The 72,089-nt window shown below is 38.7% G+C and overlaps 7 protein-coding genes across 7 annotated transcripts in view; all 7 read right to left on the bottom strand.

Annotated features, from left to right (window-relative positions):
• Positions 1-3,916: 3,916 nt before the first annotated feature.
• Positions 3,917-4,840, bottom strand: LOC124506031 (olfactory receptor 4C11-like). Its single transcript, XM_047072042.1, has one exon. It carries the CDS (start codon positions 4,823-4,825, stop codon positions 3,917-3,919), a length of 909 nt encoding a protein of 302 aa, XP_046927998.1. The 5' UTR covers positions 4,826-4,840.
• A 14,928-nt stretch (positions 4,841-19,768) lies between these two features.
• On the bottom strand, positions 19,769-20,683 carry LOC124505778 (olfactory receptor 4C11-like). Its single transcript, XM_047071813.1, has one exon. The coding sequence runs from the start codon at positions 20,681-20,683 to the stop codon at positions 19,769-19,771; it is 915 nt and encodes a 304-aa protein (XP_046927769.1).
• A 6,786-nt stretch (positions 20,684-27,469) lies between these two features.
• On the bottom strand, positions 27,470-28,405 carry LOC124505238 (olfactory receptor 4C15-like). Its single transcript, XM_047071115.1, has one exon. It carries the CDS (start codon positions 28,403-28,405, stop codon positions 27,470-27,472), a length of 936 nt encoding a protein of 311 aa, XP_046927071.1.
• A 10,608-nt stretch (positions 28,406-39,013) lies between these two features.
• LOC124505473 (olfactory receptor 4C6-like) lies at positions 39,014-39,928 on the bottom strand. The gene has a single exon (XM_047071431.1). It carries the CDS (start codon positions 39,926-39,928, stop codon positions 39,014-39,016), a length of 915 nt encoding a protein of 304 aa, XP_046927387.1.
• A 12,597-nt stretch (positions 39,929-52,525) lies between these two features.
• LOC124506030 (olfactory receptor 140-like) lies at positions 52,526-53,455 on the bottom strand. Its single transcript, XM_047072040.1, has one exon. The coding sequence runs from the start codon at positions 53,453-53,455 to the stop codon at positions 52,526-52,528; it is 930 nt and encodes a 309-aa protein (XP_046927996.1).
• Positions 53,456-60,499: 7,044 nt separating this feature from the next.
• On the bottom strand, positions 60,500-61,432 carry LOC124505375 (olfactory receptor 140-like). The gene has a single exon (XM_047071316.1). It carries the CDS (start codon positions 61,430-61,432, stop codon positions 60,500-60,502), a length of 933 nt encoding a protein of 310 aa, XP_046927272.1.
• A 10,290-nt stretch (positions 61,433-71,722) lies between these two features.
• Positions 71,723-72,089, bottom strand: part of LOC124505435 (olfactory receptor 4A15-like) — a 963-nt gene continuing 596 nt past the window's right edge. Inside the window, exon 1 of the mRNA XM_047071384.1 lies at positions 71,723-72,089. This exon is cut by the window's right edge and continues 596 nt beyond it. Within this exon, the coding sequence (XP_046927340.1) occupies positions 71,723-72,089 (367 nt within the window).

Here is a 72,089-nt window from a genome sequence, read left to right as displayed (position 1 = left end):
TCCAAAAGAAGGAAGAAAGATCTCAGATGCACAACCGAGCATTCTCCTTAAAAGAGTCGGAAAAAGAACAGCAAATAAAACCCCAAATCAGCATTAGACAGCAAATAATAAATGTTAGAGTGGAAATCAAGTGTATCAAAATTGAAAAAAAAAGTAGAACAGATCAATGAAACCAGGAGTTGGTTCTTTGAAAGTATTAACAAAATTGGTAAACCTCTAACAAGTTTGACAAGAAGAAAAGGAAAGGACCCGAATAAATCAAATCAAGAAAGAAAGAGGAGAGATCACAACCAACACTGCAGAAATACAAACAATATTAAGACAGTATTATGAGCAATTATATGCCAATAAATTGGGCAATATCAAAGAAATGGACAAATTCCTAGAGACATATAAACTATAAAAACCGAAATAGGAAGAAATAGAAGATTTGAACAGCCCCATAACTGTAAAGAAACTGAATATGTAATCAAAAATCTCCCCAAAACCAGAGTGCAGGGCTGGATGGCTTTCCTGGGGAATTCTACCAAACACTGAAAGAAGAGTTAACGCCTATCCTTTTGAAGCTGTTCCAAAAACTAGAAATGGATGGAGAAGTTCCAAACTCATTCTATGAGGCCAGCATTTACCTTAATTCCAAAACCAGACAAACACCCCACTAAAAAGGAGAACTACAGCCAATTTCCCTGATGAACATGGATGCAAAATCTCTCAACAAGATCCTACCCAATCTGATCCAACAATACACTAAAAGAACTATTCACCACCATCAAGTGGGATTTATACCTGGGATGCAAGGATGACTCAATTTCCACAAATCAATCAATGTGACACATCACATTAGTAAGAGAAAGGAGAAGAACCACGTGAACCTGTCAATAGATATGGAGAAACCATTTGACAAAATTCAGCATCCTTTCTTGATAAAACCCCAGTTTGTAAATGTAAACTTTCTTTCTAAGTTTTCTATCTCTCTTTCTTGTTCAGTCCTTGTGGGTTTTCTACGCTATCTCTTCCTCATCAGCTGCTGTTAGGGGGAGTGCATTTCCTGTACTCTCGCCCTGTCTCTGTCCTCTGTCCACAAGCAAAAACAGCTCCCCACTATCCACAGCTTCTCTCTCACCCAGTTCACCTCTCTGCACCATGTACCTGCTGAGTTCTGTGCCTCATGTTGCAGATTGTTGTGTTAATCCTCAAATCTGTTTTCTAGTTGTGCAAGATGGTTTGGTGATGACCTAACTGTATTTCAGGGAAGAGAGAGAGAAAAGAAAAACCTACCCTGCTGCTCCACCATCTTTGCCCCTCCAGTGCTGTCTACCATCACTTTCCAAATGAAAATAAATTCTCTTCAGGTCCAGTGGTCATACAAATTGTTTATAATGTAACCTTTCTTATGTAGCAAGGTGTTAAAACTCAAATGTTGAATAGACACAATGGATGTGAACTTGTGCCTAAATCATCTTATGCCTACTTCCAAACCAAGGAAATGATCAACAGAAGTATGCTACAACTAGATAAAGGATATAAACGTGGTCGGGTTATAAAGTGGCTGAGTAATTTGTGACAACAGCTTTAGAGAATTCACTGTAGAGATATGTCTGTCCCACACCCCAGGTGTGTGTGTGTGTGTGTGTGTGTGTGTGTGTGTGTGTGCATGTGCGTGTGTGATGGAGCCCTACTCTGAGAACCTAGCATGGGACCTTCCATATGGGTGCACTGAGCAGACTGAGGTAAGTAAAGTCAAGGAAGGAAGAGAGACTGGTTGGTATCAGATGAGGGTGACTGTTTGACATCAGTCTATGTTAGAAATGTTTCTTCTTTGATAGAACACTTTGGGAGCAGAGATGCCTGGATGTTTCCCAGAAACTACCACACAGAAGCCATAAAGAGATCTTTTAGGGACCAGCCCAAAAGAGTTCACTGGGAAGAGTACAGAATTTGGAACTGAACCACTGGCTTTCTAAGGGCTAAGAAGGGGTCATCAGTGATGACAAGAAATAGAAATCTTTCCACATTAAGGACGCTAAAATTAGAGAGCCTACAAAAAGCCCCCAGAAGGAAGGCAAATAAAAAGCTTTCACCATTTACCAAAAGAAGAGACAGTGAGGCAGTTTGTTAAGGTACCAGGTCAAGTAAGATCTTTCAGTTCCCTGCAAGTTCTCCCACCCCTTCCAACTGAGACTTTATTTAACATCTAAGAGAATCTGGCATCTAAATGAACTAAGCATGACAAGAAAATTTCTGCTATTGTTTTAAATATAACCTTCATATGACCAGATTCAAATGCTTCAGAAATGAAACTGCAAGACACAAAATTAGGAATATCTTGAGTCTTCACTTAGAACATAAAACATAATTGCCTCTTGTAAATATGGCACTGAGAGCTCTGACGAATGTCTTCCTTGGGACTTAACTATTTATTCTGCCACCTCTTTCTATGTAGGAGTCTTGGGCATCTTTGATGGGACATGATAACATTTGGTCTTCAGTTGGTATTGCACATACTTATGTAGGTCATTGGATTCTTTTCTCATTAGCCTATATCACTTAAAGTAATTCTTCTTGGTGCCAATTTGGTGGAAATTATAAGTTCAGATACTGAAACAGCATCACATGATGGTACTTAATTATGAGATTATGATGTGGTGGTGGCGGAGAGAGTGGTGGTTATGGTGGTAGGGTGTTCATTACACATCTCAATTGGTTAACTTCAAAAATCAAACTATGTATTCAAACATTCTCTCCTACAAAACCAGAAGACCAGAATTGAAAAGCACTAATGTGGACCTTCAATCCTGGCTTCTCCCGAGGAATATGAAATTTTAATTTTCAGACACCATTGGGAACCCTAAATAAATAAATAAATAAATAAAGTGTTTTCCCGATATGCAAATAAATGTAACAGCCAAGGACGTCAAGCCAATCTACGTCAATTTTATAGAGATACCCAGAAAGTGCATTTGTTTCCCTGCAAACGTTCAGATATCCAAAAAGTGATTGTTAATATAAAAAAGCAAAGCTTCTTCTATCCCACCTGGATACAGTTACCACTTTCCTTTCACCTTTGCTTTCTGTACACTGTACATTGCTTTCTAGCCACCCTTCTATCCATTAACCTTCTGCATATTCCTGCTGCCAAACCCCCTCATTGTGACCCCCTCATTGTGCTACCCTTGATCTGTGACGATGAAAGCCAAGGACCCTGCCAAAAGCAGTTCCTGGATGATACCACCCATCACTGCCAAGTGTAAAACTCTCCTTCTCCCACCATTCACTGAACACTGATAGTGTTTTCCAGTGACAGTCCAGGTTTTCACTGAGATTTCCAGCTTTTCGTGGAGTTTGAGGGTCCATCCCTGTCCCAGTGAGTCAGCCTCAGGCACACATTCCACCGCAGAATTTTCTCAGAACATCTTCTCCAACTCCCAGGTTGTCAGACCACAACATTCATTTCTAAGTTCTGGTTCCATAGGGATTAGCTCTATATCCAAGTTCTTAAGGACTAGAATGAAATCTGTAAAGAATTGGTGTGTGCACACACATACACACACACACACAATCATTCTGTCAATAGTCAGTATATTTTTTTCTGAAGAGAAATTGTACAAGAAGAGAAATTATCATGTGAATATGGCCAGCTATCAAAAGAATTCAACTGAGAGCCAGCCCAGGATGTTCACAATGGTTATGGGTGTTAAGTAATCCTATTTTAATGCCATCCTCTCTGAATAAAGGATGTGTATTTATTCGTACTTATTCATAATAATTCAATAAATATATAAAATATTAGTGAAATTAAATTTCCTAATGGATTTTTCCCACAATGAGAATAATTCATCTTGCCTGTCCATGAAGGAAAACCAAGCTGTCAAGGAAAAATACTTTAGAATCCCTGAATATCCTATATCCAAAGAAGTCATTCTTTGCTACACCATAATTTCTTCATGGCTTTTTTCACTTCCATATTCCTCAGAGTATAGATCAGAGGGTTGAGCAGGGGCGTCCCAATTGTATAAAACACAGCCACCATTTTGTCTATTGGAAATGTAGCTGGGGGGCGTGTGTATATGAATATGCACGGACCAAAAAATAAGACAACCACAATAAAGTGGGAGGTGCAGGTGGAAAGGGCTTTTCGCCTTCCTTCAGCACTGTGGTTACGCAGAGAGTACAAGATGACAACATAGGAGGTAAGCAGGATTATGAAACTCACCGTGCATATGGTTCCACTGTTAGAAACAAGTAGCAAATTTGTCACATAAGTGTCCATGCAGGCAAGTTTCAACAAGGGCTGCAAGTCACAGAAATAGTGGTCAATCTCGTTGGGGCCACAGAAAGGCAATCTCAAAGTCAGGAAAATTTGTGCCAAAGAGTGGATACAAGATGCCACCCAGACTAGAATCACCAAAATGCTGCACACGTGCCGGTTCATGATGGTAGTGTATCGCAAGGGCTTACAAATGGCTACATAGCGATCTAAAGCCATGAGGATGAGCACCAAGATTTCCATGCACCCAAAGAAATGGAATGTAAAGACCTGAATCATGCACTCATTGTAGGAAATGGTCTTCTTTTGAGAAAGGGCATCCACAATCAATCTGGGGGCTGTGGTTGTAGAGAAGCAGGTGTCAGCAAAAGACAGATAGAACAGGAAGAAGTACATGGGACTCCCAAGGGTCCTGCTTGTTTTAATAGTCACTACAATGAGAAAGTTCCCCAACAGTGTCGCAAGGTAAAAGATCAAGAAGACCCCAAATACTGCCTTCTGCTTTACTGGATCCTGTGTCAGCCCAAGGAGAATGAATTCAGTCACACTGCTATTCATCGTAATACTACTGGCTGAAAGTAAGGTGCGGTTGAGGACAAGGGCTGAATCTGCAAAGAGAAGAAAAGAAGTGACAGCTTGGGAAGATCGGTGGGCGAACTCTGAATGCCTTGCTTTTGCTCCATGTTATGTTACCTCTGACTGCCTTGAAACGTCTATGACTCTTGGTTAATCTGCAGATGCCCAAGGCTCTCCCAGATCTATCTGTCGATTCAGAAGCTAACTGCCTTGGATCAACAAAGCTTTTGCATTTGGGGAGGTAAAATTAAATGTCCTTAAAAAATTCTGATTCCCACCAAGACTGAAAACTGCAGAACTTGAACTGTCCTTGGGCAAGTGACTTAACTGTCTCATAATTTAGCTTTCAAGTGAAAAAGGGAGTGCAAATATTTGCCTTACCTGATCCTGAGTTTTCTTAAGAATTAAAAGATTGTGTATGCACACAGATACACATATAGGTGATATCTATGTGCTTTGAAATAAAAAAAAATTCTATTCCACTATGATTAAGCACTCATATCGTTGGAGAATCCCTCTGGAAGAAAATATTCTCTGTTCAGTTCACTCATTTAAGTCCCTGACCCCTTCATCTCTGATCCCATCTGTATCTTGGATGTAATATGCTTTACAAAAGTCTGTTTTGACAATCTTTTACTTACACCTCTCATGTTCAATGTCAGCTTCTCTGATGTCATTAAAAACAAATGTCAGGACAACTTTGTGGTTGGAATAATTGAGGAAACTGTTTACCCTCTTGACTGTACTGTGGGACTAAACTCAGAATATTGAGCATCTCTGCCTATGAATTCAACATGCTATAAAATTCCTAATGATGCCTATAATCTAAATAGGCATCAGAGATGTTACTCAGAGATGTTCATTTTACCCTGAAGTCACCCGCATGCTTCTAAAAATTTCATCTGAAAAGTATCCCATATTTCCAACATACTATGTTATGATTGTTCTATTTCAAGTATTTGTTCATAACATGTTGAGTTTTCACTGAAATCATCATATAATATCATTTTGTGTCCTGATTTTGACTTGGGATTATTGTAACACTTCTTCCCATGTTATTATACTTATCATGAGTTTACCTGTTAATTTAATTATGTGACATTGTATAAAGCTTTTTAAGTGGCATCTCTTTGATCATTTGTCTTTTGAGATATTTATATCACTTCCAATTTTGACTCACACAGATAACAACTTAATTTCCCAAGTATGACGCCGCTGTCCCAAATGCTAGGGATTATCATTGCTGTTGACAATTATTAAAAACGTTTTTCAATATTTTGTGTACATTTATTAACTATATTTTATTATGAAATAATTCATGATTGTCATTAATTATTCCAAGTATACAGAAGAATGAAAGAAAATTTAAAAGCTGTCTCCAAATTATTGTATCTATAATCCTACTCTTTGGAAATAACTATTGGTTTTCTTATATGTCTTTTAAGAAACATTCTCTAAGTATATTTATATTTGTGTTTATCTCCACATCTTTTTACTATATACATATGGTCAATATTTCAAGGTTCATGATTTTTCAGAAGAGCTCACCTTACACATATGGTCAATATTTCAAGGTTCATGATTTTACAGAAGATGCAAACAAACAAAAAAGGTTATTTTATGACATGATCTTATTCTCTCATTTGGTTAATAGAAAAAAATTGCATTTTGTTATATACATACACATTTTTATCACCAGCCACGTTACATTTTTACTACGTTTTTTTTACATGTTTACTACATTTTTTAATGAAAATATTGCTCTTACGAGAATTTTTTTATGTTTGTTCAGTTCATATTTTGTAATGTTGATATTTTATCTAGGATGGCTATTCATCAAGAAAACAACTACATTTCTTGGTCAAGAACACAGTGGCTCCAGTCAGATGTCTTGGGTTTAAATCCCAGCTCCACTTTTTACTAGCTGGGGAAAGCTACTTTAACATAACATAAAATACTTCTTCTTTTTTTTTTTTTAAATTTTTTTTCAACGTTTTTATTTATTTTTGGGACAGAGAGAGACAGAGCATGAACGGGGGAGGGGCAGAGAGAGAGGGAGACATAGAATCGGAAACAGGCTCCAGGCTCCGAGCCATCAGCCCAGAGCCTGACGCGGGGCTCGAACTCATGGACCGCGAGATCGTGACCTGGCTGAAGTCGGACGCTTAACCGACTGCGCCACCCAGGCGCCCCTAAAATACTTCTTCTTAATGATTTTTGAGTTTTAAGATACATGTAGATGAAATCATTCATTATGTAAGGGACTATGTGGTTGGTATTAGAAGAATAGAAACCATCTGCAGAGAGAAGTGTAAAAATTCCTAAGAGACAGACGGATCAGTGAAAAACTCCAGATTATGTTAAGGGATGAACTACAGCTTTCACTGAAGAAAGTCAGATTCTGAACCAGGTTCCCTGAGATGCAAACACCCTAAAGCAGAGCAGAGAGGTAGGTTAGCACAGTGACAGAGCATCGAAGCTGAAGCTGAACCGCCTGGATTCATACCCCAACTCCTGCACAGTATGGTGCCATATTTCACAAGTCCCGCTATATCTCTGGGCTTCATTTTCTTCACCTGTAAATGTGAGGAGTAAAATAATCTACTTTTTAGAGTTTCTATGAAAGCTAAATAATTAAGTATGCACAATGCATAAGAGATGCAGATAGGCAGTACATGCTTTTGGAATGGTCCTTTCATTAAGGTTATTAGCATCAATGTTGTATTACGATTATTAATATTATCAAGATATTAATCTACCTGTTCATTTACCCCTAATACAGCTGCACGACTGTTTTCACACTAATTGCCTGTGGGGGATAAGCTTAGGAATCCTCTGGGCTTACACCAATGGGTTAACAAGGCATAGAGAATTACAGTCATAAAAGAGTCACACCCGAGTTGGAGTTAGCCAGATTGACACCCCAAGAATAGGGTGTTGCAAAGGCACCCCGAGTATAAGGAGGCAAAAAGGCGCCAAGAAGGAATAGGGAGGTGTAAAGGCACCCCAAAATAGACACCGGTGAAGAACCCCCAGAATAGAGAGGGATTGGCAAAGGCCTAAAATAGGAACAGGTGCAAAGGTGCCCAACACATAGGTATATGAAATAAAAAAGATTAGATGTTCAGGTTGAAAGCATTGCCAATTTAGTACTACATCAGAAAAGCTGCTTTTGCAGGAGGATAGGGCCCAGTTAGGTAAATTGGTGAATTGGACTGTGGACTGCTGTACTGCAGGCAAAGCAGCCCAGAGCAGAGAGGGTTAACAAAAGAAAAGGTGCCTTGTTAACTCTGAGGTTATTTCCCCTACCTGCCTCATCCCCTAGGCTAGTTAAGGTAAACAGAGGTTCTGCCTCATATCCACTGTAAACAACCTTCCTCTCAATTGCCCTGCACCCAGATTTGTTTTGTATTAACCCAAACGCCTAACCCCAAATCCCTTCAGGACCCCCTTTCCCTCACAACCGCAAGTCAATGTTGACAAATTCATTCTCTCTTTGTGCACATCCATCACCTTCTGATCCTAATAAAAACAGGGCAAGGACACTTATTCAGGGCTCTTGTCGTTCCCAGACATTAGCCATCTCTCATTTTTCATCCTGTGTCCCACTCTCTTGCCAGACAAAAGAGAATTTTACAGCCAGAGCCTATGACAATTTCCTTCCTCGAATGACTGAAATCACCTCGGCACTGTGGTTTCTGCTAATTTGCTCATGGTGATCAGAAGCTGGGAATGGCAACTCCAAATATCCTTAATAAATACTAAAAACCAAATACAAAGTGCAAACAGCTTCCCTATATGTGAACCATGATGACATGAGACTAGAAATAAAACATACCCTTGGTTGTAAAGAGTTTGTGGTCCAAAGATACAAAAATCAGAGGGGTGAGAGCATTTGACATGAAAGAAACGAACCAAAGTTTTAATGGGGATAATGGGACAAATAGAGAAGGTCAATATGAAACTGCTGGTTTACACGGATTCTAGTGTCATGGTAGAAAAACTTGGAAATGTAAGGTTTCCTCTCTGCCAAAGGCCATGGAAGCCACGTTATGAAATCTGAACATGTTTTTGCAGTCAAGTATGAGATTTGGAGATATACAAGATATGAGAGCTGATTTTATTAAGATTTATTCAGCACAGAACAAAATCATTCAGCTGTTTATCAAAATTTAATCATCTGGTTTTCTAAATTTAGTCCAATTGGATTTGGGCTTATCTGGAATGAGGTGCCTTCTCCCTTCAAGATGTCAGGGTTGCACTGAAGACATCAGTTTTTGTACATCCCTGCACTTAGAAACTCAATGGAGAGCATACAGGTGAATTAACTGTGGCCCCAACAGAATGAAGATTGACCCAGCAGGCATCCCGAGTATGATTCAATGGTGACTCCAGACCTGTCCCTTCTCCTCTCAGAGGAGGAGCAGATGGGCTCCCTCTCAGCTGTCTCTGTGGGGGGAGGGGAGGAGGCAGCAAAATCACACGCCTCCTCTCAGCTTTGATAAGATCACTTGGTTGTTGCTGCTTTTTATTTAGTACTTGTTGTCAAGAGTTTATTTTTTTACAATAGTGCTACATTCACAGCAACACCAACACACAGGTACAGAGATTCCCCATAAGGTCCCTAGCCCCCACCCAAATATCACCCCTGCCATTACCAACATCGCCCGCCAGAATGGCACATTTCCCAGAACTGATGAGCCTACTGTGACACATCCTCATCACTCAGAGTCCAAAGTTTACCCCAAGGCTCACTCTTGGGTGTGGTACATTCTATGGTTTCGGTACATATTAGTAACGGACATCCATCATCATAATATCATGCAGAGTATTTTCACTGATCTAAAAACAGGATCAGTTTAGATTCTCAAAACATGGGACATAAATATTCCTTTCACACAGTGTCTAATACTCATTAAAATCTAAATAAAATGTCTCACACCATTTTGTTGAAGAAAATAACACATCGCGGGAGATAACTATGTGAGTTTTCACTGTGAGCATTATTAGCTCAAACATAGTACAAAATCGGGCTGGTTACTCATAAACAGAAGTATTACAAATGGTCAATCCTACAGTTCTTTAAGTAGACCCTCTGTTTCTATACAGAAAGAAAGGACACAATTTCAGAAGTTCCCTCTTCTCCTTGCTCTCTATCCTCTCCCTTCTTTTACCTCATAGCTACAACTTCAAAAGGAAAAGTGGACATTCTAAAACTGTGATGAATCTTAAGATTAAAGGGTTACTGTGGTTTTCAAGTGCAAAGCCTGAAATACTCACCATGACTTTCAAAGTCCTCAAACACTGTGCCATAGTCTAGCTTACCACCTTTCCTCCCAGGACTTCTGCTTGTGTGTGTTCCAGCCATGCCTGACACTTGCTGTCCCTCATGAATATGTCCCGACCGTCTCATTTCCTAAATTTTAAGTACTTCTTAGTGGTTATGTGACTTCCTCTGATACAACTTCCACCTTCCATTTCTTCCTGGATCCAGAGTCCCCTGTCCATCTCCTCGGCACAGCCTTCCAGGTTTTCCCAAATGACTTTCTTGCTAATGGCCTTCAACTGTTAAAATGTGTGTGTGTGTGTGTGTGTGTGTGTGTGTGTGTCTGTGTGTCTGTGTGTGTGTGTGTGTTTGTGTGTGTGTGTTTTGAATCATGCAACCCTTGGTTATACCCCTCTTTCCTTCTCTCTTTAAAATCTTTGTTCATTGGAATTTATATCTCATTAGGCAAATTCACATTGTTCTATTTTGTGCACGTCCAACTAGGCTGGGAAGCAACTTAGCAGAGAGCAGTCAAAAAGCAACCAGTACCAGAACTCAAACCTTTGTGCTCCATGGTCATCTCTCCCTCTCGAACACTCCACACCTCACCCACCACTGCCCTGCAAAGCATCAGACTCCATTCATTTGGGTGGAGCCGGCATAAAGCCAGAAACCATGAACCAGTAGAGAAGAAAAGCACTGCCATGCCCAGTATGTATCCTGACTCTCAAATGGATGCAGATTGAAGAGGGATTAAAAAAGAGAGTAGAATTTATATTTATATTTATGTTTCTGTTTATTTATATTTATTTATGTTCACATTTATCATTTAAGCCCACAGTGTAAGGTTGAGCAAAGAATCTTGTTAGGGATAAAGAGTACTTTTCTCGGATTTCACGAGAGAGTTTGCTTCTCATTCCTCCACTCCATATATACCCCTTACCCAACAGCAGAAAGAGAATATAATTCTTAGCTGTGAGCAGGGGTGACAGTGGGTCTGGACAGACCACTTTAGTATCACGACTGGCAGAACATTCAGTGCATCATAGAATCGTGGTATCGACTGTAACAATACATACAGACTGCATATGGTCAGTGTACAACTTGGTCCTTTTCCTGATCTTAAACCTTGTAAATAAGAAATCCACCTGGGGGCTCCTGGGTGGCTCAGTTGGTTAAGCATGGACTTTGGCTCAGGTCGTGATCTCGCGGTTTGTGAGTTCGAGCCCCGCGTCGGGCTCTGTGCTGACAGCTCAGAGCCTGGAGCCTGCTTCAGATTCTGTGTCTCCCTCTCTCTCTGCCCTTCCCCTGCTCACACTCTGTCACACTCTCTCAAAAATAGATAAAACATTTAAAAATTTTTAAACAACAAAAAAAGAAATTCACCTGTATAGGGGCCCCTGGGTGACTCAGTCAGTTATGTGTCAGACTCTTCATTTCAGCTCAGGCCATGATCTCATGGTTCATGGGACAAGGCCCACATTGGGTTCTGGGCTGACAGCCTGCCTGGGATTCTCTCTCTCTCTCCCTCCCTCACTCATTCTCTTTCTCTATCTCTCCTCTCTCTTTCTCTTGTGAAATAAATAACCATTTAAACTGAATAAAAGAAAATTGAGGATCAGCTGCTTATTTAATCCATTAAAAGGAAAAGAAACCCATATGTAGAGGACACTATACCTCTGCCCCCTCAAATATACCCCCCACCCTTTCGATAAGAATTTTTCCAGAGACTGTGCTGCCTCAAGCAGAGGCCAGCGAAAGCTGGGAGCCCTGACACATCCAGATCCTCTCATCACAGAGATAAATATGTTCCTTGAGCTTCAAGCTTCTCAGGAGACAGAACTAAATCATGGCAACTGCCCTAAAACCCAGTCCTGCATGGGAGGAAAGGAAAAGAACGTAGTTTACTTGGGTTTGAAAACTTACCTTATTTCTCGTAAAGGAGATGAGATCCAAGAGAGAGCTCCTAGATTTGCTCTCGCAATTCAGATTTACTTTGAAGATGAATCATGTGCAGTAAGTATGCAACATGTAAACTGTACATCCAATAGATTTACTCAGCTTTCCAGTGCAGGGTCTGTGGGGAGAGGAAATACTCCACAGACAGCCAGTCTTCCTTAAAAGGACTGAGTTAGAGCTGTAATATCAGCAGAAAGTTTCTCACTTCTATTCTTAGAACTTTCGAGAATAAAAAGGAAACATCCCCACTATTCTATTATAGAAACATCTCTAAAAGCAGCTCTGTAACCCCCCAAAAAAACCTGGAAGAGCACATGAGTTAACATTTCTTCCTCCTCCATCAGATATTTATAGAGATTTCATAGACGTTCACAAATGCTGAGCCTTTGGAGGGACAAAGACTCTGCCCTTCCCACCTCAAAGGATAAGCACAATTAATCCCAATCATAGCAAACCATGGTGCCAAGGATTCATGAACAAGACTGTCAGTGGGCAGATTCTGTCCTCAGAGCCCTTCTCCCCCTCCAGTCTGTCCTAAGGGACACATCTCACTTCAGTTACCACATGCTCCACACCTGTCTCTGCCCTAAGGAAAAAGTAAGCAGGTAGAGATCACTGAAAGTTCCCAAATGCTCTGCTCTTTAAGCCAAATGTTTTCTAACCCCACGCAAAACTCGGAGCCCATGTAGAGTTTGAACCACATGTGATATAATTGAATTCTAGCTTCACTATTTGTGTCTCTGTCACTTTAAGCAAGTTTCTAAACTTCTCCCTCTTTCTTATTCTAGAAAAGGTCACTCTTAGATATAATACAATAAATCTTAATGAGACTCATAAAATATAAAATTACAATGAAAACTACTCATTAAAATTTCTACAATTTCTAAATATTTTGAAGTCAGTTGACTCAGTAGGTAAAGAGAGAAGAGAAAGAATATGGAAATGAAGACATTTTTTAAATTTTTTTTTATTTTTCAATCAACTCAAGTTACACTTAACAATGAAATGCACTTTTGTTATTGAGCAATTCTACACATTATTCAGTGCTCATCACAACTGTCACAGACTGGCTACCTCTGGAGTATATTCTCTCCTCTTGATCTCCTTTACTATTTCACCCAGCCGCCCACCTCCCTTCGGCAACCAGCATTTTATTCTTATTTTAGAGTCTGGGTTTTTTTTTCTTTTTCCTTTGTTCATTTGCATTGTTTCTTAAATTCCACTTATGAGTGAAGTCATAAGATATTTTTCTTCTCTGACTGACTAATTTACCTCAGCAGAATGCTGTAGTTCCATCCACATTGATGCAAATGGCAAGATTTCATTCTTTTTGATTGCCAAGGAATACTCCAGTGTGTGTGTGTGTGTGTGTGTGTGTTGATATATATACCACATCCTCTTTATCCATTCATCCATCGATGGACATTTGGGCTCTTTCCATACTTTGGCTATTGTTGATAGTGCTGCTATAAACATGGGGGTACATGTGTCCCTTCGAAACAGCACATTGTATCCCTTGGATAAATCCCTAGTAGTGCAATTGCTGGCTCATAGGGTAGTTCTATTGTTAAATTTTTGAGGAAGCTCCATACTGTTTCTATTACATTCAAAGGATTCTACAATGGGTGTGGTATGTATTCCTGAACAAACAGACAAAACTACGGGCCTTCTTGGATCTTACATTCTGCTGGGGATAGACAAGAAACAATATAATAACAGGTCAGTCAAATAGTATGTTAAGAGATGATAAATGCCATTGAAAAAGAAAGCCAAGTAAGAACAGGGGATATGGCATGCTAATGGAAATAGTAAATACAGTAAATAGTAAATACAGCAGTAGAGAGGCCTCACTGAGGAGAGATTAGAATAAGACCATAAGCAGATGAGGCCATTAGGCAAACACCCATGTGTTAAGCAGAGAAAACAGCTGAAGCAAATAACACAAAGAGAAAGCCTGCCTGGTGTGGTCAATAAATTGCAAGGAGGCGATTGTGGCTGATGCTGAGCGAGCAAGTGTAAAGTACCAGAAGAAGCCAAAAGAGCCACAGAATGTCAAACCATTGTAAGGGTTTGGTCTTCTTCTCTGAGCAAAATGGTGTCACTGCAGGGTTTTGATGAAAATAGACTTAACAGATTGAGAGTAGAAGTAGGGAGAATTCTAAGTTCATGACTATGATCTAAGTGAGAGATGATGGCAGCCCAGACCAGGATGGAAGGAGACTTGATGGGAAAATAGATCATATGCTGCATCTATTTTGAAGGCAAATGAATGTTTTTCTAATAGGTTATGTGTGAACTGTGATGTTATCAATTTTTTTTTTTTTACTTCCATGTTTTTGGTCTGGGAAACTGGAAGGATGGAATTTTCTGGGGAAGGTCACAGGTCAATTATGTTTGATTGCAAGAACAATCGATTCTTCTCGAATCAAACAATTGCAAATTGATCGCCACTGGGGGCACTGGGCCTGGCGGTTGGGGGTGGAAGGATCAGGGGTCTTCCCACAACCCCGGGGATTCCAGCACATGGAAGGGAAACACGATGGCATGCCTGCACTTCTTCAGAACTGTACCTGCTGAAATTTGTAGTGCTGTTCATGGATGACCTGTGCCATAATCCCAGTGGAGCTCCATCATGGCTGGAAGTCTGGCAGGCATGGTTTTCACCATTGTAAAAAATACAGACCTCATCAAAACCAGGCTGTTGTGCAGAATGTGCTGAAACCATCTCATAGGGGGATCCTCTGTATTTTTCTACTGTTTCTGAAGAGGAAGTGTTCCTGACCCTTTATCGAGGGGTTTCCCTTACTGTTTCTCTACTGTCACCCTTCTAGTTTTTGTGAACCTAGAGAAAATCTAGACTGGGCCCCGAGATTGATTCTCTCTCCCCCGCAACTTTGCCAGTGTCTGCCTGGCTACTGCGGTGGCCCAGATGCTCTCCCTTCTACACGGTGAAGAAAAAGATGAAGGCTTGGAGCTCCTACCACTCCATTGTGGAGGAGTAGATGTCCATTTCTCAGGGGCAGTGGACAGGGAAAGCCCCAGGGGAACTAGGGCTCTGGAATGGATTGACAGTCAACCTACTGAAGATTGTGCCACATTTTGGAGTTATGTTTGGCACCTTTGAGTTCTCCAAGCAGAATCTGTCTTTACCAAAATTGTTACGTTGTGTCTCTGAGCTATAAATTGACTCCAGGGCTGGATCAGAGTTTGAGGCCCCAGGAATTATGGGAATTAAAAACATTCTTCAAAACTAGACAACTGCAGTCTAAAGAACGAACACTTTCAAGTCGAATAGAAGTGCACCGACGGAAGGCATGCTGCAGTCACAGGCAGATGTGGCTTCATACTGTGCACACACGGAGCGACGAGAGGGCACTCTTTGCTGCTCTTGGAAATGAGAAGGTTCAGCCATATACCACCTCTGAGCTCCAAACTGATGTCCCTGGGAACACCTGTGCCACAAGAAGGCTGCCCAACACGACTGTCTCATGATGGCACTTCACTAGATTCAATACACGATGCCAAAGAAACGTCACTGTCACGACACCTCAAAACAACATGTAACTGAGGTGGCTGAGCAGATGCCATGTCGGGTCACAGTTTGCACTAAACTCCATCTGTCCAGTTTCACTCAATGGGACCCAAGACTTCTCAGTACAATCATTCTGGAACTCATAACCTTTGCTGACTGCTGAATACACACACCGCAGCATAAATTACACCTTAATCATAAACTAAATGAAAACATTTAACATTTGTCACCATGACGGTGCCTGGGTAGCTCAGTCAGTTAAGCTTCTGACTCTGAATTTTGGTTCACGATCTTGAGCATGAGCATGATCTCATAGTTTGGGTGGTGGGATCAAACCCCACGAGGAGCTGACAGTGTGGAGCCTGCTTGGGATTCTCATGCTCTCTACCCTTCCCCTCCTTGTGTTTCTCTCTCTCTCTCTCCCTCTCAAACTAAATAAATAAATATTTTTAAATGTCATCACTATCATAGAACCATGCTTTTTTATTTAAATTTGAAGCAGCCCAAGCTTAGGTATTTCAAGAATCTTGTGTTTCATGACTGCTTAGTTATGACCGAAAAGACCCTCTTCCAGGTAAAGTCATATACAGATTGGGTGGCCTGAATTCTCAGTCTTTTAGACCTGATTGGCAAACCTACCCTGAAAATAAATTATTTAAGTCAAATTATTCTCACAAATTGTCTTAGATGCCTAGAAAGGATCAAATAGAACATTTGGCGTATATCAAAAAAAAATGTAACTGAACAAAATACTTCAGGCTAATCATCTCTAGTAGAGTTTTTTAAAAATCAGATTTCAGGTTGTTACAGCTGAGGACTCTCAATCAAGTTTATGCAACTGTACTTTCCAATAGTGCCTATTTAAAAAAAATTTTTTTAACCTTTATGTATTTTTGAGAGAGAGACAGAGTGTGAGCAGGGGCAGAGCAGAGAGAGAGGGAGATACAGAATCTGAAGCAGGCTCCAGGTTCTGTCTGCACTGTCAGCACAGAGCCCAATGTGGGGCTCGAAGTCATGAACTGCGAGACCATGACCTGAGCTGAAGTTAGACGCTCAACTGACTGAGCCACCCAGATGCCTGCAATAGTGCCTATTTATGCATTTTAAAAATCTAATATTAAGATGTTAATTTATACACAGACAGGCTTAAAATATGTTGAAAGCATTTTCCCTATTAAATTATTTTCAAAAGGGAGACAAACCAGTCATTAAATATGAAGATACCTATTAGATATATAAAGGAAAGTATCAAGCAAGTAGTCAAGTATACAAGTCTGGCATTCAAGACGGAGGTCTGGGATGGAAATATAAATGTGTGAGTCATCAGCATAGAGATGGTATTTAAAGCCCCAAGAACCCTTGATTTTATTTTAGTTTTAATATAACTTATGAAATGAATCTTTTCTGCTGAGCTTTAGTGTCCTAAAGACATGCATTTTCAGAGAAAGCTCAGCTAATCAGAATTGGCAGAAAAGAAAGAAAAAAAGAACCTTCCTGATCATCAGTGGCTCCACACTTTCCCAGAGGAGGTTCCTAAAACTCAAAGTGAAAAGCTTTCTCTCCTTCATAATCTCAATTCCATTACTACTCTTTTCTCCTCTCCTCTCGTCCCTTCTGTTTCTATAGCCATACTAAACTGTAGCAATTCATAGCAAAGCTAAATTTGTGGCAAAGCAGGCAAGGAAAAGTAGCTTGTTGATGCCTTTTTTTTTACCAACCAAGAAATTCCTACAAATCCTCTACAGGATTTGTACTGTGAGAGATTTTCCAGTACAGGAGATGAGCTTTCAATAAATCCTCCACGGGTGCCTGGGTGTCTCGGTCAGTTAAGTGTGGACTCTTGATTTCAGTTCAGGTCAAGATCTCATGATTTGTGAGTTCGAGCCCCGCGTTGGGCTCTCCGTCGATGGTGCAGAGCCTGCTTTGGGGTTCTTTCTTTCTCTTTCTCTTGCCACTCTCCTCCTCTCAAAATAAATAACTAAACTTAAATGAATAAATAAATGAACACATGAATTCATATATAAATAAATATATAAATATATAAATAAAGCTTCCAATCTTTTATTATCAGAGTTTGAAGGTCCGCCTTTATCCCCAGGGAAGCATGCACATGCAAAGCCTCTCAGATTTGCTTTAGATGAGTTTATCTGCCACACTTTACATGCCAATCATCAGATCTATAGGAAACTACTCTCTATTATATTTACTCTCAGAGACAGACTCATTGGCCACTCCCACAGGGACTGGCTCCTGTTGTCCATACTCATTAGTTAACAGTACCTGAAACTAGAATGGAAATCTGATGAGATACATGAAAAACATAAACCAAAACACCGAAGTGCTTATCCCAGTCACTAGTCCATATCTTTCCCACCAGGGAAGAAAATCTCTCAAGGAAGCCAAATTATCATGCGAAGTTTGCTTGATAAAGGTGGAATTCAAGAAGCCATAGCCTGAAACGTTTCTCCCAATCCAGAAGTGTACGTGCCATGCCAAGCAGCCAAGCAATCTTATCCACTAGTCCGTGAAACACTTCTTTGCACTAGGTCTACACCTGTTGCATAATGAGAAGTATTGCCTCCTTGACATATTTTGTTCTGTATTTCCAGGTTGGAATCTTCTGTGGACATCTTCTCTTGGTGGATGGAATATTATAACAGTAGCTCTGTTGTCTCTGTCAGTTGTTTTTTTCATATGTATGATCTTATCCATGAGGTGTTGGCTTTCATGATGTAACTCTCACAATTGTATAAAACTGTCACCAATTCACCAACCGATGATTAGGGAAATGCCCATGGATTTATATCACAAATATATATGAAACTCAGAATATGAACAAATAATGAGAAGCATGATGAACAAAGAAAAAAGATATTAAAGTACATAGAGAGTAATTATGGATTAATACAATGAATATATTTGTTGTAAACAGAATTGTCCTGTTTGGGGTGCCTGGGTGGCTCAGTCAGTTAAGCGTCAAACTCTTGATTTCAGCTCAGGTCATGATCTTGTTCATGAGATCAAGCCCTGCGTCAGTTTCTAGGCTGACAGTGAGGAGCCTGCTTGGGATTCTGTCTCTCACTCTCTCTCTCTCTGCCCCCTCTCTCAAAAATAAATAAACTTTTTTAAAAAAGTCATGACCTATCTTGTTGTACATGTCCAAAAGGCAAAAAAAAAAAAAAAAAAAAGGAAAAAAGGGCCAATTTTTTTTCAATATATGAAGTTTATTGTCAAATTGGTTTCCATACAACACCCAGTGCTCATCCCAAAAGGTGCCCTCCTCAATACCCATCACCCACCCTCCCCTCCCTCCCACCCCCCAACCCACAGTTTGTTCTCAGTTTTTAAGAGTCTCTTATGTTTTGTCTCTCTCCCACTCTAACCTCTTTTTTTTTCCTTCCCCTCCCCCATGGGTTTCTGTTAAGTTTTTCAGGATCCACATAAAAGTGAAAACATGGTATCTGTCTTTCTCTGTATGGCTTATTTCACTTAGCATCACACTCTCCACTTCCATCCACGTTGCTACAAAGGGCCATATTTCGTTCTTTCTCATTGCCACGTAGTACTCCACTGTGTATATAAACCACAGTTTCAAAAAGGGCCAATTTTTAAAGATGATACAAAGAGAAGACAAGCATCAAATAGAGGCTTAATTAGATGGTATGTATGCTCCTGTGGGATCATCAGTTTCTTGTAGTGACTTTGTGATATTCACTGTTGAGCCAGAAAAGACAAGATCCAGATCTGATAGTGTCAGAATCGATTTGCCAACCAAATAGGTCAGTCAAAATTAGGGGCCAATTGTTCAACACAGGTCAGAAACATGGAAAAGAGAAACACACCAGAATAATATACGAAGGAGGGAGCTAAAGCTATAGATACAACAGAATCTGGCTACAGGCTGCAATGCAGACAGCAGAAGGGAAGAGTGGTCTTATCTTCCCATAAATACCACTGTACTAGATGTTTTGGCACACTGTGATATTGGCTCAAAATAATTCGGGTCGGTGCTCTGTGGTCATTCTGCCTATGTCTCCAAAAGTTCTACTGGGAGAGAATTCAATTGTCCACGTCAGGATGAAAACATCTTCTCTTTTCTATTAATCCAATTTTATTTACGTTGTTACAGAATTAGCAATTGGAGTCCTCTGCTTTCTCCCGCATCAAGTCAGAGTTTGCCGCACCATAACTTCCTCATTGCATTCTTCACTTCTGCATTTCTCAGAGTATAAATCAGAGGGTTGAGCAAGGGTGTCCCAATAGTGTAAAACACAGCCACCATCTTATCCACTGGAAACGTAGTTACAGGGCGAGTATATGTGAATATACATGGAACAAAGAATAAGATGACAACGATGATGTGGGATGTGCACGTAGAGAGGGCTTTCTTTCTTCCTTCTGCACTCTGGTTATTCAGAGAATGTAAGATGAAAATATAAGAGAGAAGCAGGACGACGAAACTCACCATGCAGATAGCCCCACTGTTAAAAACTATGAGTAAATTGATTACATAGGTGTCCATGCATGCGAGTTTCAACAAAGGTGGCATATCGCAGAAATAATGATCAATAACATCGGGTCCACAGAAGGGTAGTTTCAAAGCCAAGAAAATCTGTGCAGAAGAATGGATACAAGACACGACCCAGGCTAGATTCACCAGTGTACCACAGACATGCCGGCTCATGATGATAGTGTATCGCAGGGGCTTACAAATGGCCACATAGCGATCAAAGGACATGAGGATAAGCACCAAGATCTCCATGCACCCAAAGAAGTGAACTGCAAAAACCTGGGTCATGCACTCGTTGTAGGAGATGACTTTCTTCTCAGATACAGAATCTACTATTAACCTAGGAGCAGTGGTTGTTGAGAAGCAGGCATCAGCAAAGGATAAGTAGGAAAGGAAGAAGTACATGGGGCTCCCAAGTGTCCGGCTGTAGCTGACGGTCATCACAATAAGTGAATTTGCCAAAAGGGTTGCGAGGTATAGAAACAAGAAGACCACAAACACTACTTTTCCCTTTACAACATTCTGTGTTAACCCAAACAGAACGAACTCATTCACACTGCTATTCGACTCCATGGTCACAGTGAACGTAGAAAAACACAGCTGAGAAATTGTTCATCTGCAGAGAAAGTTGGGGAAATGGTGACTTAGCTACAGCAGTGGACTTGATTCAGAATTTCACTCTTGTGGTTCTAATTCCATCAACAAATAAATCAATGGTTCTCAGTTTTGTATGTATTGTCATCACTTGGGAAACTTTTTGTTTTTTAATGCTGATGTCCACGCTTTCACCATGAGCATTAACTGAAGGTCTTCCAATGTGGACTGAAATTTTGAGAGGGAAAAAAAATCTCTCAAGTGATCGTGACCTCTGCCAAATTCTGAGAACTAATGACTTTGCTGTATGATCTTGATCAGGTCACTTTAATGTCTGGAAGCTTTTTCTTCATTTGCAATTAGAGATACTAATAGTTTATTAAATACGTACATATGTGTATGGTATATACGTACATGTAACGTATATGCAGCTCAATTACTGAAAAATAATATCCTTGTATGATTTTAAAACATATACACTTGGAGACTCTTTCTTGAAAAAAACATATTTCTTGATTTGGACACTGGTTTGTACCAATTATTCCTTACCTCTTTGGTATCTTGGTTAGATTATGCTGTAAGAAGAAATTATTTCCCCAAATTCAGGTTCATGGTGGCCATAATTTTACCTATTACTTCAGCTTAGGAAATTACTACAATTTGTCTTTATTCTGCCTTACAATATTTCTGTACCTTTCAATATTGATGTGAAGTGATCTATAATTTAATGAGTTTTGAGATCCTCTTTCTTTCTGATAAATCACCAGTCCTTCGATGAATTAATAACAACATCAAACCAGTCACCAATATGTAGTAAGCACATACTCATATCTTCAATCTATGTAATAGGGCATATAAATATGTCCTCAACCTCTTTACAACAAAGTTGGAGGGATAACACACTTCTAGGTAAGATAATTAACTACATAAGAATTATATACAATTCTATGCGATATTGCTGAATGCATTTGTACTTTTTATTCCAAAAGTACAAAGATCCTTAGATTCTAAATTGATTGGTCAGTGAAGTTTCAAAAATGAGAAAGATGTGAAGTAATTGCTTTAAATATGTTAAACTGGTTCCCAATACGGTTCTCTGAAACTCAAGTATTCCATAAGTTTATACTGGCTTTCCTTAAGTAAAATATATAGCTCAAAATTACTCACTCAAATTGTCCCTTTACCCCTACTAAAGTTATGCATCTAAAAAACTTGAAGTTTATTTTCCATCCAGCTAAAATAATATTAGTGCATTATGTTAAACCAGAGATGTTATAACTACAAACTCTGATTGGCAGGTCCAATTATCTCTTGACAGCTATAAAAAAAGTAAGTAAATTAATAAGTACTTTGTTTTGAAACATTAGATTCCTAAAAAGGGATAAAAAAACCCAAAAAGGCCCTTGGCTGAGAAGAAAGGAGCAGTTATGTGAGAAGAGTCAGTAAAATATCATAAAGGGAGAAACATGCATTGCTTCAGGTCAACATAGAGACTATCTCCATAGAGACTATACTCTTGTTAAATCAAAAGGTTGTAACAAAGAAGTTTGGGAGCAGATAATGGACAACTGTGAAAGCCAGGTGATGTAGTTCTATTTGTTTTATTTTAAATAAGCAAAAAGAAAATTTGGGGACATAAAGACAAGAAAGTAGCACTTGACAAGATGTATGCATTATGTGAGATCAACACCACCACTTAGAGTTCTATCACGGAATTCAGTCATTTCCAACACTCCTGGACTGTACTTTTTCTCTGATCTGGGAGGATATCACAGTAATGGAGCACAGTATGTTCTCTTCCTAATTCTTAAGTTTTACTTTTATCTGTTGAAATTTTAGCCAGTTTCAAATTATATTCGTACCAAAAGTCTTCCTTTGGTTTTCCCAGATAAATAAACCTCTACCCCTAGATCCTATATTACTATGTGCTTTATTAAATATATATATTTATAGGGACGGCTGGGTGGCTCAGTTGGTTGAGCATCAGACTTAGGCTCAGGTCGTCACCTCACAGTTCGTGAGTTCAAGCCCCACATCGGGCTCTGTGCTGACAGCTCAGAGCCCAGAGCCTGCTTTGGATTCTGTGACTCCCTCTCTCTCTCTGCCCCTCCCCTGGTCATTCTCTCTCTCTCAAAAATAAATAAACATTAAAAAAATTAAATAAGAAATATATTTAAAATGTATATATATTTATATTTATATACAACTGAACAAGGCAATCTTAGATTATACATTATTCGTGTTCTATAATCTTACCATTCATACGATATTCCACTTTTGTTATTTTATTTGACCTGCACATTTTCCTACAATGTAGGTGTGGCCACTTGCCCTATGTACAAAAAACTCTATGTGCAAAGTTTCAGGTATGATACAGAAAGTTTCACTGAGTACAACCAGGCTAGAACTTGAGTGGGAGGCTACTAGATAGGAAGTCTCTCTATCATTCAGCCTCCAGGTCATATAAAGTATCAAATCCCTATCACCATGTAGATTGCATCCAAGAGAAGATAAATCCTGAGCCATCAGGGAAGGGTGCCAACTGATACCTTAATTCCTGCTCCCAACTCCAAAATCAGGTTCTGTAAACTTCATGGCAAAAGGAAAATTAGATATCCAAATGAATAATAGCGAAGGGCAAAGACAGAAAAGAGTCAGAACAGGAGAGAGGAGAGTGACAATGAGCAGACATCAGAGAAAGAAGAAACAGGGGATAAGATTCAAAAGATGTATAGAGGAGAGGTGAGCAAAAAAATGATGGAGAGGGTCATTTCACCCAAGTTTTCATCAGAGAGTTTAGCTTCTTTCTTCCTGACCCACCACACTATCACTTGCCCCCCCCCCAAAAAAAGACAGAGAGTGCAGTTTTGGGTCATGAGCAAGAGTTAACAAGGTTCTTGAAACCCCAAGTGTAGAGAAGGGACACTCCTATCTTATACTCCATTCCAGAAACATCACCACTGACCTAAAACTTTTCAAATCAGAGGACCTGCAAAGTAGAAACTTCAGCCAAGTTGGCCTCAATGCCATGGTGCAGTTTATCGTTATTCACCCCCTACATTAAGCAGAGATTATCTGAAAGTCAGTATAACTCTGTGCTGAGGCCAGGAAAGTCTTAGGAACCCTGGACAACCTCAACCCTTCATGGGTGGAAATACTGTCCAGGAACTTCATCATTTGTTAGAAGACATGCTGAGTATTGATATCAGATCAGTCTTGAAGACGCAACATGAAGAAAACATCTCAGACAGACTGGAAAACTTACCCCTTTGCTTAAGAGGAAATAGATGACTTGCAATGTAGTATATTTTCTTGTATCTTCAACTTCCATTTGCCTAGAAAGTGAATCATATGAAGCCTGAATATCACATGCAAACCATACTCCATTGACACTTATCCTTGTTTTTTTTATCACAAGAGGTGATGGGGTAGAGAGAGTTTATGGAGGAAGGGGACTCTGCATGTGGCCACACATGACACAGCTCCTCCCCAGAAGCACTACGACAAAAACAACAAGGTCTATATTGGAGGAAGGGAGGGGGTGGTGAAAAAGAAAAGTTTCTTAATTCAGCCCTTCAAAATTTTATGGAGGAACTTATCCCTGCATTCTGAGAGAGAAATGCCTCTGAAGCAGCCTCTCTTCCCAGAGTTTCTTTTGGAGAATACAAATGAGGTAAGCATTTTCTTCTTATGCTATTAGGTATTTACGACAATTCCCACGTAAGTCTGCAAATGCCTAAGACAGGCTTTCAGCCTCAAGACTTCCAGGAAAACCATTACTCCTAACCCAGTCCCAAAGGATGTCCAATGAGCTACCTCATTCAGATAGTCCAAGGGCAAATGTATGCTTTGGGGCTAATTAGCTTCAACTCACTATGATTGCAGGTTAGGAAAGTTTGTTCACTTCTCCATAGGATTTGCTTAAGCTCATCTCTTCTAGAAGCATGAAAGTCATTGATGTCATTTAAAGGCTCAGATAGATACATATGCCAGATAGACAGACGTGAGCCCTGGCCCCACCGCTATCTGCTATGTGATTTTAAGCAAGTTTCTCAACCTCTTTAATTTCCAATGTTCTCTTAGGAAAAGTCAACTGGTAATCATTACTTATTTATTTTTAACATTAGTGTTCAGTTCTCCCCTGTTCTTAATCTTACCTATATTTTTTAGTCAATGCAGAGAATGAGATGAGAATAAGAATTTTTGAATATAGGTCTTCTGTATTTTCTTTTTGTTTTTAAAGATTCATGCCCTTCCACTTACGTACAGAAAGTTGCTTGTGAATGGCTACAAGCTGCTAAAGATGGGATAAATTACATTAAAACAATACGTTTCACAAAGCAAATTATGTTGCAACCCAGCACTCTGCTCTAGAATTGCCTGCCAGGCACGTCACTGTCCACTAGGCACCTTCAGTGAGGATGAAGTGATCCATTCAGGCGACAGGGGAATGACAGAGGGTGGTGACAGAAAGAGAGGTAGGAGAACACTACAAAAGATTTCACAATGCTTTGAACTCTTGCTGAAAGGTCTAGTGGCAACCAGCAAGGCCTGGTGTCTCACAGAAACGTCTGAGAGAAAATCACACCCCAACACCTGGCCTGTTGTATTAGAAAAGGACTAGAAGAATCCTGAGGAAGGTTTTTGGTCTGTCACTTAAAGTCTTAGAGCCTCCGCTGCCCCATAAATTAAATGGTAATATGAAGACCTACCTTTAAAAAAAAGTTTCTGCAAATCTTAAAATATATAACATAGGAAAACAATGAGTCCCTGGCTCGCAGAACCACAGAAGAAATATTCATGTGTTTTTATTACTCCTGCTTAAACATGAACTGAGCGCCAGAGAAGTGAAATAACTCATGAAAGTTACAGAACAGAAGCAACAGTTTACAGAAGCAACAGAAATGAGCCTAGAATCCACATCTCTTAAGTAGAAGTCTAAACTTTTTTATTTTCATATGATGTGCACAGTAATGTCATAAGATTTCTTAGGCTGGAAAACAAGAGCAAGCAATGAAAGAGCCCCTGCCTTAAACCTCCCAATCAAAAAGCCCCATTTTAACTCCTTACATTTGAAGGAGGATTAAGCTCTCCAGTGCTGGTGGGAAATTTTTGCAGAGGGCAGTTTCCAAGGAGATCTTTGAAGCGGTCAAAGCCAAGAAGCCAAGTCGATGATCTCTTGAAGTTTCTTCGATCTCTAAGTGAACTGACCCTTAACACTCATTAAATTCCTTATAGACCAAAGGACTAAATGAGATCTGGATTCCAGGTCCTGTCAAAACAATGGCAGGGTTTGCTGAATGCACTTGGCTATGCTCACTCCATCATGGAAACTGTGGAAACAGAACAAATGCTAGCTGAGGTTTTTACTAGTTTGAGCCACCTCTGGCTTCATCTTAGGATTATTTAAACTCTGCTCATTGAAATTTGTATCTTACTAAGGTAAGGTTTCCAGTGGATAATTCAGAAACTCTGGCTAGATAAACCCAACTAATAAAATGCAAATTTGAGGCAATAGATGACTTTATTGGGATCATAAATATTTTATGAATAAAAGTCAGATCACTGAGAGCAAGACTTATTGTTGCAGGGAACAGAAGAAGGGATAGAGAATGAAAATGAGAAAGTGGATAGAGAATAATGGCTTTATTTTCTATTTGAATTTTGAGATATTATATTTAGATTTTAAACATGGGGAAATTTGCTAGAATGTAGAATTTATTTTAAATGCTCTATGTATGTCAAGAATTAAGAGCTAATTTATTTTAAATGCTCTATGTATGTCAAGAATTAAGAATTAAGAGCTAAGAGCTCATATCAGCAATAACCACACTCCTTTGCCAAATTTGACACTTTAGTGTGTTAATGTTAAAGATATATTTAAATGTGAGTATGGGAAGATATCTCATTTATTCACTTATTCAACAGATATTTACTGAACTCCTACCTCAGACTGTTCTAGATGCTAATGATACATTATGAGCCGAAGAGGGGAAAATTTTCCTGCCTCACTTGAGTTTATAATCCATAAGAGAAGGCTGACTAAATAAAGAAAGAAAGAAAAATAAATAAATAGATTATGTAGCATATGAGAAAATAACTTCTCTTTCAATAATAAGTTAAATACGTCAATAGGAGAAGGCTGATGAAAGAAAGCAAGAAAGAAAGAGATTATATAGCATATCAGAAAATAATAACTTCTCTCAAAAAAGTTAAAAGATGAAGAGTAGGTTAGGGAAGTGGGGCTATGAAATCTAAGTTGCTATTTTTCAAAACATAGTCCCATGATACAGGAACACCTATGGCTGAGGTTCTGAGAATGCGCTGATCTCTTCCACTCGACCCATGACTGTTTTCTTCCTCAATCACTGAAATCATTGCCCTACGCATAAACTTCTTTTCATTTGAAATAGTGTTAAGTTTCTAACCTCTTAAGATATTTTTGTCATGCCTTCACAAAGACTTACCAAAGCATGGGATGAGTGACAACAGGTCTGATAGGTAATTTCTCCCTTCAATCTTTTTTTTTTTTAAGATTTTAAGTAAACATAATATCCAACGCTTTTACTTTACTATGAAGATACTGAGTTACCAAATCAGAGTCGATAAGTGATCTAAGTGTGAAAACATTTTTCCTGACCCCATATTACTGGGTTTTTTTATTGCATTACATTAGCTCCTATCAAACAGACCCAAACACACAAAGGCTTAGTCTAGAAAATTTGACTCTTTTACTCTTTACAATATTTTGTAAACTTCAATGTTTTATTTGTCACTACAAACCACCATTATTCTGTTCCACATTTTCTTTATGGCATTTTTCATTTCCTTGTTCCTGAAAGTGTAAATCAAAGGATTGAGCAAGGGAGTTAGGATGGTGTAAAATATAGCCACCATTTTGTCAAAAGAGAAAGAAGATGGAGGTCGTGCATACACAAATATACAAGGGACAAAGAACAAGACCACAATAGCAATGTGAGATCCGCACGTGGAGAGGGCTTTCCGCTGCCCTTCAGGACTATGGGTTCTCAGAGAGAGCAAGATGACAACATAGGAGACGAGTAACAGAGAGAAGATTATAATGCAGATAGACCCACTATTGGCGACCACCAAAAGGCCAAAGATGTGAGTGTCAGTGCAGGCAAGCTCCAATAATGGGTACAAATCACACATGAAGTGATCAATGACATTGGGGCCGCAGAAGGGAAGCTGGAAAGTAAAGAGAATTTGTATCATGGAATGCAGAAAACCCCCTGTCCAGGCTACACCCATCAGAATGGTACAGAGCCTCCAGTTCATAATGGTTGTGTAGCGTAGGGGCTTGCAGATGGCCACATAGCGGTCGTAGGCCATGGCTGTGAGGACAATCACTTCCACCCCAGCAAAGAAGTGTTCAGCAAAGAGCTGGGTCATGCAGCCTCCAAAGGAGATGGTTTTCCTCTCATAGAGGGAGTCCACAATCATCTTTGGGGCAATGACAGTGGAGAAGCAAGCATCGAGGAAGGACAGGAAAGCCAAGAAGAAGTACATGGGGGAGCCCAGGAGTGCTGGGCTGCTGCTGACGGTCACCACAATTAGCAAGTTGCCCCCGACAGTTGCAATGTAGCTGAACAAGAATGCAACAAATACTATTTTCTGAACACTGGGATTCTGCGAAAGCCCCAGGAGGACGAACTCAGTTACAAAGCTTTGGTTTCGCATGATTTCCAAGGAAAAGCTAAAAGCCGCCAGAAGGAGCATGTGTAATCTGCAATTATGAGAAAGAAAAATTTGTCTCGGACCAGCGGACAGTAATGCAACAGTCAGAAGTTGGTACATCCACACGAAAAATTATTGTCTATGTTTCTGGCGTCACTGTGACTCACACAAAAGTCAAAGTTTGTTGAAGGTGGTAGTGAGCGGTCAGGCAGAATTGGGGAGGAGAAAGGTAGTATTAAGTACTTTAAAATAGCCAGAGTTCCAATAAAGGGGAAGAATGGAGGTATCCACATGTAGAAAAATAGTTTATCTCAACTGCCAACTTGGGTCCCTTAGCAATGGCTTCCAGGAGTGAACTGTTGGCAAGGGTTCTGAAGCACATCCAGGTTCTGAGGAAAGGACCGTGACAATGTGGTCATCATGTCCACCATGAGACGGAATGGGAGCCGAGGGGACTTGCGTGCCATCCCTGATAGGAGTCTGCCTGATCTGCAAACAGAAGAAGAAATAACATCCAGGTTAAGAGGTCCTTGCAAATCATGGCTACTCCCCAAATATTTCTTTAAACATCTGAAATGAACTTGGCCTTTAAGATGAGTTCATTCATTCCTTATAAAAGAGAAAGATACATGAGAAAGCTCCATGTGAACACAGAACAAGTATGCATGTGTTAAGTGGGGGGGGGGGGGTTATTCATCATTTTAAAATAAGAACGTTTTTTTGTTTTTTTTAAAGTACCTATTTCAGAGTCTTGCCATGATGACTAAGTTAAATAATACAAGAAAAACAATTGTTCAGGGCCTACTGCCCAAGAAACAGTCCATGTTAGGTCTTATCCCTATTTTACTGATGGGAAGCTCATGCTTACAAAGATAAGGTTAGCAAATAACAGATGCTAGGTCTGGGATTTTAACAAAGAAACTCTGGCACTAACCCCCAACTCCATCCACTGTGTCAACAGAAAGGAGTAAGAACTTTCTTCTTCTAGCAAGAACACAGAGCAGGGTGGCCTTTCAAACATTCGTCCACCTGTAGAGGTTTTAACCTTCTGATTTCCTTATTCACGTTTGAATGAGGCCCTTTGATGAAGGACACAGAACAGATGAGTGTAGAATCAGAAGGTAATGACCCAATTACTTGCAGGTACAAATTGATAACAATCACATAAGGAACAGTAACAGCACGGTGAATATTGCCAGAATCTTAGGGCTTTATTAATTACTTGCTAATTAATCATACAAAGTGGTCCAATCTGATTAAGCACAACTTGCCAAAGTATATCTGTTGCTAATGAATATGACTTTATGGTAAAGTAGGGATATTCATACGTAACCTGCCTGCTCATCTCACAGGATTATGATGTGGGTCAAACTGGAAAAAGGAAAAATGTCACTTAGATTAAGAAGTCCTTACCAATCATAATTACTATTCTCTCACTTAAAAACCCAAGCACTTTACCCACAGAAATCTTTTCCATAAGCCATCCAGATGATTCCTCCAACTTTTGACTTCATTTTCGATAGCAAGACACAGCTTTGAAGAATGATTATGTCCTCACCTGCACATATAGCAGAAATTTATCCATCCTTACGTATATGTATGTACATATACACATAATCTATGTTTATTAAACAGGTGAATAAAAGAATAATGGGTCTTATTGGGCAAATTAAAAATAAGCTGATTTTTATGAACGTCCCTTAGAGCTAATCAAAACAGTTTACAATGTTAATAACACTAACCAATGTACAACCATGTATACGAATTATCTGTTGTCTTTTACTTTAAGATAACTATTTCCATTATTTTTCCAGCATACTAGACATTCCTAAATAGTGTCTGGACTGCGAAGTTGATATTTGGCTACAAGCTGTCACTAAGAAAACAAGAATATCAAACACTAGGAGGTCATTGGATCAGTCAACAACCATTTATTAAAAAGTAAAGAATATCAATGCATGATCCAGCAGTTATCAGCTTATCCTAGAGTCAAAGCAGGAAAGAAATGAGGAAGCACGTAAGGTCCAGATTCATACAGACCAGGCTGTTCTACTTAGTTATATCGTGTGATGGAAAAAAATCACTTAAAATTCTCAGAGACTCTGATTTTACTTCTGTAACTGGGTATATATAAAAATGCCTATTGGTAGGATTCTTGTGAGAATCAGAAAAGGTGAGACACATAAAAACATTTATGTAGTTAGGATCATAGGAGAAAAATTACAATAAATGGTAAGAACAAGCCCCAGAGCTATTGACAGAAGAGAGATGACAGTGTTTTTTTTTGTTTTTTGTTTTTATTTTTTGTAATGTTTATTTATTTTTGAAGGAGAGAGAGACAGAGTGTGAGCAGGGGAGGGGCAGAAAGAGCGGGAGACACAGAATCTGAAGCAGGCTCCAGGCTCTGAGCTGTCAGCACAGAGCCCGACCGGGGCTCAAGCTCACAAACCGCGAGATCATGACCTGAGCAGAAGTCGGATGCTTAACCGACTGAGCCACCCAGGGCCCCCCCCAAAATTTTTTAATAATATAAATAAATATTCAGTTTCTGCTGTCAAAGAACTAGCAATTACAGCTTCATTGCGAACACCCATGTGTCATTGAAGAAAACCACTAAGCCTCAGCATCCTCTCCCATAAAATAGATTTAGTAACGCTTGTTCAAGCTGATGGCTCACAAGAGTCAAATGACATAGTCATTATGCATATGTTTTGCAATGTATGATCCAAAAGGAAGATGTGAAATATTGATATCAGAGTGATATTTAAGCAGTGTTTACACCCACAAAGCAAGCTGAAAACTTTAATCTATCATGAGATAAAATGTGTCTTTAAGGTGTTGGTTTTTAAAATTATATTAATTCTAAAATCGCAGGGAAACTCTCATTCATGGAATCATTTGGAAAATGTTTTTGTAAATATTTCCAGAATCATAAACATGTCTTTATTCCTTATAGTAGTGACTCCCACCCTAAACAAAAAATTATTCTAAAAGTGAAATAAGGTGATGTCACTTTTTCTGTTTGTTTCAAACAACAGAAATGTATTTTCTCATCGTTCTGGAAGCTAGAAGTAAAAATTCAAGGTGTTACCAGGGCATTTCCTTCACAAGCTCTAGGAGAGAATCCATTCTTGCCTCTTCCAGCTCCAAGTATTCTTTGTTTATAGGCACACAGCTTCAGTCTCTGCCTTAGACTTCGCGTGACTTTATCCTCTGTCTCTTCACATAGCCTTCTCCTCTGCATCTTGGTCTGGGACTTCAGTATCTCTGTCTTCTCCTTTTCTGTCTCACAGGGATACTTGCCATTGGATTTAGGGCCCATCTGGATAAATCTCATCATGAGATCCTTAACTCAAGTACATCTGTAAAGACCCTCCCCCACCCCCGCCAAATAGGGTCACATTCACATGTTCTGGTAGACATATGGTGTGGGACATATTATTCAACCAGCTCTACTAGGGTTCCCCCAAGAACTGATATTTTATTTATACTATCTGATACATTGTGAATACTCCAGACTCAAGTATCAAGTATGTATCAAGATACTATAAGATAATGAGCTATCAGAACACGGTAGCATTATTGAATACTGCGCAAAAGTCGGTAGACTGAATACTTTTTGGCTCATTTTTAATATAGAAATAATAAATTTACCTGCAGGAAGGGTAGGAGTTAAAACAAATGATTTCCTGTAGTTTCTTTTGCTTGAAATACCTCTGAATCTTTATTTTAGCTAAGGTATTTTGGGTTTGGGTTTGTTTGTTTGTTTGTTTGTTTGTTTTTAGGTTTTATTTAAATTCTAGTTAGTTAACATACAGTGCTATATTAGTTTCAGATGTTCAGTATAGTGATTCAACACTCCCTATATCGCCCTATGCTCATCACAAGTGCCCTCCTTAATCCCCTTTACCTGTTCCACCCATCCCCCCACCCACCTCCCCGCTGGTAACCATCACTTTGTTCTTTATAATTAAGAGTCTGTTTCTTGGTTTGCCTCTCTCTCTCTCTCTCTCTTCCCCTTTGCTCATTTGGTTTTTGCTTAAATTAAGGTGGTGTAACTTTTATAATGGAAGACGATGTCATGTCATTTATAATAGTCATTTATGTGTCATTTATAATAGTGAAAAATTAGAAATATCCAACATGGTCAATAATAGGAAAATGCTTCTGTAAATCAAACTACTACAAATAGCGCAGGATGCTGTCAATAAAATGCTAATCAATGTGAAATGAGAAAAACAAAAGTAGTACAATAACTCTGCCCATTTGTACAGATGTTTTAATAAAATTTTAAAATCAAGAAGTGATCATTCAAAAACAATAGACTTTTATTTTCAATATGTATCTAGACATAAATATATAAAATTTAAAATTAAAAATCAAGTTTAAAATCCATGTCACCATATTTTCCATCACCTTAACCATTCAGAGAAAGGAGACAGGGTATGAGGTTAGTTTTATTAACTATCCAGTATTATTAATTTGCATAGGTGGCACTAACATGGTAACATGACATAGATTCTTAAACTAAAATTTTTTAACTATTGTAAACTTTTCATAAATATCCATATCATGGGCCCAAACTTTCCCAAAGATTCCAAGGTCTATCCTTTCTTGATGGCCACATTTTGTAATGTGCTGGACATACACCAGAGATTGGTCAGGGACTCTCATGGCCATGAACTGGGCTGTGGACCATTTCCTGGGGCTGTGACCTTGGGAATGTGCCGCCCCACTAACCCCATTGTCCATTTCCTTCCCATTCATTCTGCAACAAAACTAATCTAGCATCAATCTTTCTGAAAATAATAGAAATGCTTGTTTCAATTTTGAAATATATATTTAAAACTATATGAGGAATTATTAGTAAGGTTGTCATTATAGGTAGATTTTTATAGTTATATTACAAACAGTAAATTTAAGATATGTTTTATGTACTTATATGTGCATATCAATCACATTTGCATGTAAATTTTAAATATACATGGTTATTACATATTAAAAGAACAGATTAAAACTCCATGATTAACTGTTCCCCCTTAATTCCTAAACCCACTGTATTTTTGATCCAGATTATTATTTACTGCTGCAGTAAAAAGAGTAAAATTCTCTCTGAAAATGCAAACATGTGAATCACAAATCTCACCATTTATCAGTTTCTTGAAAATTCTGGTGATGGCAATCACCTATATGGAGAAAAGTCCATTCAATGGCTGGCCAAAATGTGAAGCATGTTTCCAAGTCTTATTTCTACATCTAGGAGACAGAAGAAGAGCGTCTCTGGCAGACGAGGTAGAGAATGTGCCCCACTGCTTCTCAAGCAGTCTTCAACATGGCCTCAGGGAAAAAAATAAATAAAGAAGCAAAAGTTTCCTCCTTGACTTCCAGCTAGGATTTAAAGAAGTTTCCCTGAGCGGCTATGAACCTGTAGGATTGCTTCTTAGTTTTCCTCAGGGTTTGGAAATTTCCCATCAGTATGATTTTTCAAGACACAGTTATCTGTGATTTGATTTATGCAGGTACTTGCAAAACCTTTATGTCCCTAACCAATTATAGTTGGTTTTTTTTTTTAAACTTCTCCTGGGTTCCCATTTGAAGATGCTTTGTTTTCCCTTCATATTCAGGAATAGAAAACTATGTATATTGGGATGGAACATAATATCTCTGTGCAGGATTCAAGCAACATGCTTGTGTATTTACTAAATACAAGAGCTGAGTTCTGGGATGAAGCACATCAATTCATAAGGATCTGTAATGTGTTGGGATTAGGATTAGATAACAAGTGCTTTTTCAGGAATAACACATTTTATGAATAATGTGCAAAGCTGTGTGGATTCACCAAAACTCTTCTTTTTTTATGTCTGAATACCTAAGTGATATATGTTATGACATTAAAACTAAAAACAATTTTTAGAGATTAAAGGAATGTTTCTCTTTCTACTTTTTTTAAAAGAAGTAATGACAGGGGGCGCCTGGGTGGCTAAACTGGTTAAGTGTTGACTTTGGCTCAGGTCATGATCTCATGGTTCATGGGTTTGAACCCCGCATCAGGCTCTCTGATGTCAGCACAGTTGGGATCCAACTTGTTTGCACTTCCTCTCTCTGTCTCTTTTTCTCTGTCTCTCTCTGTCAAAATAAATAAACAGTTTTTTAAAAGAATGAATGACAGGTCTGCTTACTTTAATCCTTCAGAGTATGTAGCACTGGGATTGAAGCTTGAGGGAAACTTGGACTTAGCTCATGAGATCCCTTCAGAGAGGGTCCATACCAAGGAGTTTGTTGTTCTACACACTTTTGTATCCTACCGAATTTTATGTCTATTCACATCTGACAAAAAGAAGCAGAATTGAAGTGATTTGCCAGAAAAGTGAATGTGCAGAAGCACCTTCACCTGTGGTATTAATGGGCACGTGCTATTTTCTTTTAACTGACATTTTAGAGACTTTTCCCGACCAGAAGAACCATCTGACCAGGAACACACTCCTGGAGGAGACGATCTTTTAAACACATGACTCAACAGCAGAACTCCAGCAATTAAATCCTGGAATCCTGGTTCCTTCTTTGAACCACACTTGGCATCTTCTACTTTATTCCATACCTCGCTTTGCTTAATCCTTATTATTTGATTCTATTAGAGAAAGTGAGTGGGATAACACTGAAATAATAGTGGGAAGATCGAAAGGGACAGATAATATAATAAGCATGTTATTTGTGCAAATATTTAATTTGTGAATTAAAAAAGAAACTGTACAAGTCAAAAAAGACAGAGGAGAGAGATAGAGACAGGTACAAAGAGATGTATGAAATGGGGGGGGGCGGATACAAGGTAAGAGGGAGAGAAAATAGAAATTTGCCCCTTCAGAATTGATCCAATAGACCAATCTTACCCACAGATTTAAAATTCCACCTTTATCATTTATTAAATTACAAAAATTATACCAAGTTTCCAAAGATAGATGGCTTAACCACTGGACCATTTCTTCTGTTCTTTAGAATTCTCTATTAAATGGCCTCTAGCAAAATATTTACACAGCAGAGCTTTATGGTATATTCTGATATGTAGAAGATCCAGTCTCGTCTCTACTTCTCTCACGTTGTTTTTATTACCAAGGCTGTTCAAACATAGCTACACATACACACAAATTTTAATGTTAGTTTATCAATTTCCACAAAGATGCACTTTTTCATTCTTTTGCAGGAGTGTTATTAATTCATCACAGAAATTGGTGTCTCTAAAATCAGGGTCTCATCTAGGGTGCGCAGAGCAGCCAAATATTTTTTTATAGGACCCCTGCCTAGGTAAATACTCTTATGAAATAATAATAATAATAATAATAGAGTAAAACCTTGATTTGTGAGCACAATTCATTCCAGAAACACGTTTATGATCCAAAGCAGTTGTCGTATATCAAAGTGAATTTCAAGAACCGTTGGCTCAGTTGTGGCCATGTGATATTTGGTGTCACGTACTACTCATATTGCAAGATATCGTTCGTTTATCAGATTAAAATTTCCTAAAAATGTTTGCTCATCTTGTGGAACACTGGTAGAACAAGTTACTCGTAGTCCAAGGTTTTACTGTAATAATAACAAAAATAATAATAATAATTTGATTCAAAAGTATATTACAAGATTCACAGGTCAGTATTAGATATAGTGAATTATTGACAGAATTCTAGAATTCAGGGTAGAAAGAGGTACTTTGGATTTGTTTATTGTCCAGTTAGACACAGAAAGATTCTTCCTGATGCGTAAACATCTGTCCTCCTCTTCATATCCAGAATCTATCTCTTCTTATTCTCTCCAGAACCTCTGTATGTTGGAATAATGCCTCTTGCTTGACATAATGCCCTCCTGGAACCAAGGTCCTGGGCATAAAACCTAGGATACTTCATAACATAGTATAGTACAGTACAGTATAGAATCCAGAGTTTCTAGGGCATCTGGTTGGTGCCATGTGTAGCACAGAGAGCCAAAGAGCACCCCAAAGGAGGAAACAAGGATGAGAGCCATGCAATCAGGTCCAGGCTGGAGTACCCCACCAGAAGGCACTACCCAGTTCCAGACACCAGAGAACCTAGAAAACTTCACAGAAGACATTTCCAAGTGTGGAATGAAGACCAGAGGCCTTGCTTGCCCAGGTCTATGTATTATTTAAATATTATTATTAAATTAAAAATAGAAGTTCTTCCCGTCTGGAAGCATAAAGTGAGTTAGTCATGCAGACGACTGGGAGAAAGTATTTGGGGCAGAGAGAATAGCCTACATAAAGACCCTGCAGCAAGAATGTAAATGACCAGTAAGAGGAACAGAGAGATGCCAGAGTAACCAGAGGAGTCAGCGAGGGTTTAGTCATAAGGGAGGAGTTGAGAGTAATAAGAGGGCCGTCAGATTATGTCCACTTGATTGTTAGTAATTGCACAAGGTTTTAGCTTTTAACCCGAGTGAGATCAAGAGTCATTTCAGAGTATTGAATAAAGGTGTGGCTATTATCTGACTTCTGGGTTTAAGGATATTTCTGCGTGTTGTGTTGACAATAGAGCAATAGGGCAGAGAATGCCAAGAAAGAAGTGAGAAGAGTGGGTGAGAATTGCAAATATTCAGGTGAAAGATGGAAGTGGCTAGGAACTAGAAGACAGGTCCAAAAGAGATCACAAGTGGGTGAATTTGGAGTATGTATTGAAGATAGAGCCAACAGAATTTCCTGATAAACGGGGGTATGAGAAAGAGAGACCAACTATGCCACCAGCTGAAATATAGAATATTGTGAACAGAGTAGATTGAGAGGTGGGAAAAGAATCTATTAGTCATTCAAGAGGAAATGCCATGAAGGAGGTTGGGTTTCCAGATCTCAGCCTCCGGAGAGAAGCCTGAGCTGGAGGTAGTAATTTGGGGGTCAAGGTCAAGTAGGGAAAATATGTCATGGAAGATTGGATTCAGCGATGGAGTCCATAAGATGAGAAATGAGGAAAGCCTATTCAATGAGTGACACAGATGTCACTGGTGATCTTGAAAAGAGCATTTTTAGTGTTAGGTCCTGAAGTATGCCTGAAAAAGATGTAAAGAGATTGGAAAGGGAGAAATGGGAAACAGGCATTACAGAATGGCTTAAGTTTTGCTACAAAGAAGAGACAATGAAACAGAGTAGTACTTGATAAAGGAAATGAGATCAAGGGAATATTTTATTTTAAAAATGAAAGGTATCAGACTGCCTCTTTGCTGATGCAAAGGATCCATTCGTAAGGGAAATGAAAAAAGAGATGCCTTTATGTAAGTGATAAGGAGTTGAAGTCCAGAGCACAGATTGGTTGCCTTCAGACAGGAACACAGATAATGTATTTAGCGGAGTAAGAAGGTAGCATATGATTGAACAGGTGCTGACAGATTGGTAGGTATAGTCACAAGTCTGTGGAAGTATTCTGATGTCTTAATTTTTCTCAATGAAACAGGAAGAAAGTCCATGTAATGTTTCCCCCAAAATGTGTTGCTTGCAAGGGCTTTTTAGGCATATACTCTTTTTCAAATTAAAGCACCATTTTACCCTATTTTGCTATGCCTTTGCATCATGAATAATATTGAATTTTCATATTTTATCATATTTCAATTTTACATAATCATATGAAATTTACAAACTACACTAGTAACAGCAAATCCCTATAAAAAAGTAGTAAGATCAATATTTGTTTCAGATGTTAGGGTTTAAAAAGTCAGGCACTGAGCTCCTAAGAAATATGTTTAATGAGCAAAGGTATTTAACGTGAATTAATTTGGGGAACCCATAGGGCAGATATGAGAAGGAATTTGTGAAATCTAACTGACAGGTAATAATTTCAGCACAAATGGTAAGAACAGCTCTCACCTTTGTAAGAGAAGATGTAGGTTTTGGACCTGCTTTTGATACGGGGAAAATTACCATACACATTACAAATATGTAAGGCTAGGGATATCGTTATGACCTTTCCAGTTCTTTAATTCTATAATTAAAATAGAAAAATTATCATCCTAAATTTTTTAGAGAGCAAGTTATGCTTTCATGGGCTTTTTCTTCCTTCTTGACATGAGGCAAGGTCGAGAAATGTAAAGTGAATCCAGGAATGAAGAGGTAACTGAGGGAAGAATGACTAGGGAAAATCATCAGGACAGACTTATCTAAGGATGTGGGCGTTCATCCGAAGATGGAAAAAATGAGGTGGAGCCCACCAAGCGAAATCTCTGGAAAAGAGAAGTCCAGCAGTGAATAAGAGCAAACAGAATAAGAACAAACAAAAGCCCTGAACCAGGACTTGAATTATTGAAAATCAGGCTTGAATTGTTTAAAAAGAAAAAAAAAAACAGGTTTAAAAAAAAAAAAGAAAAAAGAGTGGCCAGAATCTAGTAAGAAAAGTGATGGAGTATAAAATGTACTGGAGAGGTGGGAAATAGGGTGATTGTAGTGTCTTAGTGTGATTTGCATATTAAAAGATGCCATTGGCTGCCCTGTGCCCAATGGATTGGGATGAATGGTGGAGGGACAAAACCTCATTGTCCTTGAAGGAAAGATTTGTCCTTCGCATACAAATTAGTGACACCCCAGGGTTGTTTGTTTCTTATACCTTCTTGTATAGAAGTGTCTTATACCTTCTTGACCCACAATTTCCTCATGGCATTTTTCACCTCTGCATTCCTCAAGGTGTAGATCAGGGGGTTTAACATGGGTGCAACAATGGTAAAGGACACAGCCATTGCTTTGTCTATGGGGTAAGTGGCCACAGGCCGCACATACAGGAAAATGCAGGGCACGAAGAACAAGACGACCACAGTGAGGTGGGAGCCACAGGTCGACAGGGCTTTGCGCCGCCCCGCAGAGCTGCAAGACTTCAGGGAGCAGAGGATGACCACGTAGGAGGCCACGAGGATAAGGAAGATGGTCACACACATCACCCCACTGTTGAGGATGACTAAGAGACCCAGGGTGTGGGTGTCCATGCAGGCGAGTTTCAGCAATGGGAACAAATCACACATGAAGTGATCGATGACATTGGGACCACAGAAGGGTATTTGATACATGAAGAGAAGCTGTATTGCTGCGTGGATAAACCCCCCCACGCAGGCGCCTCCCAGCAGCAGGCGGCACACCCGAGGGTTCATGATGCTCGGGTAGTGCAGGGGCTTACAGATGGCAACGTAGCGGTCATAGGCCATCACGACGAGAAGGATGATCCCCACACCACCAAAGAAATGCTCCGCAAAGAGCTGGGTCATGCAGCCTTCAAAGGAGATGGTAGTTCTCTCGGAGAAGGAGTCCACGATCGTCTTGGGGGCAATGACAGAACAGTAGGTGGCGTCCATGAGGGACAAGGAAGTGAGGAAAAAATACATAGGTGATCTCAGGCTCTGACTCGTGATCACGGTTACCACCATGAGTAGGTTCCCCAAGACCGTGGACACGTACAGGATTAGAAACACAGCAGAGAGCATTTTCCGCAGCTCTGGGTTCTCTGTGATGCCCAAAAGAATGAATTCAGTCGCATTGTTCGGATTCTCCATTTACTTTGGGCTGAGATAAGCACACCACACTGAGCTGGAAAATCTACAAAAGAATACTATTTTGAATTAGTAATCATTGAGTGTGCTGGAGAATTTTTTCACTGTGTCTTATACCTTCTTGACCTACTTTTTTCTCCAGCCACTGACACAGCAACCAGCTGCTAACAGTATAGCCTGACAAGAGCTCCATCCTACTGATCCCTCCACCAACACCTTCACTCCCCAGTACATCTGTTGTTTCCTGTCCCCATATGTGTTGCTTGAGATACTTGGAAAACCCCACTTCATTGTTCTGGTGCATACTCCTACCTGGAAATATGAAGAGATTAACATACTTGAAAGAAATCCTAGACCATTCATAAATAGAAGCCAGAGAATAAATGGTAACCAGTTTAACCACAATCTTGGATTAACTTGCCTTTCTCCCCTATTTCACTCTCCCCATTCACTGCCTCCAGAATAAACCACCTACATACAAGCCTTCTCTCAGCCTCTGATTTTTGGTAACTTCAAGCCAGAAGCTAACACTTATTTATCACTAGACACACCCAACAACCAAGAACACATAAATTCTCCTTCACTTCTTCCACATATGCAGTGAGCACTTAGAATGATCTAAGTTGAACAGCCTACCAGCTAGGTCATATCTCAAGGACTCCCCACTTATTAAAAGCTATTCTCTTTCCATGTACATGTTATCTTCTCAAACTGGATTATTATTACGTTTTGTGAATATGTCTCAGGCAGTGGAATACCCTATGAGACATTTTCTACATTTTAGAGATAAGATATGGAGGCTTCAAAGAGTAGAAAAATAAGACACTAAGTTCCCACCGTTAGAAAACATTAAAACCAAATTCAAATCCGGCTTTTCCTGGATCAAAATCAATAGCAATGGCAAACAATGTCACTTCTCTTAAGAGTCTATCAAGTTCTCGATATGGTAGAGACATTTGCTTCATGATATAATTTTGCTATCATAACAAACCAGTGAGATAAATTTATGCTTCCTGTGCTCATTTTACTAAATAAATCCTACAGTAAAATTTAACAACAAATTTGATGACAATTTTACCATAAAGAACGTGTTCTAATTATATATATAATCCAATCCTGAAACTAGAAATTACAACTAATTAACTGTAACTAACATTCCAAGACTCTAATAATTTTCCAGATATGCTGACTAAAGAAAATAAAACTGTGCCTCTTTCTCTGCCCAAGGAAGACCCCGATCCAACTTAGCTGATATCACCCCTGCATGTGAGCCTGAACTAGTATAAATCATTCCTTCCATTTTTCCTTATGAAGGAGTGCCCCAGGCGAAACAAAGAATTTTAAAGAATAACCAAAATATCAATAAAACAATTCATTTATTTTTTTTTACTCACTATGTACCAGCAAGGTACTTAGTCTGTTACATGCATTATTGCAATTATTTTTCATATCACATGAGTTGGAGGCTATCATAAATCCCATCTTGAGGATGAGGAAACTGATGTTTGGAGTCAGTAAGCGTCTCATCTAAAATGAGTGAGGATTATGAATCCATATAATCTCATTTTGAGACACGAGCTCTTAACCGTTACACTATGCCACTGAAGGGTGAACAGTGGCCTCAGTCAGCTATATACAAGTGTCACTGCCACTAAATGATATGATAAAAGCACTGTTCCAGTAGTAAACTTCTCTTTGCTATGACTACCTAAGCAGAGGCTGTCTGCCACTTGATAGGAATATGTTAGAGACCTGTGGGGAATATAAATAAGGTTCTCTAAGATTCCTCTAAATCCCCAAAGACACATTCCTAATATTATTCCTTTTACTAAACAAGGTACACAGTTGCCAAGGCACTGTTTGCAATCTACAGTATGGGCTAACCCCAATCTCCAGGATAGGCTAACCCCAATCTGCAATATGGGTTAACCCCTATCTACAGTATGGGCTAACCCCAATCTCCAGGATAGGCTAACCCCAATCTGCAATATGGGCTAACCCCAATCTACAGTATGGGCTAACCCCAATCTCCAGGATAGGCTAACCCCAATCTGCAATATGGGCTAACCCCAATCTACAGTATGGGCTAACCCCAATCTCCACCTCAGAACTTTAAAAGTCCTATAATAGCCCTAATAGTGTAGAAGGAACATAGTCTCAGAATCAGGCTAGCCAGGTTTCATTCCAAATTATCCCTCTTATCTCTGAAGATGTGTCATCACATTCTCACCACTCTGGGCCTCCGTTTCCTCATCTAGAGAAGGAGGCAGCTGTGGTAGATGAGTGGAATGCTAGGGGTTCCAAGGAGCCAGTTCAGGGACTCTGTCCCTCTCAAGCACAGAAGCTTGGCTCCTACCTGCCTTAAATGTTCCCACTTCCAAGTAAGATGTCCTTTGAGCCATCTCAGGACTTAAAATATTTTAAAGCATAATACACTAGAATAGAGACTCATGCCCCTTCTGTCTTAAAATCTATAAATTTGTTATAGTTCTTTTCTGACCACTGATACACACTCGGTATGACACTCAAGGCCTCGCCTCATACTAATCAACCTCATTTTTTGTATGCCTCCTTCGCACAGCGGTCAAAGCCATCTCTTACTGCCAGAACACACATGTCAGTCTGTCCAGTCTGGTGGGAGAGGCCGTGGGTTCAGAGCGAGCAGACTTAGCTCTCTGTCCCACTCCTGGCACTCATGGACTGGACAACCTTCAATCCTGCAAAAAGAAAACAATGTAATTAGCCATTAAAGGGGCAGAGAGAGAGGGAGACACAGAATCCGAAGCAGGGTCCAGGCTCCGAGCTGTCAGCACAGAGCCCGACACGGGGCTTGAACTCACGAACCGTGAGATCATGACCTGAGCCGGAGTCAGACGCCCAACCGACTGAGCCACCCAGGCGCCCCTGATTTTTTTCTTTTAATTCCCACAAAAGCCATAGGAGACAGGAACCCGTATTACCCTGGTTTTCTGATGCAGTGGTTAAGGCTTAGAGAAGTTGTACACTTTTCGTAAGTCTGTGACCAAGTCCGTGGCACAGGATACTAACCACCATCTCTGCAGCCTCTCTAAGAATTCCATACCCTGCCTCACAATGCTTTCTGAAGCACCGAAGGAAGTACCAGGCATGAGAATGTTTGGGGAGCACTAGCAAAATATTCACGACTATTTTCTGTTCCTATAAGCTCCTGTCTTCCTCCTGCCTCTGCCCATGCCATCTATTATCAACAAACCCATTATTATTCTTCCTTCCTGCCTCATTTCTTCCCGAATGCCCCCTTCACCACCATCATTCTGGATATTTGCTACGATGTCCAGCTAGGGTACATATCAGTGGCAATTCAGCTGTATTCCTGGCCAATTTTTTAAAAATTTCATGTCAGTGTTATCTCCCTATGTGGATGCTTAAGGATAGCTAATTTATTCTATTTCCACAAATGTCTAATGCTGTGCTGTGTACACTCTAGTCATTTAATTAAATTTAATTAAATCCATGAAACTGGATTCAACCAAGGAAAATAGCATCCAAGGAAAATGCCCAAACAATACTGGTGCCCGTCTTGCCTCCAGAAATGAGAGAGTGCCATTGTCAGAGCCAGGCTATCCTTCTGGCATCTAAGCTCATATATCCCATCTTTCAGCTTTCTCATTTCTACTCCTAGACATACATTACCCAATCCCAAGAGTGGAGCCCTACCTTGGATTTGCACTTTAGTGTTGAACCACCGCCTTCAGATCCTTTTTGTATAATGCCTTCTTTTTCCAGTGTTCCTATGAAATACGTTGGCTAAAAGACCATTCAGACAAAGAAGTGAAAAACTGCATTGCTTCAATTCTCTAATGATTACCTAGACAGTACATATTTCTCATTCCATAACATGTCCAAAACTGTGAGGGATAGAGGAGGTGCCCTACCTGTAAAGAAGGAAACAGAATGAGCACTCCTGAAATGATGCATATACAAGTTCCAGAAGGGAAATTATCACTATGATGTATAGATTTCAAAGAAGATTAAGTGATCTAAGCCTTGACATGAGAATTTAGAAACTTCTAAGTTTTTAATAAAGAAAGTCAACAGGAAAGAGAACAGCATGAGCAAGGCATGAAGAAAGGAAAAACATAATGTACATAGCCAAAATATGTGAACTCTGACATCAAAAAAACCTACATTTCATTCTGGACCTGCCAGGGATGTAATCAACCAGAAGTTACACATGGTCTTTAAATCACGGGGTTTTTTTCAGAGTTGTATTAAACATAATAAGTTCCTAGCATTATAGTTTAGGTTTTGATATTTACATTTATAAATATTAAAATGCGATAAAATATTAAATTAAATTATACTGTAGATGTTTGTTAAATATTTATTATAATGCTTGTGATATTTTTGGTGTCTCATAAAAGTTAGTCACATACACCCCTACTAACTGGGTTATGAGATACCTTGAGTAGGTGTGCCTAGCTAAACTGGAGTTCAATTGGGAGTAGGGAGTAAGAACTTAAAGACCTATGTAAAATTCCTGATTTTCCACACTACAGTCAGTTCTCACTTCTGAGTACATAAAATAGGCCAGACAACTTCTCTGTGCCTCAGTTCCATTTCCTATAAAGTGGGAAGGTAATGTTACCTATTCCAAAAGGTTGTTGTAAGGATTCAATGATTTTATAAATGTAAAGGGCTTAGATCAGGATCTCTATTTCTTTTCCTAGAATGAGGAGAAGGATACTGACCACAAACTATTTTAAAACAGATCCTCTATGGGGCGCCTGGGTGGCGCAGTCGGTTAAGCGTCCGACTTCAGCCAGGTCACGATCTCGCGGTCCGTGAGTTCGAGCCCCGCGTCGGGCTCTGGGCTGATGGCTCAGAGCCTGGAGCCTGTTTCCGATTCTGTGTCTCCCTCTCTCTCTGCCCCTCCCCCGTTCATGCTCTGTCTCTCTCTGTCCCAAAATAAATAAAAAACGTTGAAAAAAAAATTTTTAAAAACAGATCCTCTGCCTTTGGATCACGTGTTTACACAGGCTTCTAGTAAATGATATTAGATTTTATTAGAAGTATCCATATACTTCTACTAAATGCTCAGTTTAAGTTTTATAGATTGCAAAAGTAAGATATAGCCCTTGGAAAGAAAATATTTCGTATGGAGAGGTAGAGTGATAGAAAGCTGAAAGTCAAAGGACCACTCCCAAGCATAAGCCCTACTGGACCCTTTATTGATAGTGTAGTTCACTCTTTTCAGATGTGCATTTGTATGCAGGAATATTCTATGTGCACATTTATGGGTTTTGCTCTATATAAAAGTATATAAAATATAATAATATTCTTGAAATTTTAATTTAACTGTTTGGGCATTATTTGTCAACAGTTATGAATTTTCCTACATCTTAACTTCTGCATGTGATTCTATTTTATGGTTGTACTATAATTCATATAACCAATTTGTTTTTGTTTGACATTTATGCTATTTCTAGTATTCTGTCCTATACACAATGATGCACTGGACGTCACTTTACTGACATTTTTGCTTTCTGGTTTGAATGTTTCCTGGTTGAATACTTCCTGGTTGGAGAAATTCCTAGTAATGCCATCACTGGATCAAAAACTATGCATATGTTGAATTTTGATTGCTTCTGTAACTGTTCTCTCAAAATCCTGAAGTATCTTTCGTTCTCATCAACAGTGTATGAAAGAGTAGTTTTTCCCACCGTTTCACTCACACTGAATATTATCAATCTTGATTATATTAACCAAATGATAAGGTAAAAAATCATACATTACTTTAATTCACATTTAATCATTCATTCATCAAATTTCATCAATGACCTAAACAATACATATATTATTGGTCTCCAGATGAAGCTAAAGTAAATTTACTATGTATTTTTTTTAATTTTTTTTAATGTTTATTTATTTTTGAGAGAGAGGGAGAGACAGAGCATGAGGAGGCGAGGGGCAGAGAGGGAGACACAGAATCCGAAGCAGGCTCCAGGCTCTGAGCTGTCAGCACAGAGCCAGATGCAGGGCTCGAACTCACAAACCGCGAGATCATGACCTGAGCTGAAGTCAGATGCTCAGCTGACTGAGCCACCCAGGCTCCCCTATATGCACTGTGATATCGATGTAGAGATATATAGTCTATACACAAAATATCAAAATAATAGTAATAATTTAGCATGTGCTGCATACCACATATTTTGCCAGTACGTAATACATGTTTTCTCATTTAATTCTCACATCTGGCTCTGTTTAGACAAATTTCATGGCTGAGAAAAAGCAGAATAATTAACTTGTGTAAGGCTATACACTTAATAAATGATAGAACCTGTATTGAATCCAAGTTATGGCTGATTCATGTTTCTAAGTGTGTGAATGTCTTATGGAGCCGAATAATTTCTTCAGTAAAATCCTGGACCACAAGAAATGCGTTTATGGATGTCCCTGAGTTGTCCTTTTTAACGAGCAATCAATAGCCCCGTATTTCTCAGAATATCTGTACCCAGAACATATGCATCATCAGTAGAATGTCTCTAATTAAGAGCTTTAAAAGGATTATTTTTGTCAGCAAGTCTTCCTAATTCATTTTGCTTTCCTTGCGAGATGAGTGGAGAAGGAATTATCTACAATAGCACCTCTATGGGTTGGAAATTACTATACCATTGTAGATACAAAACTTAATGTTCTCTAGGGATGTTTCCAGTGGGAGGGGGCTGAATCCCTGAAGAACCTTTCTTGATTTCACGACCCCATCCCCGAGCAAATCATATCAGCATCACCTTCAGCACCAACACTAACACCCTGCAGTGGACAGAGCTGCTCACATATAAATGTGTATGTGCTTATATAAATATATGTTTTATATAAATATATTTTTTAAATCTAATTCATCTTTACATGAAAACTGAAAGCCAAACAGGGCGCCTGGGTGGCTCAGTAGGTTAAGCATCCAACTTCGGCTCAGGTCATCGTCTCATGGTTCAAGCCCCGCGTCGAGCTCTGTGCTGACAGCTCACAGCCTGGAGCCTTCTTTAGATTCTGTGTCTCCCTCTCTCTCTGCCCTTCCCCCACTGGTGCGTGCTCTCTCTCTCTCTCTCTCTCAAAAATAAACATTGGAAAAAAATGAAACCAAACATTTGAAGTATCATTAAACTAAATCGGGAATAAAGCACTATGTAAATTCGTTCTCAAAGGTTATTGGAAAATCAAGGCTAAAAGCAGTTGGCACAAGAAGAAAGCAGAAACATGTGTAATATATGCATATATATGTGTATTCATGTGCACACACACACACACACAGAGTTGCATGAAAAAAAGGAAACATAAAAATCTCTCTAAAACCATCCTAGACTTACCAGCTATTCCTGTTCCTCCCCTTCCTAAGAGCACATCCCTAAAACATAAATACACTCTCATAGTTACTAATCTCATGACTTGGATTAGGAGACACTTACATTTTGATAATTTGCTAAAAGAGATTAAAGCAAATCCCATCAAAAGTGTTGATAGGTTAAGGCTCTCCATTCTGAAGCCACAAATTTGCGTGTAGAGACAAAACCGTTGAACTACAGACACATTTTAAGTATTATTGTATATGTGTATAAAGTGATTCAATTAGTTCAACAATTTCAAAGTAGTTCAAATTAAGAAGAACATGTTTAATACTCAAGTAACTTGTTGAAGTCACCTTCAGTGCTCGACCTGATGTCATCCTTGTGACCTCCAAAAGCCAGTTACCCGATGGTTCCAGAAGGTAGAAGGCAAAGATTGTACATGTAAATTTTCCAGGATAACGGCAGGGTAACCAAAGTTCTGACCCCATCCAGGATGTACTTACATGAACTTTCATCTACAAAATAGCTACAAATCATGACCTATTAGAGTTTCCATTGAGCAGATCAAAGCATACAGGCAAGTAAATCAGGACACGCACTGCAGACACATTGTCTAATCATTTCATGGGGAGCTATTTCTATAGGACCAGAGTTTCTCATGATTTTAGACGAAATATTTACAACAGATGCTCTAAGTGTCCAAGAATTTAAATAGGAAACAACCCTTGTAGATGACAGAGAAACTCAAATTTCATCTAAATAAGAAAGGTTGCCAAAAAAAAAAAAAAAAGACAGCTAAGCTATTTACAAAATCATTCATGGAACTTGGCTGTATTTTGAGCTTAATTTGTAAAGAGTTTCCAATCCACATCTTAGAAGAAACACTATTAATAAGATGTTCTCCTTCGGGTAATAGTCTTGAGCTAAGAGGGCAGAGTGCCATTTTCCAATGGCACAGAATTTCCAAGTGTGCAGACTTGTATCATTCCACAGCATCCCCTTGAGGCTGTGTCTCTACTGACTGGGGAACTAATCACCGTACCAGTGAATTCCTATCCGCCCCTACAAGGATCTGTTTTTCTCCGGGGCAGAACTTCACTGGAGACAGGCCAGGTTGATGCTCCACAAACACAACCCCAGATCCTGGTATTAACCATTCAATTATCTGCTCCCAATGTAACCTCTCTTCTTCAGTACTTCAGTAACAGAATGGTCACACAACCATCCATCTGCCTAATAACCTAGACGAAGAAAAGCCAACACACCTAGCAAATCCTGGAACCAAGTTTTTCCACTACTTAGTCTGGTGTCCCCTTCATCCTTTAAGACTATTATTAAAATTGTCACACCTAACTGCAGAACAGTTGCCATTATTAAGGATTTTAAACAACGTACCTCAGCCAGAAAAAAAGAAGGACTCAATTCTTTCTCACTCCATAACAATAGTACTCTCAAATAACATGTTTTCAATTTAGAAATATTTGGAATGATAGCCTTCATTCTTTTTCCACCTTCAATAGTGAAAAATATCAATATGCTACATTTACAACATAGTACACAGAATACAACAGTCTCCTGAGGAAGTCTCCAGAAAAGGAAGAGTCTCTCAGTTTTATTGAATATGACTCACAAAGGTGATGGGCCATCTTCTGCACTTGGATTATTTTTACTAACATCTTAGAATCACTTCATGTTCTTACCTAACCACTTTGATATGTAGGTTAGGGGAAGCTTCTCAATCCTTTTATTTTTCATTACTGCCCTCCTAAGTCACCGTTGTAGACATTCTAATTACCCTCACTAAAATTTTAACACCACAGATATATTATCCATGTATGTACCTTATGTATATCTGTGCTTTATATATAAAAACAGTAAGATATTTTTATTCCCCAAGAAATTGTTTTTACCTGAACGAAGAATATTTTACCCTTTGCAAAAGCATATGAAAAAGTTTACTTACAAAAAGAAAGGTGGGGGCCCTGGGTGGCTCAGTCAGGTAAGCATCTGAGTCTTGAATTTGGCTCAGGTCATGATCTCAGGGTCATGAGATTGAGCCCCGCGTTGGGCTCCATGCTGGGTGTGGAGCCTGTTAAGATTCTGTTTCTCTCTGCCCCTTCCCCACTCATATGTGAATGTTCTTTCTCCCTCTCAAAAAAAAATAATAATAATAAAATGAAAACATAAAGAAAGGGGTGAAGATAAATAATGTGGTTAAATGTGAGCGTGACTGAAATCCTAGTTGTGCTACGAACAAGTACACACATCTATATCCAGTTCTTCTCTTCTGCACCACCTCCTTAATATAATGTTTTTCATCATACCTATTACCAACACAATTACATTTTTCATTCATTTGTTTACTTGCTTATTAACCGTCTGCTCCCCACTGTAATTTAAGTTCCACACAAACACAACCTGTTTGTGTTAGTCAACGTCTTATACCAAGCCCCCAGAACTCTCTGGCACACTGTGGGAATTAAATAGTATTTTTTTTAATAAAGGAAATAAGAATTTCCTAAACTGAGTTGACTTTGGAGCCATTTTTCAAGCAATAAATATTCACACATGGAACAGCAATTGTAAAAGCCCTAGAGAAACGACATTAAGTGCTTCACAACACTACCCTCATGCCCAGACTATCAGTCTCCTCAACGATTGAATTGCTTGTTTTTCTTTCAAATAATCTTTCTCACCCATACTTCATTCACTGTCTTTCAAATGCAACCATTTGAATTTCATTTCCTGAGCCCATTACATCCCACTTTTCATGATGTCCATGAAAGGAAATACATCTGTGGACATGAGATCATCAAGTGGCTTTTCTCGGACACAAGAAGAATCAAGAATCAAGAATCAAGAAGAATCAGGTAGCCTGGGAAACCAGGCTCAGGGGAAGGCTGAAGGGAAGAAAGTGACCCCCAAATAAGGGGGAAAAATGCCTCAAGGACAATCTTCACAATGTGGCCAATGAGTAGTTCTGCGTTTTGGTTATTTCACTTCATGCCAGCAAGGAACAGTGGGAAGTGGAAAGAGTAGAGGAGGCAGAGCCTAAAAGTCTTGATATTGACACTTAACCCTTATTGAATCGCATTTTTTTTTGTATAAATAGTGTAAAGATCCATCGAATAAAACGTATTGCATAAAGAGACTTACAGCACGTAAAGCACTATCAAAATGTGTGCATCACAGTTGGTCTTCAACAAGAGTTAGCTCACTCCCCTCATTGCCTGATAGTCTCACCAAATTAGAAGTCCACATAAACCAAAGTCTCCTTGTACAACAGATACGACCATTATGTGTCTTATTAATTTTTCAGAGTAAATATACTTCTTTCCCTCCTGTTGTTTTAAGTATCAGAAATAATCAGACGGTACTTGGCCTTCATGAGAGAATCTCGATAATGAGATTCTTTGCAAAGGATTACCTTAACATTCCTTGAAATTATTCCCAAACCAGCAAGCCTCCCTCAACAGTCTCCTGACAACAGGAGACAGTGTTAGACCGTCTTACATTTCTCCTTTCAGGTCTTAATGCCTGTCAAGTTTGCTGTTGACAATTTATAATCTGTGCCTCTTTAATCTTCTCATGTGGTACAGCCCTAAGACACAATCGTTGGCTGTAGCTTCCCTCTTCCAATCTCCCCTTTTGTCTCAATGTAGAAACATTTTCTCAATACTTTCCCTGTTCTTACCCCTGGCTTACCCTTGTCTCCTAACTGTCAAACTGAATCACACATTTGGTCTGGAGTCTGTTGTGCTTAATTGCCACCAGCAACTGCAAACTTGATCCCTTTTAATAGGTTAAGCGCTGTTATATCATCTTCCAGGCCTCGACTTCGTGGGAAAATGTTCTATGCCTTATGATTTGAGACAGCCAGGCATAAACTAGGACACACAGTCACCCCTGAGAAAAGATAGACCATGCTCTGGCATTAGCCGTACGGTCAAATTAAGATGCAAGTCTAGATGACCAGCGAGCTTGAGAAAGGGACCTCTGTGGGAAGTAACACAAGTTGGAGCCTTATAGTCAGAGAAGCTTTGTTTCAAAAGTGCTGTGTAGTAAAAGAGAACGACCCGGCAGATTCCATGTGCACAGAAGAGTGTTATTGCGTAAACGTATCTCTATATGTAAGACAAGGCTACAACCAATTTTGACACCATCTTTCTTGAAGGACAAAGTGAATCATCAAGACCTGCAGAAAAATGTCTTATCCATAGATATAAATGCTTCAGACAACTGTGTTTTATTTGAAAGAAAGTAGGACTGAGATCTGGAAGACCCGTGTTCAAGTGTTGCAGCTGAAACTCGTAGACGTGTGACCTGAGGCAAGTAAATTAGTAAACCTCTCTTGTCACCAATTTGCTTCTCTGTAAAATGAGGACAGTAATATTGGAACTACCGATTTTGTATGCGGATAAATCACCTGACCTGAATATGCCTGATAAGTAATAAAATGTTCATTTAATATAAATGTATGTATCACAACCTCCCCAACAAAAGCTTTAGAACCTAATCATATGTCCTTTTGCTAAGGTTAAATAAAATAATGTTTACTGTTGTTTCAAATGGCTCAGGTTTCGGTAAGGAGAAAGAAAAAATTCCTTTATAGTAAAAAATATTTTAAAAAAATAAATAAATAATGAGTCATAAGGGTATTTTTAAAGATGAGACCAAACTGAGAGTAATTTCAACATTTCTGGCTTACTTTTTGTGCCAAAAAAAAAAAACCACCCTAAACTAGAACTACGTTATGAATTATTCCCTTCCTTTTGTGGGTGTCTTCCCTTTTGCCTTTGGTACATTCATAGGGCTAAAAAACATCAGCAGTTTCACTCCCCAACTGTCCCGTCCACATATATCTACCTAAGAATTTCTATTTTCTGTTTCACCATAGGTGAAGCAAAAAAAAAAAAAAAAAAAGAAAAAGTCCTATGGAAAAAACGATTTCATCCAAGTAACATATGTATGAAAAATTTGGTAAAGTAACAGTAAGACTCTGGAGAAAAACATACTCTATAGTAACCAAACTTGGGATTTATAGTCGTCTTTTCCATTGCATACCTTGAATCTATGAACACTGAAGCTTTGGTAAAGTACATTTAAAACTATCAAAAGCACCTATCAAAGAGCTTAGCCACTATTGAGTGTTTAATAAATGTTAGTATGTGGGACTTTTTTTTCTGTCAGCGATCTGCAAAATTTATTGATTCTCTTTCATACTTTATGACAGATATAGTCTTCCCTATTTATATATACCATCACTTCCTTGGCATTATGAACAGCCTCTCTTCTTCCACAGACTCCTCATGGCATTTTTCACCTCTGTGTTTCTCACTGTATAAATGATAGGATTTAACATGGGAGTGAGGATCGCAAAGAACACAGTCACCAGCTTATCCACAGGGTAGGTGACCACAGGACGCATGTAGGTGAATATGCAAGGCACAAAAAAAAGTACAACTACGGCAAAGTGGGAGCCACATGTTGAGAGGGCTTTGTGTCGTCCTTCGGAGCCGTGGGAATTCAGGGACCTCAGAATGGCTATGTACGAGACGAGTAGCATGGAAAAAATGAGCAAGCACATGGCCCCACTGTTGGCCGCCACCACCATTCCCAACCTGTAGGTGTCGCTGCAGGCAAGTTTCAGCAGAGGGAAGAGATCGCACATGAAGTGGTCAATGACGTTGGGACCACAGAAGGGCAAGCTGACCATGAAAAGCGTCTGCACAGCGGCATGCAGGATCCCCCCTAGCCAGGCCACCACCAGCAGGAGGCGGCACAGCCCCTGTCGCATGATGGTTGTGTAGTGCAGGGGCTTGCAGATGGCCACATAGCGATCATAGGCCATGACAATAAGGAGGATGATCTCTGATCCTCCCAGGAAGTGCTCCACAAAGAGCTGAGTCAGGCAGCCACCCAAGGAGATGGTTCTCCTCTGATACAGCAGGTCGATGATCATTTTGGGGGTGGTCACAGAGGTGTAGGAGGCATCTATAAAAGACAAGTAAGTAAGAAAGAAATACATGGGAGCGGAAAGTGTGGGGCTGAGGGAGATGGTGATGACAACGAGCAGATTGGCAAGCACAGTAAATAGAAAAATGAACAAAAAGACCACGAAGAGTATTTTCTGCAAGCGTGGATTCTGCGTGAGTCCCAAGAGAAAAAATTCAGTCACATTGTTCGGAGGTGTGAGGCTATCCATTCAAGAAGGAACACCCTCCTGGGGCCTGAATTCCCTACAGAGGGATAAAGAGAGATACCTATTAATCCATGAAAGGATTGTAGTCTGAATTTCATGGTACAAAAACAGTCACTGTAACTGTGGCGCACGTTCTGGGCACTCCTTGCCTCTGCGTTTGTTTTCATTCCTTCTTACTTCCTCCACAATGCTCCCACCTGTCTCTTCATACACCTCCCACCTGCCGCTTATAAACACCCAAAGGGCAGCTCCCAATGTGTAATGTACTGAGGAAACCCTGGGTTTTAAACACGAGTGGAATTTTCCAGGTTCCAACCCTAAGTGACTTCACTAAGTCATTTCAGTGGCCCACGCTTCTGAGGCCTCCTCTCTGCCTGTGACCTTATACATTGTAACTCAGCTACAACTGAGTTACAACTGTAACAACTGAGTTAACTTAACAACTGTAAGTCAGTTAAGTGTCTGACTTGATTTCAGCTCAGGTCAGGATCTCAGGGTGATGGGATCGGGCTCCATGCCAGGTGCTGCCCTCAGTGTGGAGCCTCCCTGGGACTGTCTCTCTCCCTCTTCCTCTGCCCCTCCCCGACTTGCATGTGCACTCTCTTTCTCAAAATAAATAAACATTTTTTATATTTATTTATTTTTGAAAGAAAGAGAGAGAGAGCACACAGGTGGGGAAGGAGCAGAGAGAGAGAGAGAGAGAGAGAGAGAGAGAGAGAGACACAGGATCTGAAGCAGGCTCCAGGCTCTGAGCTGTCAGTGCAGAGCCTGACACAGGGCTGGAACTCATGAACCTGAGATCATGACATGAGCTGAAGTCCAATGCTTAACCTACTGAGCCACCCAGGTGCCCCAAAAAATAAACACTTTAAAAAATAATAATAAAAGATAAAAGTTTTTAAAAATAAAAATTTCATGTGGAGAACAGAGTCTGTTAGATAAGATAGGTTATATGTGTGTGTGTGTGTGTGTGTGTGTGTGTATGTAAACATGCACACACAAATATATAAAATCTATTACTTTAAGTGTGTATTATATGCTCACTTATTCAACAAACACTTATTGGATGCTTCTTATGTATATAAATGTGTTTGTCAACATAAAGTCATAAAAAGTGTCCCTGTTTAAATGCCTTTAGTAACCCCTCCCCCAACACTTTATTACCAAACAGTAGCAGCGCATTCATTCATGAGACTCCCCCACTCCTTTATGCTCCTCCTACCTGCATTCTTGCGCCCTCTCTCCCCATCCCCCCAAAGCATCCATCACCCATCATTCCTGCTTGCAGGATCTTGCATTATTAATGGAATGAGGAAATGTGGGGACATAAATCTCTCAAATGAAACAAGGGAGAAAACATAAATATAGCAAAATTTATCCTGCAGGAAAACATTTATTTTCCTTCCAAAGGTAAATGGATAAAGAGTTTAATTTTTTAATTTATCCAAGATGAAAATTTTATTCATATGTGAAAACCAAGTGTAGCAACCTCATAGCAAAATCAAGTAGTCCCTTATTCTGAGGTGGACTTCCCCGGAAGATTAGAAGAGACAATAGTGCACATAAGTAAGAATAAGATGTAATTAATAACAGTGATTTATAACTAGCTACGAAGAAATAGAAATTATTTGGGCGGTATTCTTTGAATCTACAATATTCCTTCTAGGAATAAAACCCAAATAACAATATTTTTAAAAGAGAAAACCCATTATGTACAAATATGTTCAACACAATTATTAAGAACTGTGGAAAACTAAAAACTGCATACAATGTCCAACATTAGAGAAATGGATAAGCAAAATACAGTGCACCTCTCTGAATAATATGTCATTTGTAACAGAGATGTTTTTAAACATTTGCACAATATCAAAGCAAAATTATTATGTTGTAATAATAGTTGGGGGAAATTCTGGATGCAAATTTGAATATATAACATGATTCTAACTAATTTAAATATGCATATAAATAAATAAATAAGAAAAAAAAGATCCCAAAATATTTTTACTTCTAAATTGGTAGTATTGTAGTTGATTCCATCTTTTGTGGTTTGACCTGCTGCAGAAGACATTTAAATGTCAGATTAACCAGGGGAGGGGGTAAGAGGTGATTTTATGATTTACAAGATCCATTTAAACCTAAGATTCTATAATTATATATTTTCTGGGGGGGAAAAAAATCTCACCTATGAACTTGTCTGACATAGCTCCATGGCCAGGGTCTCAGGCAGCTGGTAGTTCACCAAGAAATAAGTCAAGTTGTAAGATTGAAAATACACACTAGCCCAGCTACATTAAGTGTCTTTGCTGATTTATAAATGGCACCTTTCTCTTGAGTCTCATAAGCACAAGTATCCACCCTGTCTGTAGGCACATTCTGTGAAGTTTATTAGCTATGGTTAATTAGACCTCAGGGATATGTCACCATCATCCGTAGATCTTGCCAACAACCCAATTATTGCACGTAACTTAACTGAACATCAGTTTTATAGCATTCATCTTTAATTTTTAATTTCTTCCTTGAATCTATATGAATACAAAATACCATGACAAGAGGAGAAAACTAAGTCAACCATTTATAAATTTGTATACTTGATAAAAAATGAGCTTAATACAGAGTCTGAATATTTGGTATTGTAAAAATTAAACATTTAGACAGATAACTATCTGATTTTTTAAACCTTCAAGCCATAATATTTGCTTTTTGATTGGTCTGCCATTCATGGTGGTAATTTTCAAATATTGTTTTCAGATGTATATGAGGTGATAGTTATGAACCCTATTATAATATTGGCACTTCATATCAGCTAAAGTTTCCAACACTTCTTCAAAGTGGTTCTTTCTTATGCCAATTCTGAAATTAGATAAAAATGATAATAATGAACATAATTCCATTCTTGAATTGTAGTCAAATATGGTAAAATGTATTTATTTCAGTCATATAAATTTAATCTCATAGTATCCCTATGAAATAGAAAAGAAATAGGCATCTATCTGTATTTATAACAAGGAAATATAAGACAAGAAATAAGAATGCTATTTGCCAAGGTGAAACAAGAAGCCAGGCCTCTAAATTCTGGGCCAGGACCCTTGTCCCTAAATTATTGTTTTACAACTAAAGTGTCATGACACCTTTATGCTGCCACCAACTGCGAGGCATATTACAGTTATGTACTAAAAGAAATAAATATCAATTTTTGAAGTGATATTTTTATTCAATTACATTCAGAAATATTCCTGTATAGAAGCACACTCACCCATGTTCAGATATGTTTTCTTTAGTAAGAGGAAAAAGTAATTGTACATAACTCTGGGTTGGGTCCTTGAGAGCAACATGTGTCATGGGGGAAAACAGTTTAAGGTACCCAAGAAAACATGACTAAACCTAGTTTGATTAGGCACTTGAGTATTATAGTGCCATGGTAATATTTGTGATGGTACATACCAAAGACAGTTTGAATCAGGATTTGAACCTGAAGAGCTATAATATATATATATATAATATATATATATAATATATATACATATATATTATATATACATATATATGTATATATACATAATATATACATATATATTATATATACATAATACATATATATATTATATATACATAATATATATATATATATATTTTTTTTTTTTTTTTTTTGCTGAAGGATCATCTGTGAAAATGTCTTGAACTTGTCTTTCAACTCTGGGATGAAAACCAGAGTCAGATCAGAGAATTAGCATGTGCTTACAAGGTCATTGTGCCCAGTGTCATGAAAGATTGCATGCCATTCTCAATGCCCATTAAATGGTCATCCAGCCTCTACTTAGCTGCAGTGGTCAGTGGAGAGACTGCGTTAGAACCCCTACCACTGTCTAGTCTAGTTTCCCAAGGCCTACAATAGCATGAGACGAAAAAACGAGTTAAATATAAATCACTGAGGGTTTTCCATGAAAGTAATTTTTCAAAAGAGAAGTTCCTGGAGCTATACCAGGGAAGTGTGTTTCCAGAATGTAAATCCAAAGGCAGAGTGGTTGGAAACCCCCAGAGAGACAGCAACACAGCGTTTCAAATCAGAAGGATAAACCAGAATGAAAGCAGAAGAAATTAAATATAGATCATATCACAGTTGACCAGAAACTAGTTGAGGTACGGTCTGATGTTTGATGGGTTCAGGGACTAATTTCACAAAAATCAGGTACCTGCCAAAGTGTTCTTCATGCATTTCATGTGGCTTCATGCATTTCAATGGGGAGAGGAACGTGTTCTCAAAGGAGCAGAACTCACATTGTCTTACCAGTCCACAGACCCTTTCAGCCTTGAAGGACATCTTCTAAGTTGTTTGTCAGAAATGCAAAACTTGGGGGAGATGAGCTGTGGTCTCATGACTCTTCCAATTTTACTTTTAACTGAAGTAGACATGAATATAACAACACTCATAGTAATAAAATATGGGCATGGGCAGAACCACGGACTTGGAATCACCTTCTAAATTACCCAGGTAAACTACTGGTAGACATAAGGAGAGCTGGTCTGGGTCATGGAATGAGATAATGGCGCAGTGAGAAATAAGACCCATGTCTCCAGGTCCTAAAGCTGATGTTTTTTTACTCTGCATTTTCATAACCATAATATGCTGGTTAAATATTGTTACATCATGGAATCCCTTGATTTTTTTCCAATAAAACATATGGCACTCGTGAGGTGGGATGCTGGATCTTTCTGTCAGAGAGGAAGCTGTAAATACATCTATGACATACATACACATTTGTATTTTGGTCACAGATTTCATTTTCTTTAACAGACTTTATTTTTGAAAAAAGCCAAAATTAATTCACAAGAAAGTCATGCAACTTAAGCTGTTCAGCTGAGAAATACTTTCTTTGGCAACTGTTGAGTAATGATTCCTATTTTTTCGTATCTCTTATAAATGCTCTCCTAAAGCAGTTTCCAAAGAGGATTCCAGATTCAAGGAACTAAATGCAAAGTCAACTTTTTAATAGTGAAATGATTTTACTGCATGTTTCTGGAAAATAATTACATTTGATTTTACTAATAATTATTACTCCAAGGGTCACTTTCTATGGCATATAACCAAAAACTATTTTTATAAACCAAACCATAATCAAATACCAGTCCCAGACCCCTGTATCATGAAAAGATCACAGGATGTGGAGTACGAATATTTGCATTCAAGGCTGGCTTACATGTTCTATGACCTAGTTATTTAACCTTTCTGATTTTCTACTTTTTTCTGTAAAATAAAAACATTTTTCTGTAAAATAAAAACATTTTTCTGTAAAATAAAAACTTTGTAAGTTGTGACCATGGGAAGACACTTTAAAATCTTCACATCAGTCTAAATACAATTAATTTTTATAATCCCTGACAACTTTTACCCAACAGAACAAGAAACCCAGGATAATTTTAAACATTAGATATAGCAAGTGTGTGCCAAGAGGGTATTGGCAAATACCTCCTTTCTAAATTGCATTCCATACTGTCCTAGGCCAGTAGGCAATTCAGCTGAGTACCAACTGCTTATATACACAAGCCATTACACAGCTCTGTAATTAGAAAAGAACATTTTTTTTTCAATACCATAATTTTATTTTTTTTTATATATGAAATTTATTGACAAATTGGTTTCCATACAACACCCAGTGCTCATCCCAAAAGGTGCCCTCCTCAATACCCATCACCCACCCTCCCCTCCCTCCCACCCCCATCAACCCTCAGTTTGTACTCAGTTTTTTTTTTTTATGAAGTTTATTGACAAATTGGTTTCCATACAACACCCAGTGCTCATCCCAAAACGTGCCCTCCTCAATACCCATCACCCACCCTCCCCTCCCTCCCACCCCCCATCAACCCTCAGTTTGTTCTCAGTTTTTAACAGTCTCTTATGCTTTGGCTCTCTCCCACTCTAACCTCTTTTTTTTTTTCCTTCCCCTCCCCCATGGGTTCCTGTTAAGTTTCTCAGGATCCACATAAGAGTGAAAACATATGGTATCTGTCTTTCTCTGTATGGCTTATTTCACTTAGCATCACACTCTCCAGTTCCATCCACGTTGCTACAAAAGGCCATATTTCACTTTTTCTCATTGCCACATAGTATTCCATTGTGTATATATACCACAATTTCTTTATCCATTCATCAGTTGATGGACATTTAGGCTCTTTCCATAATTTGGCTATTGTTGAGAGTGCTGCTATGAACATTGGGGTACAAGTGCCCCTATGCATCAGTACTCCTGTATCCCTTGGATAAATTCCTAGCAGTGCTATTGCTGGGTCATAGGGTAGGTCTATTTTTAATTTTCTGAGGAACCTCCACACTGCTTTCCAGAGCGGCTGCACCAATTTGCATTCCCACCAATAGTGCAAGAGGGTTCCTGTTTCTCCACATCCTCTCCAGCATCTATAGTCTCCTGATTTGTTCATTTTGGCCACTCTGACTGGCGTGAGGTGATACCTGAGTGTGGTTTTGATTTGTATTTCCCTGATAAGGAGCGACGCTGAACATCTTTTCATGTGCCTGTTGGCCATCTGGATGTCTTCTTTAGAGAAGTGTCTATTCATGTTTTCTGCCCATTTCTTCACTGGGTTATTTGTTTTTCGGGTGTGGAGTTTGGTGAGCTCTTTATAGATTTTAGATACTAGCCCTTTGTCCGATATGTCATTTGCAAATATCTTTTCCCATTCCGTTGGTTGCCTTTTAGTTTTGTTGGTTGTTTCCAGAAAGGAACATTTTTAAGTCTGTTACAAAACAAGAGAAGTTCTGATGAAATGCTGCCTTTTTTCTGATACTCTTTGAAATGGTTGAAAGAGCATCAAATTTGGATTTAGAAAAAGGCAGAGCTGCATACTAGCTCTGTCTGACATTGGGCTGGCTATTTAATGTTTTTGAACTTCATTTTCCTTCATCTGTAAAATAGGAATAATCATAATAATACCTGCTTGCAGAGGTGTTGTGCCACATGAGAGATATGAGGTCTTAAAAGTAATAAAATATAAAAATGTAAAAGATCATGAAAGAAATAACATCTTTGTAGTGGGTCATTTATTTTCTGAAATTGCATTGCTGTTTAATAACATTCTAATGGCATTTTTTACTTCTGTATTCCTTACTGTGTAGATGACAGGGTTTAACATGGGAGTAATAAGAGTAAAGAATAGTGTTAGGACTTTATCCATGGGAAAAGTAGCTACTGGTCTCAGATACATAAAAATACAGGGCACGAAGAACAAAACAACAACTGTGATGTGGGAGCCACAGGTAGAGAGGGCCTTTTTCCTCCCTGCAGAGCTGTGAGTCTTCAGGGAGCACAGGATGACCACATAGGATACCAATAACATCACAAAGGTGATCACAGAAATTACTCCACCATTGGCAACAACCAAGAGGCCGACAAGGAAAGTGTCAGTACAGGCAAGTTGTAACAGGGGGAAAATGTCACACATGAAGTGATCCATGACGTTGGGACCACAGAATGGGAGCCAGAAAGTAACTAGAATCTGTCCAATGGAGTGGAGAAAACCCACTGCCCAACACACCCCCACAAAGAGGCGACATGTGTGGTGGTTCATGATGGTCACGTAGTGCAGGGGTCTACAGATGGCCACATAGCGGTCATAGGCCATGACCACAAGGAGGACAATCTCTGAAGCTCCTAAGAAATGTTCTACAAAGAGCTGTGTCATGCAGCCACTGAAAGAAACAGATTTTGAATCAGAGAGCAGATCAGCTAACATTTTAGGGACTATGGAGGAGGAATAACATGCGTCTATCAAAGACAAGAATGCCAGGAAGAAATACATTGGGGAGTCCAAAGTCTGGCTGCAGATTATAGTGACCACAATGAGCAGGTTGCCTGTGACAGTGACAATGTAGATGATAAGTAACACCAAAAATAGAATTCTCTGCATCTGAGGATTCTGGGTAAGTCCTATTAGAATGAATTCGGTCACATTCATCCTGTCTTCTTTCATTTCAAAGCTGATGATGAATTCAAGAGTGGAGAATTAACCTGTAAAGACAGTATTTTCAAAGACAAGGTGATGAGAACTCTATATGTGGGGTTTTTAGGTAAGTCCAAAGCATTTTAATAGCATAAGCTATTTTTTCATGGTGTGCCAGAGAAAAGAAACTTGCTTTTTCTATTTTATAAAAAGAGCAAATTTTTGAAGTGAATTCAACCTCTTACAAGGATGCAAAAATCCTTGTTCCACACCTGAAAAACTGGTCACTGGGTCTTTGCTAGAGGACATCCAGGCACACGAAGGTCACCATATAATAAGCCTGATTGCTTTCTCAGCCAGTAAGAAATGTTAAAAAACTCATTAAATATTTTTAAAAAGCTGTACAACTGTTGGTTTGGTTCCACACATGGTTGATGCAAGATTAAGTCTAATTCACCTTCTTTTGCATTTAAAAACCCTTTAAATAAGTGGCAGAGGAGTAAACCTGCCTGCTTGTTCACCCCTTTATTTGTTCACTTGGTTCAGTGTCGGGCTTATTGTGGTGTCCAATAAATATGAAATGAATAAATAAGTTGGGAGACTCTTTACTTATTTCTTCTGTGTTTTCTTTTTTTCCAGTTAACTCCAAAAAATGAAAGTGTTTACTACCTTACTAAGGAAAAAATAATGCAGTACATGGTGGGAATGCAAACTAGATGTAGTCTTTCCACCCCTTCAGATCCACTCTCAATGTGCCCACCCTGGGCAGCTGCTTTCCCTGGTCTCTTTCAACCAGGTCTCTTACCTTCTGACCTATAGGTGGTAACAGCTGAATGTAAAGCAGGTGAGAAGAAAAGGATGTCAGGGTATGCATTGTTCGATTGACAGTGGTTGACTCACTGAAGCAGAACTCTTTGGAATGGACCCTCTGGGTTCCTGTGATCACTCCCCCTGCCCCCTGCCCTTGCTCTCTCAAGTCTAATTGTGGTAATGGCTTTTTCATCCCTTATTGGTTTCCCTTAACCCTACCTATATCTTGATAAATAAACATAATTAAACTATTTTTAATCTCTCATTTTAAGTATGCTATCTCAGGACTCCAATGGATGCCGGAAATTTGTGCTCTTTCCTTTGTAAAAAAAAATAAAAATAAATGAGAAAATCATTTTCCCTTTATATGAATTTATTTTATTTATAAGATCTGTACTTCTTTTCATGTATAGCTGCTAAATTAAATTAACTTTTGTCAGAACAAACTGAGGGTTGATGGGGGGTGGGAGGAAGGGAGGGTAGGTGATAGGTATTGAGGAGAGCACATGTTGGAATGAGCACTGGGTGTTGTATGGAAACCAATTTAACAATAAATTTCATTTTTATAAATAAATAAATAAATAAATAAATAAATAAATAAATAAATAAATGTTTGGTAGAATTCCCCTGGAAAGACAAAATATATACATATATTGTATAAGGCAGAAATGTAGCATAAAGATTATTGGGCATCTTCAGTGAAAGTTTGTGTTATCTGCAGCACTCTCTTTGGGATTATATAGGATTTATGCCTTTTACTGCCTTGAGCTATTTTATAACTCATAACATTTATAAAACTGATAATAATGCTAATAACTCTGGCCCATAGAAATGCAAATGTTGTTTGGTGAAAGGTTGATTGACTTCCCTGGCCATTATAAATAAAGTCAGTTCTGCATTTATTTGTAGATGAATTACACATCCCTGATTGAATAATGTAAGGGTAATATTTGGATTCTTCTTTTGGGTGATTATAATCTTACCAGTTCTCTCATAAATTAATGATTAAATAAAATCTTTTTCATGTGTTCATTTTGTGTAAGAGTCATGGTTTCACTTTCTAAAAAATTCTCTTGCTTTTTGATCTGAGAATAGGGACCATTATATTTAGGAGCGATAAGCTAAAAGACTCATAAAAATCCAGATATTCTTAACCTCTGTGTTATTTCCCCATGGGTTTTTCTGTTTTATTTTGTTTGAGGATCTCCTATTTAATCAATTTGTAAAAGTCTTCTTTAAAACTTGCTTTGAAGAGGGGCACCTGGGTGGCTCAGTCAGTCAGTTAAGCGTCTGACTTCAGCTCAGGTCGTGATCTCACAGTTAGTGAGTTTGGGCCCCGTGTGCTGACAGCTCAGAGCCTAGAGCCTGCTTCAGATTCTGTCTCCTTCTCTCTCTGCCCCTCCCCCACTCACAGTCTCTCTCTCTCTCTCTCTCTCTCTCTCTCTCTCTGTCTCTCTCAAAAATAAATAAGCACTAATTTTTTTAAAAAACTTGCTTTGAAGACAAATGGAATCAAAATACGTTATTAAATTATTTTTTATTAACCTCCTAATTCTATTCCCACCCAGACTTTGCTATTGTAAGTACCCTTATCAACCACAACGAAACCAAGCTGCAGAACAAATTACATCAATTTGGCCCTGGTGTGTGTGTGTGTGTGTGTGTGTGTGTGTGTGTGTATAGGGGAAGGATTACACAATGAAATATAATTTTATGGTCTATTGAATCATTCATGTATAAGTTCGTTTCAAAATACTAACACTCTCGGAAGTGAAGCTTTAACAGTAAAAATAAAAGATAAAATTTCCTGTTTCGTGAAGCTTATATTCTAGTAAGTAGAGAGAGAAAATAGCAAATAAAAAAAAGAACTATACATTATGTCAAGTTACAATAATTGCTATGAGAAAAATAAAGCAGGGTAAATGATACATGGTCCCTGTATATGATTTTCTCCAAGGCAGTCAGAGAAGGCTTCTTTCGGAAGGGATTGCATAAGCCAAACTTGAACGAATGGGGAAGGACCTGCAATGATACTCAAGGAGAGAAGTTTCCATATAGAGAGACCAGCAAGTGAAAAGTCCCTGAGGAGGGAGCATGGTTGATACTGTTGATCAAAGGAGGTAGTGTAACAGGATAGGAATGAAGACTGGCTGATGACAGATCTTGTATGGCCTTGCAGATCATTGTAAGAGGATTATTCTGACTCAGAATGGGTCAGAGAAGAACAAGAGAAGACTTGTTGGGAGGTTATTACAACCATCCAGCTAAAAAGCAATGATGGTTTGGACCAGTATGGTAATAGTAGAGGTGAATATATTATGAAGGTAGATACAATAGAATTTGTGGATGGCCTTAACATAGACGTAAAGAGAGAAAAGAGTAAAAATTACTCCAAAAATTTTTGGACAACAACATCTAAAGACAGTGTTGTCATTTACTGAGACAATTTCATGTCTAGAAGCCACTACTAACACAGTCAATGATTTCCTGACTGTTTATCAAGTACCAGACACATTTAATCATTAATTCAACAATGAAGTCAGACACTGCTATCATCCTCATTTAACAGATGAAATATTTAAGATGTAGAAAGGGCAAGGAAGCTGTTCAATGTAAGTCAAAGGGTTGTGACGCTGAAATAAACAAGCAAAGGTAATTCCATAAAATGCATTTAACCCCTGAAACTCTTCACTATTTACTGTAAAATGAACACACTTGGCTCAAAGGATATCTGTGAGAGCAGAACAGCTACTATCCCAGTAACTGGCATAAAGGAGATACAAAGGATGATGCTGGACTACAACTATTAATATTATAGTGTTCTTTCTATGAGGCCATATCTATAACACCTAAAGCAATGAATTACTCAAAAAGAATAAGAGTGGTTGTCAGTCATTTATCTGTATGGTTTTTAACCACCTAGCACGAGTCCTTTTCTCTTCTTTACCAAAGTGATTGCTTGTAAGCTATTTCACACATGCACTCCACAGTAGATTTATTAGTTAGTCTTGGCCTTCAGCGGATAAAGACAGTGTTTGTTACACATGATTATAGTTTTAAAATGAATGTCAAAAATAATATTTCAACAGAAATAGATTTCTTGCAAGTGTTATTCACTGATACTCTCCCCTTCAAATTCATTTTTCCTACCTTTTTGCTCAGCATCCTCCCTGCCCCACAAAATAAAAAAGATCTCTATCTATCCACTACTCTCCATTCCTTTTTCATGTCTCCAGATTTCATTTCCCTAGAGTGATATTTTAACCTGTAATGGTGTATACTCAAGCAAATATTTCTCCCCTTAAAATCCCAGAAAGCACTGCTTCAGTGCCTTCTGAAAAAGGACTAGTGAGAATAATGTAGTAGAGGCATAGCTACCAAGAAGGCCAAGGAATGTGCATCAATGCTGCAGGTGAAAATATGAAAACTAGGATGCCTATACTGTAGGAGCCTAACCAGGCTCCTTTTTTTCAGCCCCCAGATTGAAAAATAAAGGCCTAGGGGCACCTGGGTGGCTCAGTCGGTTGAGCGTCAGACTTCGGCTCAAGTCATGATCTCACAGCTTGTGGGTTCAAGCCCCACGTCCGGCTCTGTGCTGACAGCTCAGAGCCTGGAGCCTACTTCGGATTCTGTGTCTCCCCCCCCCCTCGCCCCCGCATCTCCCCTGCTGGCGCTCTCTCTCTCTCTCAGAAATCAATAAACATTAAAAAAAAAAAAAAAGAAAAAGATAGGCCTATTAACAGGTGTTATCACTATAGATGAGAAAAGGAAGCAATTTTTTTCTGTTTAAGTCTGTGTGAGCCAAAGACAGAGAATCCAGTCTTTAAAAACTCCAATGTTTTATCTTTTGCAAACATGGTTGTTTGGGTCTTTGGCTTACCTTTGTAATTATATCATCTAAAAATTGTAGAGAATTAATAGAGAAGCTATCAAATAAGATATAGTTGTGGTATTGTCACAACTAGATCAAATCCATTTTTTAGTTTTATGAAAATCAGTCCCTTATTTCTCAGAACCCATGATTCATTCATTCATCCATTAATTCATTGGTTTACTGTCCAAACTTTCACTGATTTACATGTTAATTCAGTAACTATATATATATCCAGCCCCTAATATGTGCAAAGGGGCTGGAAGGGGCTACAAAGAGAGATGCAGACAGGGGCCTTCTCTGAAAGAACTCCTCATCTATGATATGGACAGTCAATATTCTAAGGAAAAAGAGGGAAAATGTTAAAAGTATCAGAGATACGCACTTCAAAGTGTGTGACGTGCCCCATAACCAAGTGTGAATGCCCAGGAAGATGGAGCATTGGATCACACCTCGTGACTAGTACACTGAGTTAGGCGCTTTAACATTTTGCTCTGAAGATTAAGTGAATACTTAAAGTAGGGAATAGAATTCCAAATGCTTACTCTTGAAAGAACCACCTCAGTTTCCCATCACTTCAGGAAGCAAGGGACTATTTCTTGCATAAAGAGATTAAAGGGGTGCCTGGGTGGCTCAGTCAGTTAAGCATCTGAATCTTGAATTCAGCTCAGGTCATGATCTCACTGTGGGTTCAAGCCCCACATGGGGCTCTGCACTGACAGTGCGGAGTCTGCTCAGGATTCTTGCTCTCCCTCCCTCTCTGCCACTCCCCCACCTCAAAATAAATAAATAAACATTTAAAAAAGAGAGAGATTAAAAATTTGGAAGCAGTGAGGCTCCAGTTATCTGCTACACTTTATCAAATACGATCATCTCAACTCTCAGAGAGAAAGCCTTTGCTTTGATTGCTTTCAAATGTGATACCAGAAACGACATCTTCAACCAATAGCCATGATGTTTTCACTAGCCTCTCCTGTATAATAACACATAGGAAACAACCAAGGGTGTCCCTCCCAGCAGTGTTCTCCCTCATTAAGAGCCAAGCTACATACGAGTCAAGAAAGGAAAGGTCTGCTACACAATCAATTAATAAAAGCTAAAAGTCATTTCAGTGCATTTAAATAAGGCACCCCTTTTTGCTTTCAGAAATTAAAGAAACATTTCTCCAAAATCTTTTAATTCATAGAAAAAGTCTCAGTTACTATATTGTTAAATGTTATGCTTGTGCTGGAAAAGTATAGGGATAACTATGAAAAATTATGCATGAAAAATACAGAAAGTAAACAAAGCAAAAACAGTATTATTTTATAGGTTTTTTGTAATGCTGAAACTAACATTTTTTTCATTTTTCACCTCTCTGTATTTTATATTTTTTTAGCATGATTATATGTTACTCTACTTTTAGAAAAGACTTTTTAAATAAATTTTAGTACCATTTTGAATGTTCCAATAGCTCTTTCTCACCTCCTTTTTTATTTTTGTGGTGGCAGAAATATTACAGTTCTGAGATAATTAAGGACTAAAGAATTAAGCTTACTTTCCTCTTAAGAGTGTGAATTATTTGGTAATTATAAAGTTCTGCGTGAAAGTTAACCATTATTATTACAAGTAATGATCAAAAATTAGTATTGACTGTTTCACATATGCCATACATTATGCAAAAAAAAATGTAAAATACCTCACTGAATATTTTTTAGAAAGAGCGATATGTAGTTGAAAGGTTCTTCCTTCTATTTTACAGATAGGAAAATTGAGACATGGAGAAGGAAAACCTTGTGTTTCAGGATATATAGTTAGTGAGGGACAGACCTAAAGATATAATTCAAGTCTGTCTGGCCTCAAGTCTTGATCTTGACCTTGGCCCCACATTACCTCCCATGTAAAATCTTACCAAGGTACTTAGCATGAATCTTCTTTAATATTCATCTTTCAACAAAGGCTTTAAGAAGAGACTGTTTCTCATCCTAGGTTGTGGAGACCTTAACAAATAGATTCAAAACACACTTGAGAATTTGAAATACGTCAACTTCTTCCTCTGAGAATTGTCCATCTCCTCTCTTTGGAGAATTTAGAATTATCATTACTTATATATTTTGTCTGGTCAGTTAATAACATATTATGGTCTCTGTCCATTTCTAATTTGACCTAAATTTGCTATTAAAAGGTAGTATCATACATCAAGCATTTACTGTTTACAATCCTCTCTCATATTTAATTTCAAAATAACCCTAGAAGATGAGTACATTACTCCGAACTTATAGATGGAAAACCTAACATTTAGAATAATTTCTTTCATTTTTCCAGGATGGTGTAACTAGTAAGCAGTAGAACCAAAAGTCAGTTTCTGCTATTTCAGTTCCACAGCGTTATCTGCCTGATTTACGAGCTCTCCAAAATCAAAAGTCCCAAAAAGTGTTGTACCATTTTTGACTGTAAGAAGAATACTAGTCTTGGGTTTGATAGTCTACTATGGGAGTTTCCCAAAAAGTCAAGTACATGGAGGCCAGAATTTGGTTAATCAATCATTAATCATAGACATTGGGAATTGAATGAATTATTGAAGAGTATCTAATTCATTCTTTTTATTTTTCATATGAAGAAACTGAGGCCCAGGGAAGGAAAGAAACATTCCTGAAATTACACATTCAGATGGTGATGAGGAAAAAATTTAAGTCTGATGGTGACAAATTAAGGGTACAAATTTAGGTTTCTTATATCCCAACCTACTTATCTTTTTCCCGCATGGAATAGCTGATATTTTCACTTGCTAAAGGATAATTCAAACAAAAGACATTGTTTTGCTTGCCTAATTTATTTCAGATTTATTTTAAGATTCCATTTTCCACACAGTTACCCTGTCTCTCCATTTTTTTCCAAGCCGAACTAGTAAATTCAGTGGGAATGTGGTAAGACTCACTCCCTGAATAAATCAAATCTCTTTGGTAGCCCAAGGATATGGTAATTTTTTTTACTTACTGTTTTGAAAAGGAAGATTAGTTCTAAATACTTCTACTCAGCCTATCATTCCATGAAACTAAACACCAGAGATCAGGGACCCAAAATGGAAATGTATTCCTTAGAATATAAGTAGTCTAACTTTCTCCGCAGAACTGGCCCACTGTGATCTCTTTGGGCCAATATTCTTTCGCCTTCGGTCTGCTTTCTGACCACTGGCCCACAGTGGCATTCTGCCACCCAGGAATGAGCATTAGTTTGCAACATATTTATGGCATCTCCAGAAACGTTTATTTCTCTCTTTTCAGAGCATAGTTACCCTGCCAAATGATGTCAGATGCCTTAGAGAAAGGTTAGGATGAAGATATACACCCCCTATCTCTGGTGATATCACAGGGTATTTATTCAAGGATATGTGATGATTCCTTCATTCAAGAAGTTCTGGCTTAGGAAATTATTCTCATCTCAAGATTCGATGAGAAGCTATTATCTTCCTGAACTGAATTTTGGTGATTCAGTTCAGGACTTTATTCACCAAATCTAGATTATTTATCATCATCATCATCATCATCATCACCACCGCCATCATCATATTAGTCTGCTTGGGCTGTCATAGCAAAATCCTGCAGACTGGGAGGCTTAAACAGACCTTGATATTCCCACAGTTCTGGAGGCTGGAAGTCCGATATCAAGGTGGCAACACGGTTGGCTTCCGGTGAGGCCTCTTTTCCGGGCTTGCAGATGGGCCACCTTCTCACACTGTCCTCACATGGCCTTTCTTCTGTGCACACGAGAGAGAGAGAGAACTCCAATGTCCCTTCCTCTCCTTATTAGGATACCAGTTGCATCAGATTAGGGCCCCACCCTTATGATCTCAAGGAGTACGAGTTATTCCCGCCCTCACTGTTCAAGACTTGCAAGCCTAGTACAAGGCATGTAAGTGAAGAAGCTTTTCAGAATGACCTCAGGCTCAGCCAATTTCTGCCTGCAACCTCATGAGAGGCCCTGACCCAGAAATACCGCTGTGAACCACTCCCAAATTTCTGACCCACCAAAACCATCCGAAATGATAAAGTGATTGCTGGTATTTGGGGGCGATCTTTTAGACTTCGATACTATGTGAAACATTGCAGTAATTTAGACACTGTATTATTGTTCATGGATCAACAAATTGAACACTTTGGAAAGCTAAGAAATAGAAGAATAGATATATAGATATTTTCTATATGAAAGTGGAGGTGTTGCAGGGTAGTGGGAAATGCAATGGTTATTCAATAAATGTGCTGGAAGAAGTTAATCTACTATAAAAAGGAAAGTATATTCCCACCTCGCACCATACCTGAAAATTTATATCCTATATAGGTTAGAGATATAAATGTAAGAAGCAAAACTTTAAATTTTTTTGAAAGTTATATTTATCAAATCAGGACAGGGAAGGACTTTGAGAAGCATATGCACAGAACATTCATCCTGAGTCCGGTTTCTGCACCTCTGCACCACAGCAGAGGTGGTGAGACCTTGATCCCAACTTAGTTCATGCCAGGACCCCGGTGTCATCTCCTACAGTTCTGATAAATTTTTCCTATTTAATCCACTGTGTTGAATTTCTTTCTGAAGAAGAGATCTAGATTAATTTTTATTTACTTCATTGAATAATAAATGAACCTTCATGGCTGGCATTTATTCAATACATATAAAAGAAATGGGAGGGTTAATATTGCTAAGTACACTAACCAGATCGAATTACAAACTGAAAGAAGGATGAGGGCAAAAACAATACCAATATCATATCCAATCTGTGTTGTGAGTTGACTTCTCAACAAGGTAATGCGTAATGCCAGAACCTTAAAAAATGGTCTTTGTATTACAGTAATAGACCTCCAAAACTTCTACAGAGCAATTGTAAACAGAGAAGACACCTTTGATTTACCACTTAAGTCAAGAACACAAAGTTTACAGAGAATCAGAAAGTCATTCATATGTAAACAAAACAATCTAGTCCCAAAATGTTTTACATTTATTGCCAATTTTTTAAAAAGGTACCCAGAGAGTATAATTTAATGTAGGCAACATTTGAGGCTCTATCGTAATATGAGTCGAGTCACTTATACATATATTGTAACTACTGGAAGAAGCCATTTGATCTTGATGTACAGAATGGGTTGAACAATTTAATTTTTCTGTCCAAAACTTAATTAGAATATACAAAATCAACCATATGCTACCACCACAGTATAAACCTAACAAAGTTCACTACTTATGGGTCTATCCTCAGCTGTGAACATGTGCTGTGAAATTAATTAATTTGACCAGGATATTTATTTTTGCTGTTAGGTGAAGCTGTTAGGTTTTATTTTTTAACAAGATGAATTTTTAATTTTTAATTTTCTACTAGATAATATTTTTACATACCATGGAGGTGCCATACCCCACAAACAAGAACTTGAAATAAAACCAAAAATTGTTTCCCACTAAAGAATCTTAACACAGTTTGATTACATATATCAGGGATTAAATTGACACAATTCTCTTGCTCTCTAAGGGATATAACATACCCCATTTAGATAAAGATTAATTTATAGACCTGTTTCAGAATAAATAGGCTAAATAATGCAAAGGAGATGATTTTTAAAATGTAATCACTGATAGTGAAAGGAGTCCTTGATTCTGTGAAAGAATGAATATCATGTTCTGCACGAGCAGTACAACCTTCCTCCAGCAAAGGTCAGATTTTTACTCCAAAGCTTCCTCATGGCATTTTTTATTTCTTTATTTCTCAGGGTATAGATTAAAGGGTTCAGCATGGGGGTTATGAATGTTAAAACCACAGTCATGAATTTATCAATAGGAAAGGTAGAATTAGCCCTTGCATACAGGAAGATACAGGGAACAAAGAATAAAATGACCACAGTTATATGGGATGCACAGGTGTAGAAGGCTTTGCGTTTCTCTTCCAAACCATGAGTCTTGAGAGAGCGTAATATGACTGCATAGGAAACTAGGAGAATGAAGAAGATGACAGTGCAAATGGCTCCTCCATTAGCTATCATA

The sequence above is a fragment of the Lynx rufus genome, unplaced genomic scaffold (genome assembly GCF_022079265.1).
Source record: "Lynx rufus isolate CCGP_SWC_20201006 ecotype Redwood Valley unplaced genomic scaffold, mLynRuf1.p SCAF_9, whole genome shotgun sequence".
In the NCBI taxonomy this organism is placed as follows: domain Eukaryota; kingdom Metazoa; phylum Chordata; class Mammalia; order Carnivora; family Felidae; genus Lynx; species Lynx rufus.
Note: the sequence above shows the minus strand (reverse complement) of the source record. Positions and strands in the feature narration are given on the sequence as shown.

Excerpts from the sequence above, each read along its gene's own strand:
- LOC124506031 (XM_047072042.1), bottom strand. The coding sequence starts at position 4,825 with ATGAATAGCAGTGTGACTGAATTCATTCTCCTTGGGCTGACACAGGAT.
- LOC124505778 (XM_047071813.1), bottom strand. The coding sequence starts at position 20,683 with ATGGAGTCGAATAGCAGTGTGAATGAGTTCGTTCTGTTTGGGTTAACA.
- LOC124505238 (XM_047071115.1), bottom strand. The coding sequence starts at position 28,405 with ATGCGAAACCAAAGCTTTGTAACTGAGTTCGTCCTCCTGGGGCTTTCG.
- LOC124505473 (XM_047071431.1), bottom strand. The coding sequence starts at position 39,928 with ATGGAGAATCCGAACAATGCGACTGAATTCATTCTTTTGGGCATCACA.
- LOC124506030 (XM_047072040.1), bottom strand. The coding sequence starts at position 53,455 with ATGGATAGCCTCACACCTCCGAACAATGTGACTGAATTTTTTCTCTTG.
- LOC124505375 (XM_047071316.1), bottom strand. The coding sequence starts at position 61,432 with ATGAAAGAAGACAGGATGAATGTGACCGAATTCATTCTAATAGGACTT.